This window comes from Rutidosis leptorrhynchoides, chromosome 3 (assembly GCF_046630445.1).
Source record: "Rutidosis leptorrhynchoides isolate AG116_Rl617_1_P2 chromosome 3, CSIRO_AGI_Rlap_v1, whole genome shotgun sequence".
NCBI lineage: Eukaryota > Viridiplantae > Streptophyta > Magnoliopsida > Asterales > Asteraceae > Rutidosis > Rutidosis leptorrhynchoides.
This window is the reverse complement of record NC_092335.1, coordinates 551,056,509-551,128,597: the sequence shown is the minus strand read 5'-3', so window position 1 is coordinate 551,128,597 and position 72,089 is coordinate 551,056,509. Positions and strand designations below refer to the sequence as shown.

Here is a 72,089-nt window from a genome sequence, read left to right as displayed (position 1 = left end):
CACCAAACCACCACCCATTAAAACAAATATAGTTGCTACTAATTGTTCAAACCAATAAAGAACCAAACGGTCTGTTGCTGCGTCTAATTATTTTCTGGTTGCAAATAATAACATATGATTAAAATATTAGGATACAATTTAAAAATAAAAGCAAGTGGTCAAGGTCACTTTTCACGCATGCAAGTTTAGAAAGAAAAGGAATTGCTTTTCACGCATGCATACTTTCATGCATGATTTTACAATTTTACTACAAGTGGTACATCAATTAAACTTAGAAAATAAAGTTATATTAGTGATGGAATGAAAAGTTAAACGGCTGTAAAGTTAAGAGTGAGAAGGTCTTAAATGCTGAAGTGGAAACCATAAGAAAACACTTAGGTTATTGAGGAATATGTGTTTAAAACATGATACTACTACTCATCTTGCTTTGATTCATCGAGCACAAGGGACTGTGGTGATAATAATTAGTTGATGATGATTGTAAACGAATGATGCATGATGATGTGATGACAAACGAGAAGTAACGAGATGGTGAGCAAAATAGAAACAAGAACGATGATGATACGTTTAAAAATGGCACGATGATGATGTTGATATTAGATTATGGAAGGTGATGAGATGTTAAAATGGGTTTATTTTTGTGAAAGAGAAGATGAAACGGAAAAAGAGATTAAATAAAATATATATGTTTTATAAAACAGAAAAGGAGTTCTAGAGGAATGGTTAAGAGTGTTTGTGTGTAATGAGAGGTCAGGGGTTCAATCCCAGCTTGCTGTGAAATTTTTTGTTATTTAACTCAACAACTTGGGCCAACTATCTTGGGCTTGAATAATTATTACATTGGGCTAGCTATCGGGCTCTTAAAATTGGGCTTGGGTTTAAAGATCAGACTTATACAAAACAATACATACAATAATTACACAAATTCCCGGTTTAAGGCATTCTTTTTGGGGAAAAGCTTTAAAGGTTCGTGAATCCGACGCCAACCCTGCCTTGTTCAATTTCGTCGTGTGAATATTTTTACTACAAAATATTGGATCGTGAGTTCATTTACTCCCTTTTTACTCATTACATTTTTGGGCTGAGAATACATGCAAATGCTTTATTAACTGTTTTACAATATTTATATGCGTGAGTTCATTTGATTCCCTTTTACTCTTTACATTTTTGGGACTGAGAATACATGCGCTACTTTTACAACTGCTTTATTAAATGCTTTTGAAATACATTTTGAACTGCGAATACATGAAATGCTTTTTATAAATGTTTGACGAGATAGACACAAGCAAAACATTCCTCGAATGAATTATGTGGACGTGATAATTACCACCATTGAATTATGTGGACGTGATAATTGCCACAATTGATATGAATATTTTTTCCCTGATTATTATTGCTTGGTAACCTAAGAATTAGGGAACATCACTAATTTTGAGAATTAGTGCACGCCTAATTGACGCGAATCCTAAAGGTAGCTACCGGGTTTAACACCCCCACCCAGAATGTTCACTAGACGGAAGGGCTAGTGGGCGTGGTGTTTAGTACTTCGAAGTTTATATGATTATTATACAGACGAGATATTCTGTTTTGGGAATATTATTATGCGCATTATATGTTAAGGTCGGTTACCAAGTCAAGCTATGAAAGTAATGAAAAATGAATGTTATGTATTGAGAGAATGATTTTATACACAGGTTATGTGTATGTTATTTTTGTGCACAAGATATGTGTACGGTTACTAAGATTTATGAAAAATGGTTTCGTACACGAGAAAGGTGTACTGCATTTAAAAGATATCGCATGTACATTACAGGTGAGTATAGGATTCGGGCCCATTTGTACCATGCAGCATTTAAATCTTGTGGTCTATCAAAATTATTAATTTTATTGTTTATGATAAACCTATGAATTCACCAACCTTTTGGTTGACACTTTTAAAAACATGTTTATTCTCAGGTCTGAAAGAAATCTTCCGCTGTGCATTTGCTCATTTTAAAGATATTACATAGAGTCGTTCATGGCATCTAGAGGTCAGAAAATCGCAATGGGACCATCTGTGAAGACTTCGTCCAGGTGGATTAGGACGGATCATTTCAGTTGGTACCGAAAATAACATTGCAATTCCTTTTCAAATTAGCCAATTTTGTCACAGCTCCAACAAATCAACTTCAATTTTTCATTCGAATAAACCTTATTATAAAGATTACCCCTTCATCATCGTTACCGGAGAACCGTTTACACCCAATCACATTAGCAGAAAACTTACCAGCAACTTCATTATTCATTGGCTTAAGTCTCTCTGAAGAACCATTATATTTGTTCATTAAAACCCTATCATGTACTTATCCGCATCTGGTAACGAGAATTTCCACATCAATTACCGAGAATTAGCAATCAGTATTTTGAAATCTCGCAGCATGTCTACATCAACAGTTATATGTATACATATAACATACATCTCTTAGAATTATGATCTTTCATTCTGAGCAGCAACCAGTTTACAAATTAATACTCTGAATGTTGAAAATGCTGATGAGGCAGCAAAAACTGTAAACGATCTTAACAGTCAAAAGTATGATGATAAAGAATGGAGTGTTGGAAATGCTCAATAGAAAATTTAGTACCAAAAAGTGGATTATGCGAAATTATGAAGGAGGATGTGGACAAATCACAATGACTAAACTTGTACATAAAGAATCCCGATGATTCTGCAACTGATGAACTCTTTAGTGAATATCTTGCTCCTTAATCGCTATAAATCATCTAGAATGAATTTCTTCATCACAATTTGATTCTAAAATTCTAAGATATTATCGTATCTTTCATTATAAATATCCTCGATATTTCTGAAGATATTTTCATAACTATTCTTATCAAAAATCATTTATCTCTTCGCAATATCAGTGTTACATCAGAAAGGAAACTATTTTAGTTTCTATATTCTGAAAAATTCGAAATTAAAATATGAATGTTTTTGAGGTAATGGTGGGAGCTGAAGCATGAGTTAATATAATATAATGACACTTGATCAACGTGATTATATTACAGTAAGTCATGTTAAGTTTCTAATGAAACGTGATGATTCACAGACTATAACGTCATCATGTGCCATGTTACACGACTCTTACATTCTACCTATTCTCTAAATATATCAAGAACATATCTTTCTGATAGTTCTATCTTTTCTCGTGAATTCTGGTAATTTAACCAATCAAGATCGTGCTACTATAATTTCTCTCTTAGAACATTTGTCATGTTCATTCGAAACTCCATACATACTAATTCTGGACCATTATTCGCTTGACTTAAAGTCGGGAAGAGAAAACAAAAGGATAGAACTCCAAAATATAAAGGAAACGAAGGGAGTAGATTTATAGTGAAATATCTGACAGAGCAATCGAGACAGATCACTCTTTTGTGATAACTTCACTAGTATTCTTCACAAAATCGAATTGTTTTATCCATATTACTCAATGATGATAAAACTCTATTTATCAACTCATTTTCGTCATGAAAACATTTTTATTGTTAGCCGTGACGACCTCGATCAAATTTCGGGGACGAAATTTCTTTAACGGGTAGGTACTGTGACGACCCAAAAATTTTCGACTAAATTTAAATTTAATCTTTATATGATTTCGACACGATAAGCAAAGTTTATTAAATTGAGTCTCGAAAATTTTGAACCGTTTACATAGATTCATTTATACCTTTGACTATTCCCGACGATTCACGAACAGTTGCGTGTAAATAAATATGTAAAAAAATATATATAGATATGTATAAATATAAACATAATTGTATATATAATAATTTAAATTAATAAAGTACACTTAATCAATTGGAATTAAAAATGTAAAATAATAATCTGAGATAACAAAATAAACTTTAATCAATTAGGATTAAAAATATAAAAGTAATAAACAGAATAATCAAGTACTATTAAAAATGATTATATATAAATATATATATATATATATATATATATATAATATTATTATCTATATGTATTTTTATGATTCAATAAATGTTATCATAGGATATATAATATAATATTACATAGCTAATAAGATATAATATCAATATAATAAACTTATTTGCAAATGAAAATATAATTTCTATATTACTTTCAATATTAATAGTAATATCTGTATTAATAATATTATAGCATATATATATATATATATATATATATATATATATATATATATATATATATATATATATATATATATATATGAAATTTGATATGTAAGAATTGTTATAACATTTTTATTGATAATTATAATTAGTATTATTATTAGTAATATTAATAATATTAATATTAGCAGTTTTATTAATATTGATTATTATAAAAATTTATTGAAATTATAATTGTTATTAGTAATATCATCATATTATTATTATTATCATTATGTATTATTAGTATTATCTTATAAATAATATTATGATTAATATTATTAATATAATTATTATTAATTTGTATTATTATTATTACCAAAAATTATTATTTTTATATAAAAAATATCATTATCACGATTCTTATTAATTTTAACATTATTATTAATATTACTAGTATTATTTTATTAATATTAATATTATAAATTTTACTAAGGATATTAAAAGTATTATTATTATTATTATTATTATTTATATAGTTATATTCAATAATAAATATTAATTATATATTATATATATAAAAAGTCAAGAAAAATCGTATCAGGCAGATTCTAAATTCGATTTCATTACACTTTCAACTGTTATGATTTTTGTTTTTGGTCTGCAAATTATTGAAGGGTGACATCAAATTAGTACGATTCTGTTAGAAGTCATATTCATCTGTTATATTTTTTTTCTTATTTTCCTGTATTCGTTTTGTCTGATTGAGAATATTTACACTATGATTCAATATATAATCGACCAACTTATGATATAATTCAGTCATCCCCATTTCTTTTCACTATCTGTATTAAATTACAACTATCTTGTGACGACCCGGATATTTCTGACCAAATTTAAATTTAATCTTTATATGATTCCGACACGATAAACAAAGTCTGTAATGTTGAGTCTCAAAATTTTTGAACTGTTTCATAGCATTCATTTGACCTCCGACCTTTTTCGACGATTCACGAACAATTAATTGTAAATAATATATGTGTGTACGTACGTAAATAATATTTTGAAATATAACTTGAAGTATTATATGATATTGTTATTAAATTTAATAAAATAGATATAGGATATTATAATAATTATTATTTAAAATTTATTTATATATATAAATAAAGTATATTAAAAATAAATATTAAACGATTGTAATATTCGTTGATGTTCCAATTAATATTAAGCAAGTTAAATTCAAACAGATATAATTTTAAAATAAACGGTGATACGAAAATGAGTTCTATATATTTTTGGCTTACTAAAAATGTATTTAGGATCTAGTTATTAAATTTTAACACTTTTTATATTTTACCCAGAATTGAGAGGGACAGTTGACGTAATTTTTATTTAACAAAGTAAGGATCGAATTTTATACCATAATGACCAGAATAAATATTTATAATTAATCTAAAATTTTGGGATTTTTCTGAAAATATTTATCCGCCACTGATTAACAACGAAGTACGAAATATTGGTCCAAGATATAGTGTCGGTAGCAATCATACAAATTAAATTCACGGGTGGTTGTATGCTTGCTTTTATATTGCAATTAGGAATTTTCTTTTACTCTTTTATTTTTTTTTCTTTTTCCCTTGTATATATACTTACACCTACCTGCATGAATGAAAACAACCTGCAAATTTATTTATATTCCTATTCTATAATCGAAACCCACTTTTGTTGTCTCTTCTTTCTCTTGGAACCTGATCATGATTTATGTTCTTATTTTGTTTGAACAACCATCACCAAGTACATGCTCACTGCTTCAGTTCAATTCAAACTATCACCATCGATCATGAAAGGACCCGTTCATATACATTATAAACGATTCACAATAGTTGATTACATCGTGAGGTATTTGACCTCTATATGATACGTTTTACAAACATTGCATTCGTTTTTAAAAGACAAACTTTCTTTACATCAAAAATTGACGGCATGCATACCATTTCATATTACATCCAACTATAATTGACTTAATATTAATCTTGATGAACTCAACGACTTGAATGCAACGTCTTTCAAAGTATGTCATGAATGACTCCAAGTAATATCCTTAAAATGAGCTAATGCACAGCGGAAGATTTCTTTAATACCTGAGAATAAACATGCTTTAAAGTGTCAACCAAAAGGTTGGTGAGTTCATTAGTTTATTATAATCAATCATTTCCGTAATAGTAACAGACCATAAGATTTCATATACATAAACGTTTTAATAAAAATATTCTAAGTGGTTGATCACTTGGTAACCATACTTAACATTTAATCAACGTCGCATATTCCCTTTATTATGAAATCTCACTACACTGTACCAAGTGTAGTCACTGAAACAAAGTACTATGTAACCGTTGAATACTGGTCGTCCAGTTCGGTTGGGGTTGTCAGGCCCGATAGATCTATCAACAGGATTCGCGTTTACAATACCGCATGTAAATGGTAGTTACCAAGCTATTAGGGAAAAATATGCAAAGTGGTACAACTCAACGTAGAATATGTTTTTAGTACTTGTGTCCATTTCGTAAAACAGTTATAAAACAGTGCATGTATTCTCAGCCCAAAAATATATATAAAAAGGGAGTAATGAAACTCACAATACTGTATTTTGTAGCAATTATGTATATGACGGCACTGAACAAGTGCAGGGTTTGTCTCGGATTCATGAACCTATATTAAGTATATATATTTATATGTTGGTCAATATCTGTCTAACAATTTAGGTCAAGTCGTAGTGTATCACAATCCTAATGCTCGAGACCGACATACAAAAGTCAACAAAAGTCAATTTGACCCAAAATGACTTCCAAAATCTATACATGTTTATTATATAACTTATATATAGTCGTTTTATATATTTAAATATATTTATCAGATCTTATTATACTAAATAATACAAGTCATTTATTAATAAATAAAATATGATAAAAATATACTTTTATATATCTCAAGTAATAAAAATTTATAAAATTCACTTAATATCATAAAAATATAGTGGTATGTATTATTAATGTAATTATATTACGTGTGGTAAAAATATCTTTGTACGCATATTTATTTGATAAAATAATATTGATAATAATAATAATGATAAAAATAATAAAATGATAGTTTCAATAAAAATATTAATTTTTAGTAATAAAGATAATTTTAGTAACAACATCAACTGATAACAATTATAATAATCGTTTTAATAATAATATTAAAATTAATGATAATTCAGTTGACCATATCTTTTAATCCGTTCATCAAAACCACACGATTTCTAAATGAAAAGTTATTAATTTTTCTTTAGCTTTTCAACGACATGCATATCATATACCTTATCTCAGTAGCATATGTATCAAATTCGTGATTTATCATAAACTATTTAACGACGAAACTAAGCATACAAACATGCATAATCATATATACTCGAGCACTAGTCAGGGATACACTATTAATATATAAAAGATAAGATATGAATGCTCACGTATCAATATTGTGATTCAATATTGCAGGAAAGTACGTAGACGCAACGAAAATGATAAACGTTAGGTTGACCTTACGAGCAATACCCTCGAACAATACCCATAACCTCCACAGCTATAACCCATAATTTCCTTAGCTCTATCCCATTTGAAAACTTATTTTGAAATCGTCTGAATATAACTCCGTCGTAGTATTTTATGTATACTAATAATATCTTGAAATAATACTAAGTAAATATATATATGTAATTCGATTGAGAGAGTTTAGAGAAATATATTTTCAAGTTTCTATGAAATAATGAAACCTATTGAATTCTATTTATAATAGATTTTTGAATTATTAAAGTGAATTATTAAAGTATGAATTATTAAAGTGAATTATTAAAGTATGAATTATTAAAGTGAATTATTAAAGTATGAATTATTAAAGTATGAATTATTAAAGTGAATTATTAAAGTATGAATTATTAAAGTGAATTATTAAAGTATGAATTATTAAAGTGAATTATTAAAGTTAAAGTAAAGTAAAAGTATAAAACTATGTACGTATAATATGCGTATAAATATATTTAATATTAATTTAAATCGTTATATCATAAAATATTTTAGAAAAGTAGAATTATATATATTCATAATAGGTTTCAAGTTTTTAAATTACAGTCTGTTGGTGAAGCGTGGGATAAAGTCCAAAGGTTAAATAAACGTATGAAATCATCTTAATGAAAAATGTCGAGTTACTTAACTTGTCGATATCCAACATCTAAGTTATTTACACTCCACGTTCTTACTTTCATATTAAATAAAATGAAAGTTAACATAGTTATCTTATCAAGGTCACGAGAAAAATATTATAAAACATGCCTTGAAAATTAAACAGGAATTTCCACTAACCCTTGTCTAGTTCCCGTTAATTGATACATTTGTTCTTACTTACAAATCACTTTACCATTTTCCGAATATTGTCAAAAAGAATAGATTTTTTTAAATCACAGTGGACCTCATAACATAGGCCCGTAATCATATCATAATGTATCTGATAATTCAATCATTGGATATTATCTCTTAATTCTGTCGATAAATATATCGAAACAAATACGTTCATGTAAAGTATTATATATCTAATACTTTGTTAATGTTTTCAGTTAATATAACATATTATATATACATATCTATATACACATAATTGTTCGTGAATCGTCGAACACGGTCAAAGGGTAATTGATTACATGAATGTAGTTCCAAACTTTTTGAGATTCAACATTACAAATTCTGCTTATCGTGTCGAAAACATATAAAGGTTAAGTTTAAATTTGGTCAGAAATTTTCGGGTCGTCACAGTACCTACCCGTTAAAGAAATTTCGTCCCGAAATTTGATCGAGGTCGTCATGGCTAACCATAAAAATGTTTTCATGACGGATATGTGTTGATAGATAGGATTTTATTACCATAGAGTAATATGGATAAAATGATCCGATTACTCGAAGCGTATGAGTGAAGCTATCACAAAATAGTGGAATGAAAAAAATAAGTTTCGTCATAATTTTTGACGTAGTCATGGTTTAATTCCGGAATTCAAGGGATTCAAAAAAAAAATCTTGGAAATCTATAAGATCTGTTTCTTCGAGATTTAAGGAAATTAGGATCTCTTTAATTAAATGCGATGATCTGTCCCGAATACTACGTCTGATATTTCCCTTATATATTTACCTTTTTCATTCCATTAGTTTTTACCATTTCTATACTTAATTTCCAATTTTAAAAGATTGCAAAAATGCTTAATCCAGTTCTAATCCTTGTCCTTATCCTTACTATCACAACAATCATTCTCCTTTTCCAACTTCCACCGGAGGAATCTGTTTTCTTCTACTTCGCCCTTGGGGTTATAGTGTTTTTAATTCTCCCGTGTCTTTATGTTGCGATAAACATTGATATACACGGTTTATAATTTATGTGTTGTTATTGGACTTTATATTCTCCTTTACTTTTCGGAGTTTCATACTTTTGTTGTCTCTTCCCGGCTTTAAGTCAAGCGAATAATGGTCCATAATTAGTAGGTATGAAGTTTTGGATGAACATAGTTAATGTTCTAAGAAGGAAATCATAATGGTACGATCTTGATTTGGCAAATTACCAGAATATCCGAAAAGATAGAACTATCAAGAAGATATGTTCTTAATATGTTTGGAGATTTGGTAGAATGTAAGAGTTGTGTAAATAGCACATGATGACGGTATGTTCTGTGAATCATCACGTTCCATTAGAAACTCAGCATGAATTACTGTAATATAATCACGTTGATCAAGTGTCATTATATTATACTAACTCATGCTTCAGTTCCCAACACTACTTCAAAACATTCATATTTGAATTTTTCAGAATTTAGAAACTAACACAGTTTCTTTTGTGTTGCAGATATTACAAAGAGATAAATAATCTCAGATAAGAATAGTTGTGAAAATATCTCCAGAAATATGGAGAATATGTATAATGAGAGATACGAAGATATCTTATAATATTTAAGATAAGATGATGATGAAGAATAAGGTCCGCAAAGGTTTAGAGTCAGGAGCAAGGTATTCGTTAATGACTTCGTCAGAAACAGAATCATCAAGATTCTTTAAATACAGACTTTGGTCCTTGTATTTATCCTTGGTCTCCTTTACGGTCTGCTCAATCCATTGTTCAGTACCAACTCTTCTCTTTTTTTCTGGGCTTTACCAACACATTATTCTTTGTCATCAAACTCTTGACTGTTAAAGTTGTTTACAGTCTCTGCTGCTTCATTAGCATTTTGAGAACTAATTCACTGTTTGAGATGTTTTTCAGAAACTTCACATTCGAAGTGTGTAAGTTTAGGAGATAGATGTTATATGTATATATAACTATTGAAGTAGAAACGCTGCGAGATTTCAAAATACTGATTGCTGATTTTCAGTAATTGGTATGGCAATTCTTGTTGCAAGATGCGGATGAGTAAAAGATGGAGTTTCAATGAATAAGTATAGTGACTTTTCAGAGAGGTTTAAGTCGAAGGTTAATAAAGTTGTTGATAAGTTTACTGCTAATGTGGTGAGATATGAAAGGTTCCCCAGTAACGATGGTGAAAGGGCAACGTATCTATCGAAGTTATAATAAAATTAGTTTTACTGAAAAGTCGAAGTTGACTTGTTGGAGCTGTGATAAAACTGGCTACTTTGAAAAGAATCGTAAGGTTGTTTTTGCTAATAAATGCTAAAGAATTCAACGCGGGTACGTGTTAAACTATGACTTTGGGTTCGAGAGTTTTTCAGGTACAAGACTTTGGGTAATGTGTGGTTGGATCATCATCTCGATTGTTCCTTATCTGAAGTGTCTTCTGAAATTTTGAAGCGTTTTAAATGCAGCTTGTCATTGTCAATATCCAAAGGATAAATTCGTCATGAATCTCGATTGATTCTCGTATCCTTTTGAGTGTTACAATTAAAAGTGATGTTCTATCACAGTTTTGAAGTCAAAGTATAGCTTTTGAAAAAAATGTAAGGATCTAAGAGTGATGGTTTTGCTTATATCTCGAGTTGCATTCTGAGATTTCAAAAATCAGAATAGGTGATTGAATTTGAATGAGTATGATTGTTTTGATTTCTTATAAAAGAAGGTATACTGTTGTGAAAATAGGGAGTATAGTTGATGATTTACTGAATTAGAATCGAAGAATGTAATATATTAATTGTGCATTTATATATCTCTCGGGTATTACCTGCCCATTAAAAAAATGTCACAAATAATATTTTGAACAAGAGTTTTTTATTACAATCTTTATGAAAATATATGTATGTATATTTTTTCCAGATGTAATACAGATTTAATGAGTTAATATCATATTAAGCTCATTTGATTTTCGGCTTGGATTAGTAAAGAATAATCTCTAAAACATTAGAGATTACATAATCTTCGTGGAGTATTTCGCGAATGTAATCAATACTTCAATATTTATTCCTATAGATATCTCCTTAGTGAATTATGCTGATGCTCATAGAACTCTTGCTAACTTCACAACATGCGAATGTTGTTTTCCAGTAAGTTTCGAGTACATTGGAGATGAAAGTGTAAAATCAAACATGTTATTGAATGATACACTTGGTTTATTATGAAACCGAATTCATTTAATTGAATCAAAGATTGTAGTTACGATGGTTAGGTTGTTAACGAAGGATGTACATCATAGCATATTAGTAATATGAATTTAACTGAGTAGTATCTACCCTTTTTCAATTCATATTCAATAGCTTAGTACAAAAGATTTTTATAGTTTCAGCATTCATATATATAAAATATATATATATATATATATATATATATATATATATATATATATATATATATATATATATATATATATATATATATATATATATATATATATATATATATATATATATATAATTTCTTCAGAAGAATGAGTTAATACTTCATAACTCGTTGATACAAAATACTCGTTGTTGATCAATGATGATGTCCAAGGCGATTCTTGAACTGACAGAACTTGTGATGTTATAGGTGCTGCTAATGCTGATGATGCTGACAGTACTGACGGTGATGGTGGTGCTGACAATATTGTTGATGCTGATGATACTATCGGTAACTGCTGGTGATGCTTGTATAGAAAGTCTAGCTTGTAAATCGCTCACCATTCTTGTCAGGGTTTCGATTCTTCTCCCTATCATCTCTATCTATTCTACTCATCTGATTTATGGATAAGGCTGAAAAAGATAATCCCTAAGACTTTAGAGATTACATTATCACCGCATGATGTTTCTCCGATGAAGTTATGAATCAATACCTCATCGTTTGTTGTTATTGGTATTCCTTGGTATCTATGGTGCGTGTGATGTTGATATCCGAGGTACAGATTGTGATGTTGAGGCGTGTGATGTGGATGTGATTGTTGGTGGTGGTACTGATCCTGTTGATGTTGATGGTGGTGGTGCTGTTGATGCCGGTGATGCTGCTGAAGCTTGTGGTATTGAGGCTTGCGATGTGGATGTTACTGGCGGTATTGGTTATGCTGCTGGTGCTGCTGATAGTGTTTGTAATCCTTGCACCATGTGTTCCAAAGCCACCACTCGGGCGCGAAGTTCGTTAATTTCTGCTAGTACACCGGGATGATTGGCGGTTGGAATGAGCAGATGAATAAGATTCGCAATATGTGATAGTATATAATCATGACGAGATACTCTAGCAATGAGTGAGAAAATGGTGTCTCGAACAGGTTCGCTGGTAAGTACTTCAGGTTCATCGCCAAGAGGGCAATGTGGTGGATGGAAGGGATCACCTTCTTCTTGTCTCCAATGGTTGAGTAGACTACGGAACCATCCCCATTTCATCCAAAATAGATGATGAGAAATTGGTTGATCCATTCCGGTGACGCTACTTTCGGAGTTCAGGTAGATATCCATATAGGAATAGCTGTCGGAATCTGAGGAATTCGAACTGGTTGAGGGATCCATCTTGGTGATCAGGAAAAGAATTTTTGGTATGAAATAGATTGTAGAATTTAGATTTGGTATTCTTCAATTACATAATTTGCATATGTATATATAATACCAAAATCTCATAAATTACGGAGAATCTTTGAAAAGATGTCAGTCAAAGTTCACAGTAATGGATGTTCTAAGATAAGAATTCGTCTATACACTATTATGCAATAAATGCAGGAAAACACGTCTAGACTTAAGATGATAAGCAGGTAATTTCCTAAGGATAATAAGTAGATGATTTCCGACTAGAATTGATAAGCAAACTTTTTGACATGCAGACACGGTCGAAGTCCAGACTCACTAATGCATCTTAACAACTATCAGTTAAACACACTAATGCAAGACCTGGTTCGCTAAGACCACAGCTCTGATACCAACTGAAAGGACCCGTTCATATACATTATAAACGATTCACAATAGTTGATTACATCGCGAGGTATTTGACCTCTATATGATACGTTTTACAAACATTGCATTCGTTTTTAAAAGGCAAACTTTCTTTACATCAAAAATTGACGGCATGCATACCATTTCATATTACATCCAACTATAATTGACTTAATATTAATCTTGATGAACTCAAAGACTCGAATGCAACGTCTTTCAAAGTATGTCATTCCAAGTAATATCCTTAAAATGAGCTAATGCACAGCGGAAGATTTCTTTAATACCTGAAAATAAACATGCTTTAAAGTGTCAACCAAAAGGTTGGTGAGTTCATTAGTTTATTATAATCAATCATTTCCGTAATAGTAACAGACCACAAGATTTCATATACATAAACGTTTTAATAAAAATATTCTAAGTGGTTGAGCACTTGGTAACCATACTTAACATTTAATCAACGTCGCATATTCCCTTTGTTATGAAATCTCACTACACTGTACCAAGTGTAGTCACTGAAACGAAGTACTGTGCAACCGTTGAATACTGGTCGTCCAATCCGGTTGGGGTTGTCAGGCCCGATAGATCTATCAACAGGATTCGCGTTTACAATACCGCATGTAAATGGTAGTTACCAAGCTATTAGGGAAAAATATGCAAAGTGGTACAACTCAACGTAGAATATGTTTTTAGTACTTGTGTCCATTTCGTAAAACAATTATAAAACAGTGCATGTATTCTCAGCCCAAAAATATATATAAAAATGGAGTAATGAAACTCACAATACTGTATTTCGTAGCAATTATGTATATGATGGCACTGAACAAGTGCAGGGTTTGTCTCGGATTCACGAACCTATATTAAGTATATATATTTATATGTTGGTCAATATCTATCTAACAATTTAGGTCAAGTCGTAGTGTATCACAATCCTAATGCTCGAGACCGACATGCAAAAGTCAACAAAAGTCAATTTGACCCAAAATGACTTCCAAAATCTATACATGTTTATTATATAACTTATATATAGTCATTTTATATATTTAAATATATTTATCAGATCTTATTATACTAAATAATACAAGTCATTTATTAATAAATAAAAATTTATATTAAAATTCATATATGATAAAAATATACTTTTATATATCTCAAGTAATAAAATTTTATAAAATTCACTTAATATCATAAAAATATAGTGGTATGTATTAGTAATGTAATTATATTACGTGTGGTAAAAATATCTTTGTACGCATATTTATTTGATAAAATAATATTGATAATAATAATAATGATAAAAATAATAAAATGATAGTTTCAATAAAAATATTAATTTTTAGTAATAAAGATAATTTTAGTAAGAACATCAACTGATAACAATTATAATAATCATTTTAATAATAATATTAAAAGTAATGATAATTCAGTTGACCATATCTTTTAATCCGTTCATCGAAACCACACGATTTCTAAATGAAAAGTTATTAATTTTTCTTTAGCTTTTCAACGACATGCATATCATATACCTTATCTCAGTAGCATATGTATCAAATTCGTGATTTATCATAAACTATTTAACGACGAAACTAAGCATACAAACATGCATAATCATATATACTCGAGCACTAGTCAGGGATACACTATTAATATATAAAAGATAAGATATGAATGCTCACATATCAATATTGTGATTCAATATTGCAGGAAAGTACGTAGACGCAACGAAAATGATAAACGTTAGGTTGACCTTACGAGCAATACCCTCGAACAATACCCATAACCTCCATAGCTATAACCCATAATTTCTTTAGCTCTATCCCGTTTGAAAACTTATTTTGAAATCGTCTGAATATAACTCCGTTGTAGTATTTTATGTATACTAATAATATCTTGAAATAATAGTAAGTATATATATATATATATATATATATATATATATATATATATATGTAATTCGATTGAGAGAGTTTAGAGAAATATATTTTCAAGTTTCTATGAAATAATGAAACCTATTGAATTCTATTTATAATAGATTTTTGAATTACTAAAGTGAATTATTAAAGTATGAATTATTAAAGTGAATTATTAAAGTATGAATTATTAAAGTGAATTATTTAAAGTATGAATTATTAAAGTGAATTATTAAAGTATGAATTATTAAAGTGAATTATTAAAGTTAAAGTAAAGTAAAAGTAAAGTAAAAGTATAAAACTATGTACGTATAATACGCGTATAAATATATTTAATATTAATTTAAATCGCTATATCATAGAACATTTTAGAAAAGTAGAATTATATATATTCATAATAGGTTTCAAGTTTTTAAATTACAGTCTGTTGGTGAAGCATGGGATAAAGTCCAAAGGTTAAATAAACGTATGAAATCATCTTAATGAAAAATATCGAGTTACTTAACTTGTCGATATCCAACATCTAAGTTATTTACACTCCACGTTCTTACTTTCATATTAAATAAAATGAAAGTTAACATAGTTATCTTATCAAGGTCACGAGGAAAATATTATAAAACATGCCTTGAAAATTAAACAGGAATTTCCACTAACCCTTGTCTAGTTCCCGTTAATTGACACATTTATTCTTACTTATAAATCACTTTACCATTTTCCGAATATTGTCAAAAAGAATAGATTTTATTTTAAATCACAGTGGACCTCATAACATAGGCCCGTAATCATATCATAATGTATCTGATAATTCAATCATTTGATATTATCTCTTAATTCTGTCGATAAATATATCAAAACAAATACGTTCATGTAAAGTATCATATATCTAATACTTTGTTAATGTTTTCAGTTAATATAATATATTATATATGCATATCTATATACACATAATTGTTCGTGAATCGTCGAACACGGTCAAAGGGTAATTGATTACATGAATGTAGTTCCAAACTTTTTGAGATTCAACATTACAAATTCTGCTTATCATGTCGGAAACATATAAAGGTTAAGTTTAAATTTGGTCGGAAATTTCCGGGTCGTCACAGATCACCTCTAATAAACTCCTACAAATCTGCTGGTCGTGAGTTATTACGATGATTCGAACACCAAACCAAGAACAAACCCAAAACAAACACCCACAACCAAGAGTATTATTATCATCTTATGAACACCATCACGAAAAACCACCATCGACCTTCACCATTTTAAACCGACCACCACCTTTGAACTTTGATCACAGTCAGACACCACTTGAATCCACCACAACCGAACCCTCCACCTGCTACTTTGATACAGTTCCAAACAACGAAACCCACCATCCTCAGCCTCTTCCTATTTCTATATCCTTTTTCTCTCTCTCCTCTCTTTTTCTTCTTACCCGTCATGAAACATAGTAAACCACCATCAAACACCAACACAACCTAGCTATTTTTCTGTTTTTCTATCTCAATCGAACCAGACTATCTCCAGTAAAAACCGACCCTACTGTTACTTAAATTCTGTTCCTCTATTGTCGCTAATTGCTGCTACTATCTTGTTGTTTCCTTTTCTGATACAACAACGATTTAATGATGATGAGTATTACGGTTAATAGAGGACGTTGATGATGATAAATATGGTACGAAACTGTTTCTTTTTCCACTATCACAGTCGCTCAAAAACATCTATTCACCAAATCCAAAAAGAAACACGATATTGATCAATTAGATTATAACGTATTTTTTTTTCTTTTGTGGCCGACAAAAACCAAACTGCAAACCTCACATGAATTCCAGCTATTTATTTATTCACTATACATATACCCTACGACTTGGTTTAACTAGTTCTTGGGCTCCTTTTTCTTTTAACTATAAATGGACTAGTTTTGTTGGACTTTTATTGAGCCATTTAATTTAATTCATTTATGAAATGGGCCAAAAATCCACTCGGGTCCTGATACTGCTACTTACGATGTTGTTTAACAAGGAAGATGGTATGAATGATGATGATGATGATTAGGTGCTATGATAATGATGTTGGTGATGATTGATGTCGAAGATGATAATAAACCGTATGATTATGGCAATGTATGTGGTTATGTTGATAATGATAATACTCTGATGATATGGTGACGTTAAGATGATGAGATGATAATATGATTATGATGATGACGATGTTTGATATAATGATGATTAAGGTGAATCACGATGATAAATGATGATGAAGACAAACGAATTGGAAGATGATGGTGATGTGATTTTATGTTACGAGAATGATGATGATACTGTATGATGATATAATCTTCGATGGCTGCCCACTTCTCAAACCCTATCTCGTTTTTTTAATTTATAAACCAAACCCTTTATATTTTATGGATCATATCCTAGTTGGGCCAATTTAATTCAGTTTGGAGTGTTGGGCCGTGTACTTGATTTACTTGTTGGGCCAATTAAGCTATTGTGGAGTTGGGCTTCACATAATTCGGAAAAACGGGGTTAAATAAATTAGGATGTGTGTTAAATCTGAAAGGAAGTAGCAGTGGAGTGGTTTGGATGGAGTGTTGGGTGAGCGGGAGGTTGTGGGTTCGAACCTGGGCAAGGGTGTTTACTTTTTTTTAAAGCTCTTTTCATTAAGGTAGTACTTCTATTATTATTATTATTATTATTATTATTATTATTATTATTATTATTATTATTATTATTATTATTATTATCATTATTATTATTATCGTTATTATTATTATTATTATTATTATTATTATTATTACGAAAATGACACAAACTATTATTATTATCCTTAATATTAGTATTAGTATCATAGTAGACTTATTATTATTATTATTATTATTATTAACAAAAGTATTATTATTAAGATCAAGATCATTGTAATAATTATTATTATTAAGTATTATGTATTATTATCAAAAATTATTATTTTCATTATCATTACTATTAAACTCTTCATTTTATTTGAAACTACTGTTATTATCATTATTATAAGATTCGTCATTAAAAATATCATTAGTATTATTATTAATAAAATCATTAACATTATTATCATTATTATTAACACTAGTATTATCATTATCATTATTTTAATCACTACTAATATTATTTTAGTATTAATATAATTACAATTTTAACAAACAAATGAAATATATACATATAAAATATTTGATACATATAACATAACAAAAGCTATATTTTTATATAGTAACAATGAAATACATAAATTAATAATATAAAAATTATATCACTAGTAATAATATATATATTCGATTACAAGTATATGTTTTAATATATATACGAATGTTATAGGTTCATGAATCAAAGGCCAACCCTGCATTGTTCAATATAGTCATATGTATTTTTACTACAAAATACAGTATGGTGAGTTCATTTGCTCCCTTTTTACTCATTACATTTTTTGGGCTGAGAATACATGCAAATGCTTTACTAACTGCTTTACAACATTTATATGCGTGAGTTCATTTGATTCCCTTTTACTCTTTACATTTTTGGAACTGAGAATACATGCACTGTTTTTACAACTGCTTTATTAAATGTTTTTGAAATATATTTTGAACTAAAAATACATGAAATGCTTTTATAAATGTTTGACGAGATAGACACAAGCAAAACATTCCTCGAATGAATTATTATGCAGACATAAGTTCTGTGGATTATTATTGAATAATGTGGACGTGATAATTGCCACAATTGATATGAATATTTTTCCCCTGATTATTATTGCTTGGTAACCTAAGAATTAGGGGACATCACTAATTTTGAGAATTAGTGCACGCCTAATTGACGTGAATCCTAAAGGTAGCTACCGGGTTTAACACCCCCACTCAGAATGTTCACTAGACAGAAGGGCTAGTGGGCGTGGTTTTGGGGATATTATTATGCGCATTATATGTTAAGGTCGGTTACCAAGCCAAGTTATGAAAGCAATGAAAAGTGAATGTTATGTATCGAGAGAATGATTTTATACACAGGTTATGTGTATGTTATTTTTGTGCACGAGATATGTGTACGGTTACTAAGATTTATGAAAGATGATTTCGTACACGAGAAAGGTGTACTGTATTTAAAAGATATCGCATGTACATTACAGGTGGGTATAGGATTCGGGCCCATTTATACCATGCAGCATTTAAATCTTGTGGTCTATCAAAATGATGAATTTTATTGTTTTATGATAAACCTATGAACTCACCAACCTTTTGGTTGACACTTGAAAGCATGTTTATTCTCAGGTATGAAAGAAATCTTCCGCTGTGTATTTGCTCACTGTAAAGACATTATTTGGAGTCGATCATCGCAATGGAATCAGATGTTGGTGACTTCGTCCAGACGGATTAGGACGGGGTATGACATATCTGTGATTGATTACATCTATTAAATTTTTCTTTTACATATTAAACAGCTCGATACCTCTGTACGCTAACTTTTTATCAAAATCTCAAATTCTAAACAATTTTTCAAAAACTAAAAATGTAGTCATGTTAGTAATCTCTTATTTAAACTATCTTCAAAGTTTCAAATTTCAATTCTTTTTATCGAGTACGAACTTTGGAGTCAAACCATGATTTTAAAAAGTCAAACTATGTTGTTCTTCATGAAATTTGTAGTTGTTTTAATGTTGTTGGATCAATTGATGATTCAATAAGTTTCTAAGGATGATATGCTATCTAATTCATGTAGAAATTATTGTCTAAAAACCTCAATAAATCAAAATCAAATTCGAAGTTCACTTGTTCTTCGCGTTTTCTGTTACAGAGTATATTTATATAATTTTTTTTATTTTTCTTTCTCTATCAATCATGATAACAGCCATATCCAAATCGTTTCTATTTCAATTCCACATTCTAAACCAAATAATTTAGAACGTTGTATTTATTTTTACTTCTGGTCGACTTGTTATTGAAGAAGAAGTAGGAAAACAGAAATAATATAAATTAATTAAATTATAATATAAATTAGAAAAGCAGGAGCAGTGGGATGGTCGTGAGTGTTGTCGGGTGTTCGAGAGGTCATGGGTTCGAGTCTCGTATTGGACAATTCTTTTTAGGATGGCTTTTGAAAGGGTATACACTTCCATTATTATTATTATTATTAATTATTATATTATTATTATTATTATTATTGTTATTGTTATTCTTATTGTTATTATCAGGGTTACAATTATTATTATTAGTATCATAGTTATAAGTATTATAAATATTATTATTATTATTATTATTATTATTATTATTATCAATATTAGTATAATAATTCGTAGTAATGTGATTAATTAGATTATTATCATTATTATTAGCGTTATCATTGGTACTAGTATTATCATTACTAACATTATCATTATCATTATTAGTATTATTATTATTATTATTATTATTATTATTATTATTATTATTATTATGATTAAAATTATTATTATATATTCATCAATATTGTTAGGATTATTATGGTTATCTATATCAAAATCAATAAAAGTATTTTTATTAAAATTTTAGAATTATTAGTATTATTAACATAAGAATTACTATTATCACTATGATTAAGATTAATATTATTATTATGAAAATAATCCAAATTATTTTCATTAATAATAGTACTTGTATCATTTTATAATTATTAGTATTATCATTATTATTATTAATATTACAAAGTATCATTAATCGACTTATCAGTCAAACATTAATATTAGTAATACTATATGATTACTGAAATTTCTATTAAAACTATTAAAAATTACCATTATTATTAAAAGTATTATTTTTACTAAAACTATCATTATTATCGTTATCAGTATTTTCTATATCATTATTATTAAGATAATTACGATTATGAAAATAAAAGTATTAATGACATTATTAAAGTTATAAGCATAAAAATAAAGATTATATATATAAATATATATTTAATACACATAACTTAACTATATTAATATATCTATATATAAAATGAAAATATATATAATGAAACTTATTAATCTACTATATAAATGAATTACATCACTAATAATAATATATTTGTTCGATCACAATTATGTGTATTAATATATATATATACAAATGATATAGGTTCGTGAATCCGAGGCCAACCCTGCATTGTTCAGTTTCGTCATATGTAATTTTACTACAAAATACAGTATTGTGAGTTCATTTGCTCCCTTTTACTCTTTATATTTTTGGGACTGAGAATACATGTGCTGTTTTTACAACTGCTTTATTAAATACTTTTGAAATATATTTTGAACTGAGAATACATGAAATACTTTTATAAATGTTTGACGAGATAGACACAAGCAAAACATTCCTCGAATGAATTATTATACAGACGAGAGGTTCTGTTGATTATTATTGAATTAGTTGGACGCTATAATTGCCACTAATTGATGTGAATATTTCCCCTGATTATTATTGCTTGGTAACCTAAGAATTAGAAAACAGGTATGGCCCTAATTCACACAAATCCTAATGGTAGCTACCGGATTTAACACCCCCACCCAGAATGTTCACTAGACGGAAGAGCTAGTGGGTGTGGTGTTTAGTACTTCGAAGTTTATATACTATACAGACGAGATGTTCTGTTTTGGGGATATTATTGATGCGCATTATATGTTAAGGTCGGTTACCATGTTGAGCAATGAAATCGAAATGAATATTATGTATCGAGAGAATGATTTTTATACACAGGTTATGTGTATTAGTTTTGTGCACGAGATATGTGCACGATTATTTAAAAATCGCGAGGCAACCTACGGGGGAGAAAAGGATACGAACCTACTCTGCTAAGCATTATGAAAAATGGTTTCGTACACGAGATAGGTGTACTGTATTTGAATCTTGTGGTCTATCAAAATGATGAATTTTATTGTTTACGATAAACTTATGAACTCACAAACCTTTTGGTTGACACTTTAAAGCATGTTTATTCTCAGGTATGAAAGAAATCTTCCGTTGTGCATTTGCTCATTTTAGAGATAATACTTGGAGTCATTCATGACATATTTCAAAAGACGTTGCATTCGAGTCATCAAGTTCATCAAGATTATTATTAAGTCAATTATAGTTGGATATATTTTGAAATGGTATGCATGTCGTCAACTTTCGATGTAAAGAAAGTTTGTCTTTTAAAAACGAATGCAATGTTTGTAAAATGTATCATATAGAGGTCAAATACCTCGCAATGAAATCAACTATTGTGAATCATTTATAATCGGTATGAACGGGTCCTTTCACAAACCTACTCACCTATGAATATATTCGAATAATGCTTAGAGTTGTTATTCGTATTGCGGTTGATAGGGAAGAATACTAGAACTCAGAATGCGGCTAGGATTTGCTAAAAGTGTGTAAAATTAGAATGGAACTCGTAATCCTTACTTATATTCCATCAGCTCTCTGTCGTGCGACAACCTTCGTGTATCATACGAAGGTCTCACATTATCGTGTGATGACAGTTCATCTATATTAATCCACATGACTTAACTTACAAAGTCTTTCTTTCGTGTGAAAGTTTATGAATTTGGTGCGAAGGACTAGTCAGTTTAACTTTGAATTCATATTTAAAAAACTCGTTACCTAAACAACCAATGATCTGTTGGAAGCTTCGACAAGCCCAACATGTAACGACCTTGAATTTTCCAACGTTTATTTATTAATAATTGTTATTATTAATACTTGTGATTAAACAAATGTATGTTATTACATTTACATGTTGCCATGATTGCCCGAACTTGACTTTAATTGCCCGAAACGTCTTTGTGACACACGAAACTTGCACGAATAATATTTTCAAGTATTATTTACATTCATGATTAAGTTTTATTAATCATTTTAATTAACTAAGGTTATTAGTTAATTACTTGGGCTTTAATTGGATTTATTTGTTACTTACATGAAACTTGGGCTTGATTAATGTTAATGGACTCTTGAATGAGGACTTATAAGCCCAACCTACTTCTTAATGGACCTTTTAGCCCAACCTACCATGTAAGTAATATTTGGAACTAAACTAGAAGACTTAACTTAGTGAAGAATCTTGTTACAACATAATCCTCATGCACATACACCAAATAACCAATCTTTTAAGCTTTAACATGCAAGGACCCATTGAACTTCTCCCTCCCCTCTTTTTTTTCTGCTGGCCGTGGACTACCATGGGTGAAAGGGTGTTCAAAATTCTTTTTTTTTTGTATTACTTCTTACTTGCATCCTCATTTCTCACAAACACACTTTTACTTGCATAGCATTTTCTCTTTTTTTCTCTCAACTTTTAAGTAAATTGAACTTCTTTTCTCTTCTTCTTTTCTTACAAAAACCGAATTACATATATACATTCATCATCATTTGTTAGTTGATACTTGTTCATGTTTGTTAATTAATTACTTGTTGTTGTTTTGTTCCATGTCTTTGTTAGTTGTTACTTACAAGTTACAAGAATCAAACTTTCTAGTTGATTCTTCTTATCATCTTATACTACAAGAACAAACAAGAACATAAGCTTTCTAGTTATGTTCTACACTTGTTGTTTTAAAAAGATTTAAGTTCATGTGTTGTGAAAGCATACTTGTAATTCATGTTAGTAAACTTTAAAGTTTACTTTCTTAAAGATCAAACTTTGGTTTAAATCTTTAAAGTATGAACAACCCATGAACTAGTTAATAGTTTACTTAGTTTATTTCTTTATATTATGTACTTCAAATTCATTTTTGTTGGTTAATATTGGTCAAATGTTACTAGTTAACCTTGATCTCATTAATCTTGAACTAAAGTTAACTTTAAAAGTTCAAGAACATGTAAGTAAGCTTTCTATAATTATAACTTGGTGCACTTATGTTAGATCTAGACTTTTGAGTCTTGGATCTTCAAGATCAAACTAAGAACTATGTTCTACAACTCAAGATCTTGATTTCATAAGTTTACTTTCAAGTTTGTAACTTATTATTAGTTTTAAAGTTCATGTATGTGTTAGATCTAAGACTTTGATGTAACTTTGGTTCATCAAACTTCATACAACTCTTAAGTGAGTTGTGCTACATGTCTTAGACCTACACTTGTGTCCTAATAGTCAAAACTTGGTTAATATTACTTTTACATTTCATGTATGTGTTGAATCTAAGACTTTGATGTAACTTTGGTTCATCAAAACACTTGCAACACTTAAGTGAGTTGTGCTTCATGTCTTAGACTTACACTTGGGTTATGATGGTCAAACCTTAGTGAAAATGATGCAAACACATCAACGAGTTGTACACTTGAAGCTATATGCATCAAGGATGAGAACCATGATAAGCATCGAGCACCAAGAACCACCGGAACCTACTGTTCTACTGTTTCTGTGTCTGACCCGTACGACCTGGGCTACTGTAATTATGATTTTCAGATATCTCTGTTCGAGTAGATAACTTTTCATATAGGACTCGTCTTAATACGAGTTACGGTTTAGGATTTATGGCCCTCCGATCGTCACTATGTCCATTTAACGTTGTGCTGAAAATTCTGACCTACTCGCACTTAGACCGTCGCCACGGTCAAACGAAGACGAGTTTGCTTCTGTAATTTTTACCACAACTAAAGAACTCATATACGAAGCCATGGCCATTGGTCTCACCTTATTTCAGTAGGTATAGAGGCCATGGTGACTGACCGAACTCAGCCTTTGTTTTAAACTCTTTTCATGAACGAAACTTACTTTACACCTTTTGTTTGATGATGAATGATGATGACCCTTAAGACCTTATTTACATACTTTTAAACCTATTCGGACGATTTACTGACTTAGTACTGTTTGACTTAGGTTGAGGACCCGTTTGGACAACCTTCATTACTTGCTTACTTTCCGAGTCATACTTTACCGCTACTTTATCATTGTGAGTTATAGCATTCCCTTTTTACTTTAACTTATTTTGGGAACTGAGAATACATGCGGATTTTCTGTTTTACATACTAGGCACGAGTACTTAAACTTTATATATGTGTGGGTTATACAACGGCATAAACATTCCCTTTAGCTCGGTAACGTTTAATCATTGGTTTTTGACCGTGAACGCGAATCTTAGATATGGATCCATAGGGTTTGACATCCCCACTCGGGCTAGTAGCGCTAGCATTTAACGAGTGTTTAATACTTCGTAAACATACGCACTTGCCAAGTGTACTTTCAGGGGGTATAAATGTTAAGTTAGTTACCAAGTGTCCACGGTTAACATATACTTTATCATACTGTTTTGAAACGCTCTTTGTAGCACTGAAATCTCGTGGCCTACCTTAATTACTGTTATACTTAAACTATAGCTCACCAACCTTTGTGTTGACGTTTTTAAGCATGTTTTTCTCAGGTGCTTAAGGTTATTTGCCTCCGCTGTCGTGCTAGTCTTGCCGTAGACACCCGCTGCTCTAGTGTTATCACCGCATGAACTGTTTATCTTGCATTCAAACTTTAATACTTTTGAACTATGTTTTGTAATGACCTAAGGGTCACATACATTTATTCATGTTTGCTATTCGTAGAAGCATACTGTTGGTGTAAAACAATTGACGTCGGTTATGACGTCATCTTTTTATCGTGAATGCAACTTCTTTTATTACAGCATATAGTACTTAACCTTGTAATGATCATGTTGTTGATGATTCGTGCACGATGGTTTTGTACGGGGCATCACATTTGGTATCAGAGCATTGGTTGTAGGGAATTAGGTTGCATTAGTAAGTCTTAGACCGACCCGAGTAGGATTCACTAATAGGACTAATCTACAACTTGCTAGTTTACGTGTTTCTGCTGAACTTACTGCATGCTGCTGCTTACTTTTACTGCTATATGCCGTATGCTACTACATGATTTCACTACTGTATAATATCACTTGCTTTCGATTGCATGCTACTTCTGTACGATTCGTTATTATTGCCATGCTACTTATTGTCATACATGATTTAAACTGTTGGCCTAATACGTGCTTGCTTTATGACTTACTGACATGAAAAATTTATTTTTTCCTTGTTCAGATGTCGGATGTTCCACCTGCTATCATTTTGGGCAGTTTAGACTCGTCAGCCACCCCACCTGCTGCTGCTGCCGAAACACCGATCCCGCTACCCACGAGTGACCCCGGCGCTTCATCTTTCGGGACTAGTAGCCAGGCGCCAGCACCATTGGTTACATCTAGTGGAGCCCAGAACCCTTCGAAGATTCCAGCTCCATCTGCCCTCGGACCCTCAGGATCACAGCCCCGCTCTGGTGAGATTGTGATTCCCGCGGAATTCGGGGAAGGTCCATTCCGTAACCATATGCGCATGCCGTGCCGACGCGCTCCTAATGGACATTTAGTGCCGATTCCGCAAGGCAGATACAGACAGATGATGGCCGCCCACGGACTGCTAGTTCAGCCACCAGTGCCACCACCACATGATTCGGATGACTCATCATCCGCCGATTCTTCATCAGATGACTCTTTCTCAGATAACTCCAGTGATGATGAGGACCCTGATGATGCACCTATTCAGCCACCCTCCACCCCGCCGAAGAAGCGGTATCGCGTCGACGGTACCATCATTCCGGGGATCAACGGAGGACGAGCCTTCACTGACGCATTTGGTCGGCGTCGTAGGGTTACCGCCCATAACAGCTTGTGCCGTACCCTGCCGACCCACAGATACGTAAGGTTCCCCATTACGTACTGACTATTTTTGGAGCTGGAACGTCTGCACCTCGTTTCGTGAGGTCTGCACCACCTGCACCACCGGCACCACCAGCACCGCCTGCTCCACTATCTCCCACTGTTGAGGAATTGACAAGGGAGGTGGGGATCCTTCAAGCTCGAGTTGCCGAGCTAGAGGACCAGATGGCCCATGTTATGGACATCCTACACCCACCTTCACCGTAAGGCTTTTGTATTTAGATTTCATTATGTAATCTAGTTGTAGTTTTATGTTTCACTTATGTATTGTACGAACTTATTCAGATGTATGAAACTTATTATTATTAATGAATGGAACTTTGCGTTATTTAATTCTTGCACGATGTTCTATTTACATTACTGTACGATGATTCTGTGGTATTTGTACCTAGATGCGTTATTTAATAACATGTGATGTTTTGATTCCATGTTGGTTACTATATACTGTATTATTACTATTTGAATACTGGATTTTGACTTGAGTCAAAATTTTTGTTTAGAACACCATGACTAACGGTCGATCCACACCTACTGCTGCTCAAATTGAAGAGATGATCCAAGAACGTATAGCCGCAGCCATTGCGGAAATGCAACCCCAAGCTCCACCGCCACCGCCACCACTACCGGTTATTCAACCCGTTCGAAATGGGTGTACTTACAAGGAATTCCAGAGCTGTAAACCACATAACTTCAGCGACACTGAGGGACCGGTTGGTCTCACCAGATGGTTCGAGAAACTTGAATCAGTATTCCGAGTTAGCAACTGTTCGGAGGACAACAAAACCAAATTTGCTTCTTGTACACTGTCTGACGGCGCGCTCACGTGGTAGAACACAATGGCACAGGCACAAGGCATTGATGAGGCATATGCTACGCCATGGGAAGAATTTAAGTTTGCCATGATTGAGGAGTATTGTCCGAGAACCAAGATACAAAAGATGGAAATGGAATTCATGCAGTTAAAGGCCGTTGGGAACGACCTTGATGGTTACAACAGGAGATTTTTGGAACTAGCCCTGATGTGTCCGACAATGGTCACCCCAGAATTCAAGCGAATGGAAAGGTACTTCTGGGGACTCCCTAAGAGCATTAAGGGAAACGTCACCTCATCCAAACCACCAAATGTTCCCGAAGCGATGCGCATGGCGCATACTTTAATGAATCAAATAACCATCGATGAACCGGAGAAAACTAAGTCTGAAGCGGGTACTAGTGAGAAGCACAAATGGGATAACAATAGGGGGCGGACCTATGATCAGAACCCGGCGAAACGACATCAGGGTTTTAGGGGAAACAACAACGGTGGAAACCCCAACCCTAACAACAACACCAACACGAACCCGAACTACAAAGGAACCTTACCACAATGCAAGAGGTGTTACAAACACCACACTGGGTATTGCAATGTTGTCTGTGAGAAGTGCCAATGGACTGGGCATATCGGGAAAGACTGCAAGGTCACCACTTTGAATGGGAAGCTGAACCCCACAGGGCCGAGGAAGTGTTACGAATGCGGACAGACATGCCATTTCAGAAATGAGTGTCCAAACAAGTGAAAAGACGGCGGACCACCCCGAGGTAGAGCCTTCAACGTTAATGCAAGGGATGCACGCGAGAATCCCGACTTGGTGACATGTATATTCAAAATCAACAATCTTTTAGCTTCTGTCTTGTTTGATACTGGTGCGGATAGAAGTTATGCATGTAGACATTTTTGTGATAAGATTAATTGGTCGTTAGTCCCGTTAAAAGAGAGTATGCTTGTCGAGGTCGCCAACGGTAAACTTGAAAAAGTTGACCACATTAGTCGAGGAGCTATTATCAATATAGCTGGTGCAGATTTCGAAATTGATTTGATACTAATCAAACTGGGAAGTTTTGACGTGATCGTCGGTATGGATTGGTTGAGTAAGATAAGGGCCGATATTATCTGTGGAGATAAAGCTCTTCGTATACCACAAGGAGACGGTGAGCTACTGATCATCTACGGAGAGAGACGTACCTCGAAGCTGAACCTCATTAGTTGCGTGAAAAAGATTATGAAGAAGGGACGTTTTGCTGTCCTAGCACATGTGAAAGCGGTAGAAACCGAGGTGAAAAATGTGAACGATGTTCGAATTGTGAATGAATTCTTCGATGTCTTCCCTGAAGAATTGCCTGGATTACCGCCGCCGAGAGCAGTAGAGTTTTAGATTGATTTAGTGCCCGGAGCTGCGCCTGTAGCTTGGCACCTTATAGACTCGCACCTTCTGAGATGCAAGAATTACAGAGTCAATTACAAGAGCTGTTAGACCGAGGGTTTATCTAACCAAGTTTCTCGCCTTGGGGCGCACCTGTTCTGTTTGTGAAGAAGAAGGATGGATCCTTCCGTATGTGTATCGACTACTGTGAACTCAAAAAATTGACAATCAAGAATCGGTATAATCTTCCACGAATTGACGATCTTTTTGATCAACTACAAGGATCGAGCATTTACTCAAAGATCGATTTGCGATCCGGCTATCACCAGTTGAGGGTGAAAGAAAGCGATGTAATGAAGACTGAATTTAGAACCCGTTATGGTCATTATGAGTTTCTCGTGATGCCATTCGGTTTGACAAATACACCTGCCGTGTTCATGGACCTTATGAATCGTGTCTGCAAGCCGTACTTAGATAAGTTTGTTATCGTCTTCATAGATGATATTCTCATCTACTCTAAGAGCGAAGAAGAGCATGAGCAACACCTCCGACTAGTACTTGAACTCTTGAGACAAGAGCAACTTTACGCCAAATTCTCCAAGTGTGAATTTTGGTTGAAGGAAGTTCAATTTCTGGGTCATGTTGTGAGCGACCAGGGTATCAAAGTTGATCCCACCAAGATTGAAGCCATCAGCAAGTGGGAGACCCCCACTACTCTGACTCATATTCGCCAATTCCTAGGTCTCACCGGTTACTACCGAAGGTTCATTGAAGGATTTTCTCTGATTGCGCGTCCTTTGACCGCGCTGACTCACAAGGGCAAGAAGTTCATTTGGGAACCCGCACACGAATCGACATTTCAAACTTTGAAGAAGAAGTTAACCACCGCACCTATCCTATCACTTCCTGAGGACAGTGACGACTTTGTTGTTTTTTGTGATGCACCAAAGAGTGGTTTTGGTTGTGTACTGATGCAACGATCAAAATTTATTGCCTATGCCTCCCGCCAATTGAAGATTCACGAGCGGAACTACACTACCCACGATCTTGAACTTGGAGCCGTTGTCTTTGCGCTCAAATTGTGGAGACACTATCTTTATGGAACTAAGAGCACTATCTTCACCGATAACAAGAGTCTCCAGCACATCTTTGATCAGAAGCAACTGAATATGAGACAGTGTCGATGGATCGAGACGCTCAACGACTACGATTGTGAACTCCGTTATCACCCTGGCAAGGCCAATGTTGTAGCTGACGCTTTAAGCCGAAAGGAGAGGACGACACCTCTTCGTGTTAGGGCTCTGAACATCACCATCCATTCGAACCTCAACAGTCAGATCCGAGTAGCCCAAGATGAGGCTCTCAAGGAGGAGAATATATCTCATGAAAATTTGAACATTCTTGTCTCTCGATTCGAGGTTAGGGAGTCTGGACTCCGATGTTATGCCGGAATAATTTGGGTACCTCTTTATGGAGATCTACGGAACCTTATACTTGATGAAGCACACAAATCGAGATATTCGATTCATCCTGGAGCGGGCAAGATGTACCATGACCTTAAAGAACAGTATTGGTGGCCGAATCTTAAGAAGGACGTTGCGACTTATGTTGGTAAGTGTTTGACTTGCTCGAAGGTTAAAACCGAGCATCAGAGACCTTCTGGGTTACTTCAACAACCAGAAATCCCACAATAGAAGTGGGAATGGATAACAATGGATTTCATCACCAAGCTACCAAAGACGGTGGGCGGATACGATACCATCTGGGTTATCGTTGACCGTCTCACCAAATCTGCACACTTCCTAGCGATGAAGGAAACTGATACAATGGAAAGACTTGCCCAATTATACATCAAAGAGGTTGTATTTCGTCATGGTGTACCTTTATCGATCATCTCAGATCGCGATCCTCGTTTTGCTTCTAGATTTTGGCGTTCTTTGCAAGAAGCCATGGGAACTCGTCTTGACATGAGTACTGCTTATCACCCTCAGACTGACGGGCAAAGTGAACGAACGATTCAAACATTGGAAGACATGTTATGTGCATGTGTCATTGATTTTGGAAAGGCCTGGGAAAGGCATTTGCCGTTAGCCGAATTCTCGTACAACAACAGTTATCACTCGAGCATTAATGCCGCACCTTTTGAAGCATTGTATGGCAGCAAGTGCCGATCTCCTATTTGTTGGGCCGAAGTAGGCGAAAAGCAAATCACCGGACCCGAGGTAGTCCATGAGACAACGGAGAAGATTGCTCAAATTCAAGCTAGACTAAAGACTGCTCGTGACCGTCAAAAGAGTTATGCCGATCTTAAACGTAAAGACTTTGAATTCAACGTTGGTGATCGTGTAATGTTGAAGGTTGCACCTTGGAAGGGTGTGATTCGCTTTGAAAAACGCGAAAAGTTAAACCCGCGATACATTGGTCCTTTCGAAATTTTGGAATGTGTTGGACCCGTTGCTTACCGTTTGGATCTACCATCACAATTGAGCTCAGTTCGTCCTACCTTCCACGTGTCAAACTTGAAGAAGTGTCTTGCTGCACCTGAACTTATCATACCACTTGAGGAACTTACTATTGACGACAAATTCCACTTTGTGGAAGAGCCTGTTGAAATTATGGATCGTGAGATCAAAACTTTGAAACGCAACAAGATTCCGATCGTCTGAGTACGATGGAATGCCAAACGAGGACATGAGTTTACCTGGGAGCGAGAGGATCAAATGATGCAGAAGTATCCTCACCTTTTCCCGACTCCTCCATCTACCTCAGCTTAAATTTCGGGACGAAATTTTCTTTAACAGGTGGGTAATGTAACGACCTTGGATTTTCCAACGTTTATTTATTAATAATTGTTATTATTAATACTTGTGATTAAACAAATGTATGTTATTACATTTACATGTTGCCATGATTGCCCGAACTTGACTTTAATTGCCCGAAACGTCTTTGTGACACACGAAACTTGCACGAATAATATTTTCAAGTATTATTTACATTCATGATTAAGTTTTATTAATCATTTTAATTAACTAAGGTTATTAGTTAATTACTTGGGCTTTAATTGGATTTATTTGTTACTTACATGAAACTTGGGCTTGATTAATGTTAATGGACTCTTGAATGAGGACTTATAAGCCCAACCTACTTCTTAATGGACCTTTTAGCCCAACCTACCATGTAAGTAATACTTGGAACTAAACTAGAAGACTTATCTTAGTGAAGAATCTTGTTACAACATAATCCCCATGCACATACACCAAATAACCAATCTTTTAAGATTTAACATGCAAGGACCCATTGAACTTCTCCCTCCCCTCTTTTTTTTCTGCTGGCCGTGGACTACCATGGGTTAAAGAGTGTTCAAAATTCTTTTTTTTGTATTACTTCTTACTTGCATCCTCATTTCTCACAAACACACTTTTACTTGCATAGCATTTTCTCTTTTTTTCCTCTCAACTTGTAAGTAAATTGAACTTCTTTTCTCTTCTTCTTTTCTTACAAAAACCAAATTACATATACACATTCATCATCATTTGTTAGTTGATACTTGTTCATGTTTGTTAATTAATTACTTGTTGTTGTTTTGTTCCATGTCTTTGTTAGTTGTTACTTACAAGTTACAAGAATCAAACTTTCTAGTTGATTCTTCTTATCATCTTATACTACAAGAACAAACAAGAACATAAGCTTTCTAGTTATGTTCTACACTTGTTGTTTTAAAAAGATTTAAGTTCATGTGCTGTGAAAGCATACTTGTAATTCATGTTAGTAAACTTTAAAGTTTACTTTCTTAAAGATCAAACTTTGGTTTAAATCTTTAAAGTATGAACAACCCATGAACTAGTTAATAGTTTACTTAGTTTATTTCTTTATATTATGTACTTTAAATTCATTTTTGTTGGTTAATATTGGTCAAATGTTACTAGTTAACCTTGATCTCATTAATCGTGAACTAAAGTTAACTTTAAAAGTTCAAGAACATGTAAGTAAGCTTTCTATAATTATAACTTGGTACACTTATGTTAGATCTAGACTTTTGAGTCTTGGATCTTCAAGATCAAACTAAGAACTATGTTCTACAACTCAAGATCTTGATTTCATAAGTTTACTTTCAAGTTTGTAACTTATTATTAGTTTTAAAGTTCATGTATGTGTTAGATCTAAGACTTTGATGTAACTTTGGTTCATCAAACTTCATACAACTCTTAAGTGAGTTGTGCTACATGTCTTAGACCTACACTTGTGTCCTAATAGTCAAAACTTGGTTAATATTACTTTTACATTTCATGTATGTGTTGAATCTAAGACTTTGATGTAACTTTGGTTCATCAAAACACTTGCAACACTTAAGTGAGTTGTGCTTCATGTCTTAGACTTACACTTGGGTTATGATGGTCAAACCTTAGTGAAAATGATGCAAACACATCAACGAGTTGTACACTTGAAGCTATATGCATCAAGGATAAGAACCATGATAAGCATCGAGCACCAAGAACCACCGGAACCTACTGACCCAACTGTTTTACTGTTTCTGTGTCTGACCCGTACGACCTGGGCTACTATAATTATGATTTTAAGATAGCTCTGTTCAAGTAGATAACTTTTCATATAGGACTCGTCTTAATCCGAGTTACGGTTTAGGATTTATGGCCCTCCGATCGTCACTATGTCCATTTAACGTTGTGCTGAAAATTATGACCTACTCGCACTTAGAGCGTCGCCACGGTCAAACGAAGACGAGTTTGCTTCTGTAATTTTTACCACAACTAAAGGACTCATATACGGAGCCATGGCCACTGGTCTCACCTTATTTCAGTAGGTATAGAGGCCGTGGTGACTGACCGAACTCATCCTTTGTTTTAAACTCTTTTCATGAACGAAACTTACTTTACACCTTTTGTTTGATGATGAATGATGATGACCCTTAAGACCTTATTTACATACTTTTAAACTTATTCGGACAATTTACTGACTTAGTACTGTTTGACTTAGATTGAGGACCCGTTTGGACAACCTTCATTACTTGCTTACTTTCCGAGTCATACTTTACCGCTACTTTATCATTGTGAGTTATAGCATTCCCTTTTTACTTTAACTTATTTTGAGAACTGAGAATACATGCGGATTTTATGTTTTACATACTAGGCACGAGTACTTAAACTTTATATATGTGTGGGTTATACAACGGCATAAACATTCCCTTTAGCTCGGTAACGTTTAATCATTGGTTTTTGAACCGTGAACGCGAATCTTAGATATGGATCCATAGGGTTTGACATCCCCACTCGGGCTAGTAGCGCTAGCATTTAACGAGTGTTTAATACTTCGTAAACATACGCACTTGCCAAGTGTACTTTCAGGGGGTATAAACGTTAAGTTAGTTCCCAAGTGCCCACGGTTAACATATACTTTATCATACTGTTTTGAAACGCTCTTTGTAGCACTGAAATCTCTTGGCCTACCTTACTTACTGTTATACTTAAACTATAGCTCACCAACCTTTGTGTTGACGTTTTTAAGCATGTTTTTCTCAGGTGCTTAAGGTTATTTGCTTCCGCTGTCGTGCTAGTCTTGCCGTAGACACCCGCTGCTCTAGTGTTATCACCGCATGAACTGTTTATCTTGCATTCAAACTTTAATACTTTTGAACTATGTTTTGTAATGACCTAAGGGTCACATACATTTATTCATGCTTGCTATTCGTAGAAGCATACTGTTGGTGTAAAACAATTGACGTCGGTTATGACGTCATCTTTTTTATCGCGAATGCAACTTCTTTTATTACAGCATATAGTACTTAACCTTGTAATGATCCTGTTGTTGATGATTCGTACACGATGGTTTTGTACGGGGCATCACACAACACACCCACTATAGAGGACCTAGGTTATACTCACTCACTACACCAACACTTTGACGTTGGTTAGACTTTAATTTTATGAATTCTTAGTGCACAATAGTATTTAGGCGACAGTGTCGACCATATATCATTCAGGCATATATCATTCAGGCGGTATAACCGACCATGTATCACTTAGGCGGCAGAGCCGACCATATAATAAGAACAACACAAGTGCACTAAGAACTTAAACACAAACTAAGGCTTAACCGGGAAACTTAACAAAGAACACTTTTATTAATACAAAATACAATTACAATATTATTTACTTACAAGCTTTTCTTCTCTACTCACACTCTTCTCACTTCTTACTTCTTCACTACTTCTCAACCCACTCTTTTCACAACTTACGCAAATGAACTACTCATCACCCATATTTATACTACCCCATGGAACATTCTAGAAACTAGATATTTCTATGGATAAATATCTAGATATTTCTATACAAATATCTATAATTTTCTTTTCTAGATTTTTTTTTCTAGATTTTTCTTTTATTTCTAATATCTAGATATTTTCTTATATATATTAATATCTAGATATTTTACATATATACATCTAGAAATTCTATATTATTTTATAATACCAAATTTGCATTGCATTTTAACAAGATCATATAAGCATGTATCATTCAGATAGAATACAAACCAATTATCCAAAAGTTCTTTACAATAATGTCTAATATCAAATGATTGAAACAGACTCGATACGAATTAGGGGCTTTTGATTTATTTTATTAATTTTTTTTTGCGAAAAACAAAAATTTTAATTAAATTAAAACGATTGGAATATCAGTTGATTACACATGATACATTGATGCATACCTTATTTGGTCTGCTTGAAACAGAACATCAACTTAAAACAACCAAACAAAAAATCTCTACCATCAATTCAAACTTGCAAACAATTGAAGCTATGCTACTACAAAGCATACAACAACACAATTGATTTTGTTTATGGTTATCTTTGAACTCAGGCAGTGACGACACAATTTTCTTTTGCATCACTAACTTGTACCTTATCTGTTGGTGCATAAATCCCGAGTTCTATTACGTTTATTGTTCTATTTGTTATGTACTTGATATTTCAGTCATATATGTACGTGGATACTTATACTTTGTGTTTATGATGCTTAGTATAATGTCGTGAATAGGTCAAGCAGTCGGTTGGCTGCTCAAGACCATCGACCGATGGTAGGGACCATCGGTCGAGGGACTGTCACCATCGGCCGAAGGTCCCAGACCACCGGCCGATGGTCACTGTATTTAGTATAAATACGGGTTTCGTGGTTTTGTGTTAGGTGACACACCAAAAACCCTTAGGCCGTCGTATTACTTGCTGCTAATCGTCCCAAAACCCTTACCAACCGAATACACAGTCTTAGGCATCAATTCTATCAATTATTCATTGGTTAATTTGATCCCGTTAGTCTAATACGTATTCGACTCATTCTAATTAGTGTTTCCGCCATTAATCTAGATACAACGTTTGATCTAAGGTCCGAATTACATCTTCATTATCAACATCTTTACCAGCCAACTTTGCATCACTTTGTTGTACTTTTTGATCATCGGTTTCTTCACCTTTTTTCTTCTTTTCATTCTCATCATCTATAATCCTAGCATCCTCCTCAGCTTTTAGCCTCGCTTCCTCTTTAGCGTCCTCCAACGATATAATCAACTTGTTCAAGCAAACATCCACATTCTCTTCATCCGACTTAGGCATCAAATTCTCAGCAACATCAGCAGGAGTCATGTTGGTCTCTTTCAACATCCATCCGATAGTTTCAAACAACTCGTGTGATTCAATATCCAAATAGTTCTTAGCGAGCACCTTAAACGTCTCAAAACAACAATACGAAAGCTCTATATGTTTATCCATTCTCCCTCTTCTAACAAGAGAAGGATCAAGTTTTTCAACATAATTCGTTGTGAACACGATTAGTCTCTCGCTACCACAAGCCGACCATAACCCATCAATGAAGTTCAAAAGCCCCGATAAAGTCACTTCACTCCCCTTTTTCTTCTTCTTCTTTTCGTCCTTTTCGTTCTGTTTAATCGGATCCTTTTCCACTATAGTCTCTTCCTTTTTCTCCTTTCTTTGACCAGTCAAATCAAGTGAACAATCGATATCTTCTATCACAATTATCGACTTACTCGACGTCTCAATAAGCAACTTCCTTAAATCCGTGTTATCGTTCACCGATGCTAATTCAAGATCATAAATATCATACTCTAAAAGGTTAGCCATGGCTGCAATCATACTAGACTTCCCAGTTCCCGGTGGACCGTACAAAAGATAACCCCGCTTCCACGACTTACCGACTTTCTTATAATAATCTTTCGATTTACTAAACGTCATCAAATCATTCAAAATATCCTTCTTCTTTTTCGGGTCCATTGCAAGAGTATCAAAAGTAGAAGGATGCTCAAATACAATATGACTCCACACAGTTCTTTTATAACCATGCCAATTCTCACTTTTATTATTAGTATAAAGCTTTCGCTGCCTCGATTTTACCGCAATAGCTTTACCCTCATCAAGAACATGTTTCATGTAAACTTTCACAACAAAATCTCGATGTTTTTGATGGCAACTGAGCCTATAAAACCGCTTCTCCTCATCATCACGAAACGAAAAAAGACTCTGCTGGTGTGGGACGGTTTTGCTTGAACTCCACCATATTTTTACACCTTTGAATTCATCTGTAACCTCTTCATAGTCGTCCATACTAAGAACAACGGATTCAGAGTCTTTGATCACGTTCGCTTTGAGCCGTTTGGCTCGATTAGTGGAGTTGGTGCTGAGGTACCGTTCGATTGAAGCATAAGCTTTGCTTCGCTCGAAGTCTTCGACTAAATACTCATGAAAAGTGATATGAATATAAGGGAAAACATAACCAGTAAGTTTGTGCACATAAACTTCAATGTAGCCGTGAAACATATCTGGAAACCATTGACGAAATATTGCCCATACGAACATAACTGCCGCCATTACTGACCCTAACTGAGTCATGTCTCCCATCATTTTTTAATTACTCTCTCCTATTGATCTAATATCTACTATATATACATTATACATATATGTGTGAGTATTTTGCTTGTTAGTTACACAAAAAAGATATAAAATTTCGTCTTATTAATATACGAGTATATAATTTAAGTTGAAGCCGGCCTCCCATGAATAATCAACAACCATGACATCATGATATATGCCTCATTCTTTTTCTTGCTTCCCAAGAAAATTGATAGAAAATGACATGCATCATGACCTTTGACTGGTAACTACTACATAAATCGTTATCTGGTGAAGGTGTTTTTTGGCCATTGTTACTTGGGGTGCAAAATTGTTGTACTTTAAGTGGCTTTATCGTGTTAATTTCGTGACCATTAACAAGCTGAATTGAAATTCTGAACACTTATTATTTGAAACTCACATTTAGACTTAACTGAAGTACTTTCTAGTTCCAGTGATATACAACTTAATTTGTATGTTTAACAATTATAAAAGGAGTCGATCATCTATGAAGCTGGGTTAAGAATGCTTCGAGCTAGCTTTTGTTTTGGCTAAAAATACGAAAACTCATATAGAAACTTGAACGTTTTCAAAAAGAAAACGTCTACAATAGGAATTACAAAGCTGGGCCCGTGAACGTTTTCAAAAAGAAAACGTCTACAATAGGAATTACAAAGCTGGGCCCGGGACGAAGCTCGAACCTAGAAAGATACACAAAGAAACTACGGATTTAACTATCTATAACTGAGATTCACTCACCACAACAAAACCACTACCAAACAACCATAAACATTAAAAAAAAACAACTACATAGGCGTGCCAATAGACAGATTGATAAATCCAATAAGTTACCCAGTCTACTTATTTAGACGGATCTCTTATTGGGTGACCCGAGACCTGTCCGGTTTGAACCCTTCAAGAAGCAAATATATAAGTTTTTTGTTAAAGAAAATTAACAATCAAAGCACTCAATTGAGCCAAAATTAGCTTCACTTTATTCGATATTCAAGAATTCAAAATTCAATGAGTACAAGAACGAATTGAGAACTATGAAGTTAGGCTTTTTACCGCTAACACTATGAGTATGAAAAGTACAAAAGGAATTGAACTAACTGCAACTAATCAACTCGAATTGAATTATAGCAGTAACCCTAACAGGAGCGTTTAACGAAATCTTAACAGAATTACAAACAAGTTTCAGATATGGCAAACTAGTCCCTGCAGCCCACCACTATTAAACCCAGCAGAATTGACTATTTGCACATTACACCCCTGGACCTTTTTTTAAATAGTTAAAAACTAACACTTTTGAGTTACTTAATGAATCGAGTACATGCGCATTAAGAAATTATTACAGTACTTGTTTACAAACAACTTAGCAGATTACTATTTACTATATATATATATACCAAACATCAAATTGCTTAAATAGTTATGGCTATGATCAACCTTGAGATATTTGAACCAGCCACCATAGTCAAGAGTCAAGGCTAATTAGCTTACTTTTAGTTGATCATGTCTCTATATGAATAGATGTGACACATGAACCACCTAATTAATTATTACTTACTTACTACCAATTATAAAGCTGTGTACCTCTTCGAATACATAAATATTGCTGAATTTTGTCTTTCAAAATGACAAGGAGCCAGCTTTAAAACTTAAAGTATTAATTCATGACTTACTGACTTACTAAAAATCCAACTTATGATGTTCTGTCTCTATATGATTCATTTCTTTTTGTGCATTCAAATTGGAGAATGAGAAAATAGTATAAGACCAAAATATTCTATAAACATATGAATTTTCATTTTTACTATTAATAAACCTATGAATATTCATTTCTTGAGCAACGACAATAACAGAAAATAATAAATAAGAAGAGATACAGACTTTAAAACATAATCTTCTCCATGTTCATTAAACAGTGACACCATTTTCTTTTGCACCATTAACTTGTACTATATCATCCTTCTTCTTTTCATCTGCTAAACTCGCATCAATTATAACTTGAGCTTTTTCATTATTCTTTTCTTGTTCAGCCTTTAACTTGGATGCTTCCTCTTCAGCCTTAATTTTAGCTTCTTCCTCAGCTTTAAGTCTCGCTTCTTCTTTAGCGTCCTCCAACGATTTGATCAAGTTGTTCAAGCAAACATCCGCATTCTCTTCATCCGACTTCGGCATCAAGCTCTCCGCAACATCAGCTGGAGTCATGTTGGTCTCTTTCAACATCCGTCCAATATTTTCAAACAACTCGTGCGATTCAATATCCAAATAGTTCTTAGCGAGCACCTTAAACGTTTCAAAACAACAATACGAAAGCTCGATATGTTTATCCATTCGCCCTCTTCTAATAAGAGCAGGATCAAGCTTTTCAACATAATTCGTCGTGAACACAATTAGTCTCTCGCTACCACAAGCCGACCATAAGCCATCAATGAAATTTAGCAGCCCAGATAAAGTTACTTCACTTCCTTTATTATTCTTCTCACCCTTTACTTCCTTTTCCTTTTTCTTAATTGGATCTTTTTCATCATCATCTTTATCTTCTTCCTTTTTCTTCTTCCTTTGTCCCGTGAGATCAAGCGAACAGTCGATATCTTCTATCACAATTATCGACTTACTAGAAGTTTCAATAAGTAGCTTCCTCAAATCAGTGTTATCTTTGACTGAAGTCAACTCAAGATCATAAATATCATACTCTAAAAGGTTAGCCATAGCAGCAATCATACTAGACTTCCCAGTTCCTGGCGGACCGTACAAAAGATAACCCCGCTTCCACGACTTACCAACTTTCTTGTAATAGTCTTTCGACTTGCTAAACATCATAAGATCGTTCAAAATATCTTTCTTCTTTTTCGGGTCCATTGCAAGAGTATCAAAAGTAGAAGGATGCTCAAATACAATATGACTCCACATAGTCCTTTTATAACCATACCAATTTTCACTCTTGTTATTAGTATAAAGCTTTCGTTGTCTTGTTCTAACCTCAATAGCCTTCCCTTCATCAAGCACATGTTGTAAGTAAACATTCGTGATGATGTCACGATGTTCTCGTTTACATGTAAGCTTATAAAACCGATTTTCTTCATCACCACGGTACGAAAAGAGAGCTTGTTGTTTTGGGATTTTTTTGCTTGAAGTCCACCATATTTGAATACCATTGAACTCATCTACAACTTCTTCATAGTCATCCATGCTCAATACAACCGACTCGCAATCTTTGACTACTTTTGCTTTGAGCCGTTTAGCTCCACTCGACGAGTGAGTACTGAGGTACCTCTCGATGGAAATATACGCTTTACTTCTCTCGTACCAGCTGTCAACTTGGTATTCGTGAAAAGTGATTTCGATATACGGGTAGAAATAAGCAACAACTTTGTTAGCGTATTTTCGAACATCTCTTTGAAGCTCGTCTGGAAATAGTTGGCGAAATATCGCCCAAATGAACATAACTGCAGCCATTACAGAGCCTAATTGAGTCATATCACTCATAAACATCTTGTTCTTGAGTTTTTAATTGGTAAAATATTGATGTGTTAAGAGGTAGATGAAAATATGAAATTAAAGGTGTGTTACAAGCTAATTTATATATAGCATCGAGTCAAAGTCGCGGTTAGTATGCTAAAAGTCTTTTTTTTTTTTCTTTTTAATTTGTACTATTGTGATATGGTCCTTCTCTAGTGGACGTGTAGAGGCTATTTTCGCATATAAAACCACCTTTTAGTTTCTACCAATCAACATGAAAGGTTAGTTTGATAGGAAGTTTCTTAGAACATGTCCATGAAAAATTGTGTGGTACATGCGTTATTGATTGGCACTTTCATGTTTCACAAGAAAATTAACAATAATCATATGATATTAAATGAATTGGTGGTCTTTATAAAATATTTTGTATGGACTTTGACTCCCAACTACAAAGTGATGGGATCAAATGAGTCAAATGATCAAATGCTCCGCTCTTAGGAATTCAAACGGATACAACACTGCAACAATAATACCCAATTCTACCGATGTGATATGAGATGTAAATAACCACTCTTTTATTCATCTACTTTATTCTAAAGTAAGATGAAAGTCATTTCTTCACTTACGGATAAAAAAACTGTTTCTTCACTTACGAGAATATTGAGTTTGATAGCTCTAACTTTCCTTTAGTATATCTGTTTGTAAGGTTTGTTTTTTAGATAAAGGCTTAATACGAAGTACTAATTAATTAACCATCCTACTTTTTTAAGCAAACAAGATAATTAACAAAACAATAACACAAAAACAAACTTAGTTATATTGAATCTGTAGCTAAGAGTAAATTATAGTAATTCACAAAGCCAAACTAAAGATTTTTTATTGTTAATTTTTTGGCTAGACGTAAATTAGTTGTTGTTGTATTGGTGGTCACTTAATTTCCCATAGGGGAGGCCATAGGTTCGACCGTCATGAGCTCAAAATATTTTTCTTGAGGATACCCTCTCATTTTAATTATGAGCCTCAGAGATCTCAGACATCTAGCGTGTGAGCCTCGCCTGAGGAGGTTTTACCCAACGTGATGCCCGAATAGATTCGTGGTGGCGGTTTTCTCCAGAGGGGCGGGATGACTGTAATGTTCGTCCTAGATAATGATCGGGTGGATGGGTTACAACATCGCATTCGGACTCCGTCAGTGACTCCTGAACGCCGTTAAAAAATTGTGGCTAACAAGCTCACCAAGCACAATGGGTTACTCATCTGAGTGACCACTCCCTCGTGTGAGTGACATCTCCCTCGTGTGAGTGACTACTCACTCGTTCGAGTGATTTCACACTCGTGCGAGTGACTACTCACTCGTGCGAGTGACTTAATCATAAAAACCACAAAGAACAATATCTCATTCATACAGGTGACATCTTCACTCGTGCGATCAACTTAACCCAAACCATGAGAGAAACATCAACTCATCTGTACGGATGACATCTCGCTCGTGCGAGTGACTGCTCACTCGTGCGATTGACATGCTCACTCGTGCGAGTACTTCTCACTTGTACGAGTGAGGACGAACAGCAGTAGCAGCAGCTCTCTCGAGCTTTGATGCTCAAATCCATGTATTTCGAGCTTTTTCTGGTCGATTGTGTAGTGACCCGAACTTTTCCATGTTTATATATATTAATTGAGATTGATATTTACATGATTAAATGTTTCCAACATGTTAAGCAATCAAACTTGTTAAGACTTGATTAATTGAAATATGTTTCATATAGACAATTGACCACCCAAGTTGACCGGTGATTCACGAACGTTAAAACTTGTAAAATCTATATGATGACATATATATGGATATATATATAGTTAACATGATACTATGATAAGTAAACATATCATTAAGTATATTAACAATAAACTACATATGTAAAAACAAGACTACTAACTTAATGATTTTTAAACGAGACATATATGTAACGATTATCGTTGTAAAGACATTTAATGTATATATATCATATTAAGAGATATTCATACATGATAATATCATGATAATATAATAATTTAAAATCTCATTTGATATTATAAACATTGGGTTAACAACATTTAACAAGATCGTTAACCTAAAGGTTTCAAAACAACACTTACATGTAACGACTAACGATGACTTAACGACTCAGTTAAAATGTATATACATGTAGTGTTTTAATATGTATTTATACACTTTTGAAAGACTTCAATACACTTATCAAAATACTTCTACTTAACAAAAATGCTTACAATTACATCCTCGTTCAGTTTCATCAACAATTCTACTCGTATGCACCCGTATTCGTACTCGTACAATACACAGCTTTTAGATGTATGTACTATTGGTATATACACTTCAATGATCAGCTCTTAGCAGCCCATGTGAGTCACCTAACACATGTGGGAACCATCATTTGGCAACTAGCATGAAATATCTCATAAAATTACAAAAATATGAGTAATCATTCATGACTTATTTACATGAAAACAAAATTACATATCCTTTATATCTAATCCATACACCAACGACCAAAAACACCTACAAACACTTTCATTCTTCAATTTTCTTCATCTAATTGATCTCTCTCAAGTTCTATCTTAAAGTTCTAAGTGTTCTTCATAAATTCTACAAGTTCTAGTTACATAAAATCAAGAATACTTTCAAGTTTGCTAGCTCACTTCCAATCTTGTAAGGTGATCATCCAACCTCAAGAAATCTTTGTTTCTTACAGTAGGTTATCATTCTAATACAAGGTAATAATCATATTCAAACTTTGGTTCAATTTCTATAACTATAACAATCTTATTTCAAGTGATGATCTTACTTGAACTTGTTTTCGTGTCATGATTCTGCTTCAAGAACTTCGAGCCATCCAAGGATTCGTTGAAGCTAGATCCATTTTTCTCTTTTCTAGTAGGTTTATCCAAGGAACTTAAGGTAGTAATGATGTTCATAACATCATTCGATTCATATATATAAAGCTATCTTATTCGAAGGTTTAAACTTGTAATTACTAGAACATAGTTTAGTTAATTCTAAACTTGTTCGCAAACAAAAGTTAATCCTTCTAACTTGACTTTTAAAATCAACTAAACACATGTTCTATATCTATATGATATGCTAACTTAATGATTTAAAACCCGGAAACACGAAAAACATCGTAAAACCGGATTTACGCCGTCGTAGTAACACCGCGGGCTGTTTTGGGTTAGTTAATTAAAAACTATGATAAACTTTGATTTAAAAGTTGTTATTCTGAGAAAACGATTTTTATTATGAACATGAAACTATATCCAAAAATTATGGTTAAACTCAAAGTGGAAGTATGTTTTCTAAAATGGTCATCTAGACGTCGTTCTTTCGACTGAAATGACTACCTTTACAAAAATGACTTGTAACTTATTTTTCCGACTATAAACCTATACTTTTTCTGTTTAGATTCATAAAATAGAGTTCAATATGAAACCATATCAATTTGATTCACTCAAAACGGATTTAAAATGAAGAAGTTATGAGTAAAACAAGATTGGATAATTTTTCTCATTTTAGCTACGTGAAAATTGGTAACAAATCTATTCCAACCATAACTTAATCAACTTGTATTGTATACTATGTAATCTTGAGATACCATAGACACGTATACAATGTTTCGACCTATCATGTCGACACATCTATATATATTTCGGAACAACCATAGACACTCTATATGTGAATGTTGGAGTTAGCTATATAGGGTTGAGGTTGATTCCAAAATATATATAGTTTGAGTTGTGATCAATACTGAGATACGTATACACTGGGTCGTGGATTGATTCAAGATAATATTTATCGATTTATTTCTGTACATCTAACTGTGGACAACTAGTTGTAGGTTACTAACGAGGACAGCTGACTTAATAAACTTAAAACATCAAAATATATTAAAAGTGTTGTAAATATATTTTGAACATACTTTGATATATATATATATATATATATATATATATATATATATATATATATATATATTGTTATAGGTTCGTGAATCAACCAGTGGCCAAGTCTTACTTCCCGACGAAGTAAAAATCTGTGAAAGTGAGTTATAGTCCCACTTTTAAAATCTAATATTTTTGGGATGAGAATACATGCAGGTTTTATAAATGATTTACAAAATAGACACAAGTACGTGAAACTACATTCTATGGTTGAATTATCAAAATCGAATATGCCCCTTTTTATTAAGTCTGGTAATCTAAGAATTAGGGAACAGACACCCTAATTGACGCGAATCCTAAAGATAGATCTATTGGGCCTAACAAACCCCATCCAAAGTACCGGATGCTTTAGTACTTCGAAATTTATATCATATCCGAAGGGTGTCCCGGAATGATGGGGATATTCTTATATATGCATCTTGTTAATGTCGGTTACCAGGTGTTCACCATATGAATGATTTTTATCTCTATGTATGGGATGTGTATTGAAATATGAAATCTTGTGGTCTATTATTATGATTTGATATATATAGGTTAAACCTATAACTCACCAACATTTTTGTTGACGTTTTAAGCATGTTTATTCTCAGGTGATTATTAAGAGCTTCCGCTGTCGCATACTTAAATAAGGACGAGATTTGGAGTCCATGCTTGTATGATATTGTGTAAAAACTGCATTCAAGAAACTTATTTTGTTGTAACATATTTGTATTGTAAACCATTATGTAATGGTCGTGTGTAAACAGGATATTTTAGATTATCATTATTTGATAATCTACGTAAAGCTTTTTTTAAACCTTTATTGATGAAATAAAGGTTATGGTTTGTTTTAAAATGAATGCAGTCTTTGAAAAACGTCTCATATAGAGGTCAAAACCTTGCAACGAAATCAATTAATATGGAACGTTTTTAATCAATAAGAACGGGACATTTCAGTTGGTATCCGAGCGTTGGTCTTAGAGAACCAGAATTTTGCATTAGTGTGTCTTATCGAGTTTGTTAGGATGCATTAGTGAGTCTGGACTTCGACCGTGTTTACTTGAAAAATGATTGCTTAACAAATTCTGTTGGAAACTATATATTTTTAACATGTGAATATTATGTGATATATTAATCTCTTAACGCGTTTGATATTATGTGATAGATGTCTACCTCTAGAACAAGTCCCATTGACTCACCTAATAATAATGAAGAGTCAAATGTAAATTGGAATGATTCGTGGACTGATTCACAAGTTCCCGAAGAGGAACCGGAAGAAGAGTCGGAACCGGAAGAAGAATCGGAACCGGATGAAGAAATAGAACCGGTGGGGGAAATAATAAAACGGTTAAGTAAAAGAAAATCTTCAACCAACCGACCAAGGTTAATTATGGTCAATGGTGTTTCCGCCAAGGAAGCAAAATATTGGGAGGATTACCAATTCTCCGATGAATCGGATTCCGACGAGAATTCCGATGATGTTATAGAAATTACCCCAACTGAATATAAAAAGGAAAAAGAAAATAATAAGGGAAAGGGCATAAAAATAGAGAAATCTAATTCCAACCCCGATGAACTTTATATGTATCGTCAACCCCCGAAGTCCTTAAGTTGTAACAATGACCCAGGAACCTCTAAACCACCAGGTTTTTCTAAACCAATGTGGAAAACAACGGCTCGTATTAGGGGAACGTCATATATCCCTAGAAACTTGGAAAAACGAACCAAAACCGAAGAAGAAGAAACAAGCGAGTCGGAATAAGATAGTTGTATTCGTGTGGTGTAATATATGTAATATAGTGTGCTTATGCTTTATGATATATGAAAAATTGCTTGTATTAATAAGTATTTTTTTTTATGAATCTAACTCTTGTCTATTTTACAGTATAAAAACACAAAATGGATAGACAACCCAATATTTTAAGAGACCTACCCGGAGACATGATTGATGAAATCTTGTCTAGAGTCGGTCAGAATTCTTCGGCACAACTATTTAAGGCGAGTTTGTAATACATTCGAAGAACGTTCCAAGAATGCCTTGGTTTATAAAAGGATTTCGTTCGAAAGATGGGGGATATCACATTGGGAAATCCATAAGTTACGATGTGTTTACTTTGACGCATATATTGCGGGGAACCCAAATGCTATTTTACGCAATGGGTTAAGAAATTATTTTGACTCAATATATCCGAATATTGGACTTCGTGATTTAGAAAAAGCGGCTAACATGCAACATAAAGAAGCATGTTATGCTTACGGATTAGTAATGTTCGCTTCTCACCAAAGTTAGAACAAGAACATCGGGCTACAACTATTAAACTAAACGTTCCCACAAGTGACGGAGTCGGTAATTGGGGTAAGAAATGAGGTTTTTAGATTGTTACGGGACTGTTGGACATTACCTAACCCTCGTCCCTTTGACGACGTTACAACATGCTGTCTTATCAACGGCCATAACGGTTATGTTCCACAAGACCAAGGATGGGAAGTAATCCTAGTAAAACCAGAATGCATGACTTGTTTCTGGACGTATAAATTACGTGTCTTTATTGCCTTTGCTGAACGACTTGTGTACTAGCTAGAATTATCTTCACAACCATCTTGTATCAAATTTATTGTGTGCTATATTTCATGCTATATGTAAAATAAGCGGTATTGTAAGTTTGTAAAATATTGTGTAAAAGTTTGAACGCGAAATATTATTATAATCAGTTTTTCATATAGAATTGTAGTAGTTGAATTGTATATTAGCTACTAAGTATGAACTTAACGGGTAGGTACTACCCGAATTTAAACTTATAAAACGCTAATATGAAGAAAAAGCTTTTATAAATAAGTTCATATTATGCTACGAAATACTATTAACTACTCTTAATATTCTGTATGATTAACTTGTTCCATTTGACTATTTTGAAGGAAATGGCACCGACTACTCGACACACCGTGAATATGAATGAAGAGGAATTCCGTACTTTTCTAGCTTCAAACATAGCCGCAGTACAGGCTGCGCTACATACCAACAATATCCTTGGATCTAGCAGTACAGGAAATCGTGTAGGATGCACCTACAAAGAATTCACTGCCTGCAAACCTTTGGAATTTGATGGAACCGAAGGACCGATCGGATTGAAACGGTGGACCGAGAAGGTCGAATCGGTGTTTGCCATAAGTAAGTGTACTGAAGAGGACAAAGTGAAGTACGCTACGCATACCTTCACAGGTTCTGCATTAACATGGTGGAATACCTATCTAGAGCAAGTGGGACAAGATGATGCGTACGCACTACCGTGGTCAGCATTCAAGCACTTGATGAACGAGAAGTACCGTCCCAGAACCGAGGTCAATAAGCTCAAGACAGAACTTAGAGGGTTACGAACCCAAGGATTTGATATTACCACGTATGAACGACGATTCACAGAATTGTGCCTATTGTGTCCGGGAGCATTCGAAGATGAGGAAGAGAAGATCGACGCGTTTGTGAAAGGATTACCGGAAAGAATCCAAGAAGATATAAGTTCACACGAGCCCGCCTCCATACAACAGGCATGTAGAATGGCTCACAAACTAGTGAACCAGATTGAAGAAAGAATTAAAGAACAGACTGCTGAAGAGGCCAATGTGAAGCAAGTCAAAAGAAAGTGGGAGGAAAACGGTGATAAGAATCACCAATACAACAACAACAGCAATTACAACAATAATCGCAACAATTATCCCAACAATCGCAACATCAATCGCAACTACAACAAACGGCCCAACAACAACAACAACAACAACAACAACAACAGCAACTACAACAATCATCCCAACAACAATAATAACCGCAACAACAACAACAATCAGAAGCAGCTATGCCAAAGGTGTGAAAAGTATCACTCGGGGTTCTGCACCAAATTTTGCAACAAGTGTAAAAGAAATGGTCATAGCGCAGCGAAGTGTGAGGTCTACGGACCAGGGGTTAATAGAACGAAAGGAACAAATGGTGTCAGAACGAGTAATGGCGGAGCAAGTAGTGTCGGAGCAAGTTATGCCAATGTAGTTTGTTATAAATGTGGAAAACCGGGCCACATTATTAGAAATTGCCCGAACCAGGAGAACACGAATGGACAAGGCCGCGGAAGAGTTTTCAATATTAATGCGGCAGAGGCACAGGAAGACCCGGAGCTTGTTACGGGTACGTTTCTTATTGACAATAAATCTGCTTACGTTTTATTTGATTCGGGTGCGGATAGAAGCTATATGAGTAGAGATTTTTGTGCTAAATTAAGTTGTCCATTGACGCCTTTGGATAGTAAATTTTTACTCGAATTAGAAATGGTAAATTAATTTCAGCAGATAATATATGTCGGAATCGAGAAATTAAACTGGTTAGCGAAACATTTAAGATTGATTTGATACCAGTAGAGTTAAGGAGTTTTGATGTGATAATCGGTATGGACTGGTTGAAAGAAGTGAAAGCAGAGATCGTTTGTTACAAAAATGCAATTCGCATTATACGAGAAAAAGGAAAACCCTTAATGGTGTACGGAGAAAAGGGCAACACGAAGCTACATCTTATTAGTAATTTGAAGGCACAAAAACTAATAAGAAAAGGTTGCTATGCTGTTCTAGCACACGTCGAGAAAGTACAAACTGAAGAAAAGAGCATCAATGATGTTCCCATTGCAAAAGAATTTCCCGATGTATTTCCGAAAGAATTACCGAGATTACCCCCACATCGATCCGTTGAATTTCAAATAGATCTTGTACCAGGAGCTGCACCAATAGCCCGTGCTCCTTACAGACTCGCACCCAGCGAGATGAAAGAACTGCAAAACCAATTACAAGAACTTTTAGAGCGTGGTTTCATTCGACCAAGCACATCACCGTGGGGAGCTCCTGTTTTGTTTGTCAAGAATAAAGATGGTACATTCAGGTTGTGTATCGACTACCGAGAGTTGAACAAACTTACCATCAAGAACCGCTACCCACTACCGAGAATCGACGACTTATTTGATCAACTACAAGGCTCGTCTGTTTATTCAAAGATTGACTTACGTTCCGGGTATCATCAAATGCGGGTGAAAGAAGATGATATTCCAAAGACTGCTTTCAGAACACGTTACGGTCATTACGAGTTTATGGTCATGCCGTTTGGTTTAACTAATGCACCAGCTGTGTTCATGGACCTTATGAACCGAGTGTGTAGACCATACCTTGACAAGTTTGTCATTGTTTTCATTGATGACATACTTATTTACTCAAAGAATGACCAAGAACATGGTGAACATTTGAGAAAGGTGTTAGAAGTATTGAGGAAGGAAGAATTGTACGCTAAGTTTTCAAAGTGTGCATTTTGGTTGGAAGAAGTTCAATTCCTCGGTCACATAGTGAACAAAGAAGGTATTTAAGGTGGATCCGGCAAAGATAGAAACTGTTGAAAAGTGGGAAACCCCGAAAACTCCAAAACACATACGCCAGTTTTTAGGACTAGCTGGTTACTACAGAAGGTTCATCCAAGACTTTTCCAGAATAGCAAAACCCTTGACTGCATTAACGCATAAAGGGAAGAAATTTGAATGGAATGATAAACAAGAGAAAGTGTTTCAGTTATTGAAGAAAAATCTAACTACGGCACCTATATTGTCATTGCCTGAAGGGAATGATGATTTTGTGATTTACTGTGACGCATCAAAGCAAGGTCTCGGTTGTGTATTAATGCAACGAACGAAGGTGATTGCTTATGCGTCTAGATAATTGAAGATTCACGAACAAAATTATACGACACATGATTTGGAATTAGGCGCGGTTGTTTTTGCATTAAAGACTTGGAGGCACTACTTATATGGGGTCAAAAGTATTATAAATACCGACCACAAAAGTCTTCAACACATATTTAATCAGAAACAACTGAATATGAGGCAGCGTAGGTGGATTGAATTGTTGAATGATTACGACTTTGAGATTCGTTACCACCCGGGGAAGGCAAATGTGGTAGCCGATGCCTTGAGCAGGAAGGACAGAGAACCCATTCGAGTAAAATCTATGAATATAATGATTCATAATAACCTTACTACTCAAATAAAGGAGGCGCAACAAGTAGTTTTAAAAGAGGGAAATTTAAAGGATGAAATACCCAAAGGATCGGAGAAGCATCTTAATATTCGGGAAGACTGAACCCGGTATAGGGCTGAAAGGATTTGGGTACCAAAATTTGGAGATATGAGAGAAATGGTACTTAGAGAAGCTCATAAAACCAGATACTCAATACATCCTGGAACGGGGAAGATGTACAAGGATCTCAAGAAACATTTTTGGTGGCCGGGTATGAAAGCCGATGTTGCTAAATACGTAGGAGAATGTTTGACGTGTTCTAAGGTCAAAGTTGAGCATCAGAAACCATCAGGTCTACTTCAACAACCCGAAATCCCGGAATGGAAATGGGAAAACATTACCATGGATTTCATCACTAAATTGCCAAGAACTGCAAGTGGTTTTGATACTATTTGGGTAATAGTTGATCGTCTCACCAAATCAGCATACTTCCTGCCAATAAGAGAAGATGACAAGATGGAGAAGTTAGCACGACTGTATTTGAAGGAAGTCGTCTACAGACATGGAATACCAATCTCTATTATCTCTGATAGGGATGGCAGATTTATTTCAAGATTCTGGCAGACATTACAGCAAGCATTAGGAACTCGTCTAGACATGAGTACTGCCTATCATCCACAATCTGATGGGCAGAGCGAAAGGACGATACAAACGCTTGAAGACATGCTACGAGCATGTGTTATTGATTTCGGAAACAGTTGGGATCGACATCTACCGTTAGCAGAATTTTCCTACAACAACAGCTACCATTCAAGCATTGAGATGGCGCCGTTTGAAGCACTTTATGGTAGAAAGTGCAGGTCTCCGATTTGTTGGAGTGAAGTGGGGGATAGACAGATTACGGGTCCGGAGATTATACAAGAAACTACCGAGAAGATCATCCAAATTCAACAACGGTTGAAAACCGCCCAAAGTCGACAAAAGAGCTACGCTGACATTAAAAGAAAAGATATAGAATTTAAAATTGGAGAGATGGTCATGCTTAAAGTTGCACCTTGGAAAGGCGTTGTTCGATTTGGTAAACGAGGGAAATTAAATCCAAGGTATATTGGACCATTCAAGATTATTGATCGTGTCGGACCAGTAGCTTACCGACTTGAGTTACCTCAATAACTCGCGGCTGTACATAATACTTTCCATGTCTCGAATTTGAAGAAATATTTTGCTAAAGAAGATCTCACTATTCCTTTAGATGAAATCCAAATCAACGAAAAACTTCAATTCATCGAAGAACCCGTCGAAATAATGGATCGTGAGGTTAAAAGACTTAAGCAAAACAAGATACCAATTGTTAAGGTTCGATGGAATGCTCGTAGAGGACCCGAGTTCACCTGGGAGCGTGAAGATTAGATGAAGAAGAAATACCCGCATCTATTTCCAGAAGATTCGTCAACACCTTCAACAGCTTAAAATTTCGGGACGAAATTTATTTAACGGGTAGGTACTGTAGTGACCCGAACTTTTCCATGTTTATATATATTAATTGAGATTGATATTTACATGATTAAATATTTCCAACATGTTAAGCAATCAAACTTGTTAAGACTTGATTAATTGAAATATGTTTCATATAGACAATTGACCACCCAAGTTGACCGGTGATTCACGAACGTTAAAACTTGTAAAAATTATATGATGACATATATATGGATATATATATAGTTAACATGATACTATGATAAGTAAACATATCATTAAGTATATTAACAATGAACTACATATGTAAAAACAAGACTACTAACTTAATGATTTTTAAACGAGACATATATGTAACGATTATCGTTGTAAAGACATTTAATGTATATATATCATATTAAGAGATATTCATACATGATAATATCATGATAATATAATAATTTAAAATCTCATTTGATATTATAAACATTGGGTTAACAACATTTAACAAGATCGTTAACCTAAAGGTTTCAAAACAACACTTACATGTAACGACTAACGATGACTTAACAACTCAGTTAAAATGTATATACATGTAGTGTTTTAATATGTATTTATACACTTTTTAAAGACTTCAATACACTTATCAAAATACTTCTACTTAACAAAAATGCTTACAATTACATCCTCGTTCAGTTTCATCAACAATTCTACTCGTATGCACCCGTATTCGTACTCGTACAATACACAGCTTTTAGATGTATGTACTATTGGTATATACACTCCAATGATCAGCTCTTAGCAGCCCATGTGAGTCACCTAACACATGTGGGAACCATCATTTGGCAACTAGCATGAAATATCTCATAAAATTACAAAAATATGAGTAATCATTCATGACTTATTTACATGAAAACAAAATTACATATCCTTTATATCTAATCCATACACCAACGACCAAAAACACCTACAAACACTTTCATTCTTCAATTTTCTTCATCTAATTGATCTCTCTCAAGTTCTATCTTAAAGTTCTAAGTGTTCTTCATAAATTCTACAAGTTCTAGTTACATAAAATCAAGAATACTTTCAAGTTTGCTAGCTCACTTCCAATCTTGTAAGGTGATCATCCAACCTCAAGAAATCTTTGTTTCTTACAGTAGGTTATCATTCTAATACAAGGTAATAATCATATTCAAACTTTGGTTCAATTTCTATAACTATAACAATCTTATTTCAAGTGATGATCTTACTTGAACTTGTTTTCGTGTCATGATTCTGCTTCAATAACTTCGAGCCATCCAAGGATCCGTTGAAGCTAGATCCATTTTTTTATTTTCTAGTAGGTTTATCCAAGGAACTTAAGGTAGTAATGATGTTCATAACATCATTCGATTCATATATATAAAGCTATCTTATTCGAAGGTTTAAACTTGTAATCACTAGAACATAGTTTAGTTAATTCTAAACTTGTTCGCAAACAAAAGTTAATCCTTCTAACTTGACTTTTAAAATCAACTAAACACATGTTCTATATCTATATGATATGCTAACTTAATGATTTAAAACCTGGAAACACGAAAAACACCGTAAAACCGGATTTACGCCGTCGTAGTAACACCGCGGGATGTTTTGGGTTAGTTAATTAAAAACTATGATAAACTTTGATTTAAAAGTTGTTATTCTGAGAAAATGATTTTTATTATGAACATGAAACTATATCCAAAAATTATGGTTAAACTCAAAGTGGAAGTATGTTTTCTAAAATGGTCATCTAGACGTCGTTCTTTCGACTGAAATGACTACCTTTACAAAAATGACTTGTAACTTATTTTTCCGACTATAAACCTATACTTTTTTCTGTTTAGATTCATAAAATAGAGTTCAATATGAAACCATAGCAATTTGATTCACTCAAAACAGATTTAAAATGAAGAAGTTATGAGTAAAACAAGATTGGATAATTTTTCTCATTTTAGCTACGTGAAAATTGGTAACAAATCTATTCCAACCATAACTTAATCAACTTGTATTGTATATTATGTAATCTTGAGATACCATAGACACGTATACAATGTTTCAACCTATCATGTCGACACATCTATATATATTACGGAACAACCATAGACACTCTATATGTAAATGTTGGAGTTAGCTATATAGGGTTGAGGTTGATTCCAAAATATATATAGTTTGAGTTGTGATCAATACAGAGATACGTATACACTGGGTCGTGGATTGATTCAAGATAATATTTATCGATTTATTTCTGTACATCTAACTGTGGACAACTAGTTGTAGGTTACTAACGAGGACAGCTGACTTAATAAACTTAAAACATCAAAATATATTAAAAGTGTTGTAAATATATTTTGAACATACTTTGATATATATGTATATATTGTTATAGGTTCGTGAATCAACCAGTGGCCAAGTCTTACTTCCCGACGAAGTAAAAATCTGTGAAAGTGAGTTATAGTCCCACTTTTAAAATCTAATATTTTTGGGATGAGAACACATGCAGGTTTTATAAATGATTTACAAAATAGACACAAGTACGTGAAACTACATTCTATGGTTGAATTATCGAAATCGAATATGCCCCTTTTTATTAAGTCTGGTAATCTAAGAATTAGGGAACAGACACCCTAATTGACGCGAATCCTAAAGATAGATCTATTGGGCCTAACAAACCCCATCCAAAGTACCGGATGCTTTAGTACTTCGAAATTTATATCATATCCGAAGGGTGTCCCGGAATGATGGGAAGAATATGCATCTTATTAATGTCGGTTACCAGGTGTTCACCATATGAATGATTTTTATCTCTATGTATGAGATGTGTATTGAAATATGAAATCTTGTGGTCTATTATTATGATTTGATATATATAGGTTAAACCTATAACTCACCAACATTTTTGTTGACGTTTTAAGCATGTTTATTCTCAGGTGATTATTAAGAGCTTCCGCTGTCGCATACTTAAATAAGGACGAGATTTGGAGTCCATGCTTGTATGATATTGTGTAAAAACTGCATTCAAGAAACTTATTTTGTTGTAACATATTTGTATTGTAAACCATTATGTAATGGTCGTGTGTAAACAGGATATTTTAGATTATCATTATTTGATAATCTACGTAAAGCTTTTTTTAAACCTTTATTGATGAAATAAAGGTTATGGTTTGTTTTAAAATGAATACAGTCTTTGAAAAACGTCTCATATAGAGGTCAAAACCTCGCAACGAAATCAATTAATATGGAACGTTTTTAATCAATAAGAACGGGACATTTCAGATTGAAGGTTCACGAAGCAAGGATAACATATATACATCATATATCAAGCATCAAACAAACATATAACACCCGAAATATCAAGATTCAAGCATCAAGCATACATAAACCCATAAGAACACAAATCCTAAAAACAAGCAAGGATTAAAGCACGAAATCAAAACACAAACTTGTTAAATCTTACAAGAATGATGCTAGAATCAGTAATCTAAACTTGATTAATCCAAAAGCACATCATGATTCAACTTAGGGTTTGAGAGAGCTTGAAAGTAGGTACGGTTTGTGTTTTCTCAATTTGAGGAAAATGGAGAGAAGTCTCCAAAACACTACACTTAAGTGTAGTTAAAACCTATACCCCATATCACATAAGTATTTACCAGTTATTCGATATCTAAAGTACTTCGTTGAGCACCCATAACAGAGTCCAAATTAAATAAACAAATATTATCTGTGATCCATGTCACAAAACACATCTAATTAAATCATTAATTAAGTGCAAACATAAAATTAAAATAATCACATAATTAAAACACATAAAATCTAGGGACACTTTAGTCAACTTACATCTAAGCTCAAAGTCCGTCTGTTACAAATCTACCCCCTTAAAGAGATTCCATCCTCGAAATTTGGTCTTGGTCAAACAAGTGAGGGTAACAGACCTTCATCAGCTTTTATGTCTCCCAAGTTAACTTAACACCCGGACTGTGCTTCCACTTAATCAAAACCATCGACATCTATTTCTTTCTTAACTTGGTAATCTTTCTGTCGACAATTCTAATTGGTTCATCCACTAGTTTGTGATTCATATCCACTTTCAGATCCTGTAATGCTAAAATCTGAGTTTCATCTTCCACTTTACGCTTACGTAGATAACAAACATTAAAAGATTTGTGAATTTCAGCTAACTCCCAAGATAAATCTAAAACTACTATATGATCATTTAATATTTGCTTAATACTGAAAGGACCTATAAATCTTGGCGCTAACTTACCTCGTTTACCGAATCTAATTACCCCTTTCCATGGCGAGACTTTCAAATACACTCGGTCTTCTACATTAAAAGTTACCGGACGTCTACTCGGATCTGCATACATTTTCTGTCTATCCGGAATCGTTTTCAACTTTTCTCGAGCAATAGCAACTTTATTGGCTGTCTGTTGAACAATTTCAGGACCCGCAAATTATTTCTCTCCTACTTCTAACCAACAAGTCGGGATTCTACAGCGATGATCGTACAATTTGTTATAAGAAGGCATACCTATACTTGAGTGATACTCCGTATGAGTTATTATACACAAATTCAATCAATGGTAAATGAGATCCCCATGATCCACCGTATTCCAACATACATACTCATATCATATCCTCTGTAGTATGAATCGTTCGCTCACTTTGACCGTCTATCTGAGGATGATACGTTGTACAGAGATTCACACGAGTACCCATTGGTGTAAACTGTCATGACCAGAAAATTTCGGTCAAATTTAAACTATGATAATTCCGACAAGATAAGCAAATTGATGTGTTGCATTAAAATATTTTTTTAACCATTGAACTTTACCCTACGATTCACGAACAACCTATAATTTAAAACTCGAACCCGTCATGATTTATATATGAAATGATAAAAATTTACTATTAAACGATGCTATTTCAAATTAAAAATTTTACGCATTAAGTCATTTTATTTTTATGATATAATTTTTGTAATTTTTTTTAAGAAACGAAGTTAAATTAAAAATGTACAATTTGTAAAGCACAACGTACAACAACGTGTAGCTTAAATAGTTGAATCGAAATTAATTCATTTACTATTCATATGAATAGTAAATGAAATGAAATTAATTAATATTCACATGAAAGTGACATGATAGAAATTATTAATTGTAAGTTACATAATATACCCCTGAAGTATTTAATAAATATGACTTTTTAAAAGTTTACGATTCTAAATTTATTATTATATTATTATATTTTATTTCAATATTATTATATTATTATATTTATTATATTATTATATTAAAATTTATATTATATTATATATCTTTGTCCAGTCAAAAACTAGGAAAACATATAAACTTTATAAATGAATCTTTTTACAACTAATTTCATAAAGCTTAAAACCAAAACAGATATATATGTATTCAAATATAAAAAGTGGAATTTTTACTCATACTTTTACCCGTCAACTATTAGCAACAAGAGTACGAAATACCGGTCCGTGAAAATTGTCGGCAGATATTATTGAATTATAATTCACACGTTTGATTCCTTTTATTATTATATTATTTTAATATTATTATATTATTACTTTATTAAAATATTATATTATTATATTTTATTTCAATATTATTAAATTATTATATTTATACTATATATATGGAACGATTATGTTTCTGGTTCAATTCATTTACATAGATAGATATATATATATTACTCCGTAGTACTAAATTCTTATTATTATTTTTATTATTATTACTCTTAATATTAATATTAGTATTATTATTAAGTAGTATCATTAATATTAGTATTAGTAATATACATAAAATACTACGACGGGGTTATGTTCAAGTGATTTCAAAATAGATTTTTCAAATGGGTTAAAGCTAAGGAATTCATGGGTATTAAAAAAGGAGGTTATGGGTATTGATCGGGGGTATTGTTCGTGAATCAAATGCCAACCTTGCATTTATCATTTCTGTTGCGTCTGCATATTTTTCCTACAATATTGAACCACAATATTGATACGTGAGTTTTCATAGCTCCCTTTTTATATATATTTTTGGGCTGAGAATACATGCGTATTTTATAACTGTTTTACGAAATGGACACAAGTACTTAAAATATATTCTACGTTGAGTTGTATCACTTTGCATATTTTTCCCTAATAGCTTGGTAACTAATATTTACATGTTGTAAGAGCATGTAAGCGCGAATCCTATTGATAGATCTATCGGGTTTGACAACCCCAACCGGGCTAGTCGCTCTAGTATCGTAAACGGTTGCATAGTACTTCATTTTTACTACACTTGGTACAGTGTACGGAGATTTCATAATAAAGGAAATATGCCACATTAATTGTTAAGTATGGTTACCGAAGCGCTCAACAACTTATAGAATACTTTTATACATTTGCGAGTGTACGGATATTTATTGAAAATGAAATCTTGTGGTCTATTACTATTACAAAAATGATTGATTATGATAAACTATGAACTCACCAACCTTTTTGGTTGACACTTTTAAGCATGTTTATTCTCAGGTATTAAAGAAGCTTCCGCTGTTTAACTGCTATATGCATGGAGTCTTAGATGACATATTTTTCAAGGAAACTTGCATTCAAACATTAATATGTATTATATTTTGACTATTTAATCAACTGATGTATTATTATGAACTATCATTTATTGGGATTGTCTATATGTAGAAATCACCACAAGTCAAAAACATTTATGTACATGCTTTAAAAATGTATACAAATTTTAAAACTTTCTTATATAGAAAGCGCGTCTTTTGAAATGAATGCAATGTTTGTAAAACGTATCATATAGAGGGCAAACCTCGCAATGGGACCGATGAATGATGTGCTGCATCAATAGGGATTTTGGCGGGCCATCAAAGTTGGTATCAGAGCGTTGGTCTTAGCGAACCAAAATTTGCTTTAGTGTGTCTAACTAGTAGTTGTTAGGATGCATTAGTGAGTCTGGACTTCGACCATATATGCATATTATAAATTTTGCTTATCATTTCTTGTCGGAAATTACCTGCTTATCGTTCTTAAGTTTAGACGCGTTTTCCTGCATTTATTGCATAAATAGTGTATAGACGAATTCTTATCTTAGCATATCGGTTACTGTGAACTTTGCCTGACATCTTCCAAAGATTCCTCCGTAATTTATGGGATTTTGATATTATATATACATATGTAAATTATGTATTGAAGAATACCAAATCTAAGTCCTATAATCTATTTCATACCAAAAATTCTTTCCCTGATTATACAAGATGGATCCCGCATCTAGTTCAAATTCCTCGGATTCCGACAGCTATTCCGATATGGAATTCGACCTGAGCCCCGAAAGCAGCGTAACCAAAATGGATCAACCAATTAGCCATCATCTATTCTGGATGAATTGGGGATGGGTTCGTAATCTACTTAACCATTGGAGACAAGAAGAAGGTGATCCCTTCCATCCACCACATTTACCTCTTGGCGAAGAACCTGAAGCACTTACCGGCGAACCTGTTCGAAACACCCTTTTCTCTCTCATTTCCAGAGTATCTCGTCACGATTATATACTATCCCAAATTCTGAATCTTATTCATCCGCTCGCCTGAATCGACAATTATCCTGGTGTAATAGAAGAAGTCAACGAGCTTCGCGCTCGATGACGGCTTTGGAGAATATGGTGCAAGGATTACAAGCACCATCAACAACACCAGTACCGCTAACAACATCCACATCGGAAGCCTCAATACCACAAACACTAGCAGCATCACCGACATCAACAGTACCATCATCAACATCAACAGTATCATTACCACCACCAACAACCACATCCGCATTCCACACCTCAATATCACATCTAAAATCTGTACTTCGAGCATCAACATCATACGCACCATAGGTACCAAGGAGTACCAACAACAACAAACGATGAAGTATCGATTCATCACTTCATTGAAGAAATATTCTGCAGAGAATATGTAATTTCTAAAAAAAATTAGAGAGTACTTATTCTAGTTCTAACCATAAACCAGAAGAGTAGATGGATAGAGATGATAGAGAAAACCCTAACAATAATGGTGTGTGATCTACAAGCTAGACTGGTTATACAAGCGCCACCAGAAGTACCACCAGCATCACCATTAGTATCACCAACACCAGTAACACCTGTAGCACCACAAGCTCCACCAACTCCATAACCACCGACGATATCGACACCACAATCACCGAGGAGTATATTGGAATAACGAGTTATGAAGTATTAACTCATTATATATTATATATATGAATTTTGTAAACCATAATATATTTTTCGTACTAAGCTATTAAGTATGAATTGAAAAAGGGTAGATACTACTCGGTTAATTCATATTACTAATATGCTATGATGTACATCCTTTATTAACTACAATCTCTATTTCAAACCAATGAATTCCATTTCATAATAACCAAGTGTATTATTCAACTACATGTTTGATTTTACACTCCCATTTTCGATATACTCGAAACTTTCCAGAAAACATCATTCGTACTTTGCGGAATTCACAAGTATTTCATGAGCATCAACATCCTTCACCAAGGAATATCAATAGGAATAAATAATGACGTATTAATTACATTAGTGAAATACTCCACAAAGATTATGTAATTTCTAAAGTTTTAGGGATTATTCATTTTTAGTTCCAACCATAAACCAAATGAGATTAATATAATATTAACTCATTAAATCCATATTACATCTGAAGAAAATATACATACATATATTTTCATAAAGACTGTAATAAAAATTCTTTTGTACAAAATATTACTTGTGAAATTTTATTTTAACGGGTAGGTAATACCCGAGAAATACTTAAGTTCACATTAATATGTTACACTGTACATTTTCAATGATGTTTCAACAATCGTTAATTATACTCTCTCCTTTCATAGCAATATACATCATTTCACAAAAATCAAGACAACCATTTTCCATGCCAATTCAATTACATATTCTGATTTTGACAAATCAAAATCCAAGTCAAGATTTAAGAAGTGTCATCAATATTAAATTCCTACATCCTTTGAAACCATACTTTGAATTCAAAATGTTATTCATAAAACCCAGGAGAATATTATTCGTATCTTTCATAATTCGCGATGATTTCACCTCCACCATCATATACTAACGGATACAACCTGTGTTCAAACACTCCAATTCAAAATTCTTGAAAGCACCTCAGATTGAAAATCAACGAATCGGACTCGTTATATATGAGAATGCGGATGAAGCAGCCAAAGCTGTTGATGGTCTTAATAGTCAAAAGTTGATAATAAATAAAAGTATGTTAGAAAAGAAATTTAGAACTGAAAAATGGATTGAGCAAACTATGAAGGAGGCTGTTGACAAATCATAAGGACTAAACCCGTACCTAAAGAATTTAGATAATTCAGTTTCTGATGGAAATCTCAGAAGATATGCAATCTCTTTACGTATTCTAAATTCTTGCGGAAGAATTTTCTTCATCATCCTTTGATTTTAATTTTTTTTTTAATTTCTAAGATATCATCGTATCTTCCATTATAAATATCCTCAATATTTCTGAAAAATACCTCCATAACTATTCTTGTCTGAAATTAATTATCTCTTTGCGTTATCTGTATTACATCATAACGGAAACTGTTTTAGTTTCAAAATTTTTGTAACATTCGAATTTAAGTTCATTGATATTATAGAGTAGTGTTGGAATGAAAGAATGAGTTAGTGTAATATAATGACGCCCGATCAACGTGATTATATTATAGTAAGTCATGCGAAAGTTCTAATGGCACATGATGAAGGTAGTACTTGATCAACATTACCCTCACCATGTACCATGTTACACGACTCTTTCATTTTACTTAACATGTGAACATACCAAGAATGTATTTTCTTGATAGTTATATACTTTCTGTGATTCCAGTAGTTTGCTAATATAATCGTGCCATTACATTTTTCTTTCTGCTTATAACACTAGTTATGCTCATTTGAAATCCTATCTATCGTATTTCCGGAGAAATCTTTATCATTTCATTTGTATTTCTCAATAGTGAGAAATTTATTGAACTTATGCTTATCATAAAACGGAACCCGACCCATTTAGGGTACTCGAAATACTCCATTCATCGATCTTATCATTTTCTTTGATAATGATTATACTAACAATCGAATTCATTTAAAGAATTCAAGTTATATCATATTTCGTGATACGAAAATATCCTCGTTTTCGTTATCAACTTTCTTTAGCCAAATTTCGGGACGAAATTTCTTTTAACGGTAGGTACTGTCATGACCCGGAAATTTCGGTCAAATTTAAACTATGATAATTCCGACAAGATAAGCAAATTGATGTGTTGCATTAAAATATTTTTTTAACCATTGGACTTTACCCTACGATTCACGAACAACCTATAATTTAAAACTCGAACCCGTCATGATTTATATATGAAATGATAAAAATTTACTATTAAACGATGCTATTTCAAATTAAAAATTTTACGCATTAAGTCGTTTTATTTTTATGATATAATTTTTGTAATTTTTTTTAAGAAATGAAATTAAATTAAAAATGTACAATTTGTAAAGCACAACGTACAACAACGTGTAGCTTAAATAGTTGAATCGAAATTAATTCATTTACTATTCATATGAATAGTAAATAAAATGAAATTAATTAATTATTATATTATTATATTTTATTTCAATATTATTATATTATTATATTTATTATATTATTATATTAAAATTTATATTATATTATATATCTTTGTCCAGTCAAAAACTAGAAAAACACATATTACGCTGATAAACTTTATAAATGAATCTTTTTACAACTAATTTCATAAAGCTTAAAACCAAAACAGATATATATGTATTCAAATATAAAAAGTGGAATTTTTACTCATACTTTTACCCGTCAACTATTAGCAACAAGAGTACGAAATACCGGTCCGTGAAAACTGTCGGCAAATATTATTGAATTATAATTCACACGTTTGATTCCTTTTATTATTATATTATTTTAATATTATTATATTATTACTTTATTATAATATTATATTATTATATTTTATTTCAATATTATTAAATTATTATATTTATACTATATATATGGAACGATTATGTTTCTGGTTCAATTCATTCACATAGATAGATATAGATATATTACTCCCTAGTACTAAATTCTTATTATTATTTTTATTATTATTACTCTTAATATTAATATTAGTATTATTATTAAGTAGTATCATTAATATTAGTATTAGTAATATACATAAAATACTACGACGGGGTTATGTTCAAGTGATTTCAAAATAGATTTTTCAAATGGGTTAAAGCTAAGGAATTCATGGGTATTAAAAAAGGAGGTTATGGGTATTAATCGGGGGTATTGTTCGTGAATCAAATGCCAACCTTGCATTTATCATTTCCGTTACGTCTGCATACTTTTCCTACAATATTGAACCACAATATTGATACGTGAGTTTTCATAGCTCCCTTTTTATATATATTTTTGGGCTGAGAATACATGCGTATTTTATAAATGTTTTACGAAATGGACACAAGTACTTAAAATATCTTCTATGTTGAGTTGTACCACTTTGCATATTTTTCCCTAATAGCTTGGTAACTAATATTTACATGTTGTAAGAGCATGTAATCGCGGATCCTATTGATAGATCTATCGGGTTTGACAACCCCAACCGGGCTAGTCACTCTAGTATCGTAAACGGTTGCATAGTACTTCGTTTTTACTACGCCTGGTACAATGTAGGGAGATTTCATAATAAAGGGAATATACCACATTAATTGTTAAGTATGGTTACCGAAGCGCTCAACGACTTATAGAATACTTTTATACACTTGCGAGTGTACGAATATTTATGGAAACTGAAATCTTGTGGTCTATTACTATTACGAAAATGATTGATTATGATAAACTATGAACTCACCAACCTTTTTGGTTGACACTTTTAAGCATGTTTATTCTCAGGTATTAAAGAAGCTTCCGCTGTTTAACTGCTATGTGCATGGAGTCTTAGATGGCATATTTTTCAAGGAACTTGCATTCAAACATTAATATGTATTATATTTTGACTATTTAATCAACTGATGTATTATTATGAATTATCATTTATTGGGATTGTCTATATGTAGAAATCACCACAAGTCGAAAACATTTATGTACATGCTTTAAAAATGTATACAAATTTTAAAACTTTCTTATATAGAAAGCGCGTCTTTTGAAATGAATGCAATGTTTGTAAAACGTATCATATAGAGGGCAAACCTCGCAATGGGACCAATGAATGATGTGCTGCGTCAATAGGGATTTTGGCGAGCCATCACATAAACTCTGCCAGAAATTAGACACAAACCGTGAATCTCTGTCTGACAATATAGATAACGAAATACCATGTCGTGCTACTATCTCATTCACATGTAACTGAGCTAACTTTGATAACAACGTCGTTTCACTAGCTGCTAGAAAATGTGCACTTTTATTAACCGCTCCATAATCACCCAGATCATGTCATGTCCTTTCTGGGTTCGAGACGAAGGGAGTTAGATGATCACAAACACCTACACATACTAAGGACAAAGTTAAAAGCTAATAGAACTATCGTTTGAGAAAAACCTATTAGCTTTTTGTCATTTTACTATTTATTTTAACAATTTCAGCTACTCTACTAAACACTTAAATTTTAAGAAAATTTCAACCATTAATAATCGGATGGAAACACTAATTCATTCAATCCCCGAATAACAAAATTCAACATTCTTCAGTATTTTTCTGACAGTGTTAACGTGACATCTCGATCATTAACCATCTACATAGAATGAAACACTTACTAGTTGCGGTCTCGTGAATGGTGTTCTTGAGTTTTGGTCGAGCATTTCCTATTGCTTATTTGAATGTATTGGGAGTGTATTCGGTAGCTAGGCTGTTTGTGTATATGTGTGTGTGGGGGGGGGGAGTTATTGTGTTGCGCAGCTCGAATCCAATTAGGATGTCTTCATTCTGATGTTGGTTTTATGTTGTTCTGTTTGGGGTTTAGCTTGCACTCTATGTCAATTGGATTTTTTTTATGTTTAGGGTTTAGCTTGCACTAGATGTATAACAACCCTCATTTTTTCACTTCTAAAATAACTATTTTTTTCCTAGGGTTTTGTTTGCATGCATGTAATATTAATTATTAGGGTTGTTATCCAAACGTAATTAATATATGATTTAAATCAACGTTGACGGAATATTAATTTTTAGTCGACACTCTTTAATTAAAGTTTATGTTATATTTATAATGTACTTTAATTAATATAAATATTATTATTACAAGTATTTAAATTATTTGTGGCACATTTATTACAATAATCATCGATTTATTGTTGATTTAACTGAGTCTTAGAGTCTAAATCAAATTCTAGGCAGGATTTAAAACCCATGAAAATTTGATTCTACCATTTTCATGGCGTCTATTATTATTTAAAAAAAAACTTTTTCCTACTTAAAGGCCGGAGGTCCTCTCGGAAGCAATCTCTTTATCCGTCGAATAAAGAGATGGATGACTTTCTCTACTCTTGAGAGTGTTTCACTTTGGGTGGAAAAATGACCTGTCTTTATTCTCGAATAGATGAAGGATTGTCTACATCTCACCTCCCCATAGACCACTCATGTGGTATTGAGTTTTGTTGTTATTGTAATGTAAAACTATAAATTAATTAAATGATAAAATTATATAATTAATTATATAATTAACTAAAAACCGAAAAAATAATAATATTATTAATTATTTAAAAATAGGCTTTATTTAAAATATAAAGAGATGATAAAAAAATAAATTCATAAATTCTAGAATATTCATAAAAGATAAGATTTCTATTCACTTAGAAATTTAATTTTTTTTCTTTTAATTTTCTATTGGCCAATTTCTTTTTTATTATAAAGGGATAAGATCAAAATAATTTTAATTTTATCAAAATTAATCAAGAAGAAATGTATTTAAACCAAATAAGGACTAAATTTATTTTCTTATCTTATAAGATCAAATCTTTTGATTTTATCAAAAATCTTTTCAGTCTTATCAAAATCTTTTTCAAATTTTTTTAACTTGTTTTCCAAAATTTTTTCACTATAAATACTCCACCCATTTTCACAAAAATTATATCAAAAATTCTTGAAGTATTGTGTCAAAAATCTTGGGAAAATTTTTAGGTAATTTTTCTTTCTTCTTCTTTTTAATTCATTTTTACTTTTTATTATTCCGACCAGATAACTATTTTATTAAATTTATATAATAACATATTTGACTTCTACATTAAAAACCATTCAAGTTTCATATAAGACTCATAATTATTGGATAAAATTATGATTTTTCAAAGATACATGTGTCGTGCTGAAAGATTTATCTGATATGCGTGTAAAGATAATTCGTTTTAAAAATATCGTTTGGGATTTAAAATCTGAATATTTTTCTGGTTACTGGAAACTTAATTTCAAAATCACTCCAATTAGAATCAAGTGATTTAGAGTTTTTATGATTTAATTATGATTTTTACAAATACGTGTTTCTGTTTTAGAGTCTATTTATGGAAACTGAATCTTCTGAATATTTTGTACTTTTTGATAACAATACAAGGTCAAAAGATTTATCTAAAATATAATACTATGTGTTGGGAGTCCATAAAATTAAGATATAATTTTTTAAAGTGAGAGATCAATTTATAAGAATTTTTATACCACAAAGGGTCAAAATTTAGTTGTTGTTCGGTGTAAAAATTATATAAAATAATGTATATTGAATTGGAAGGTGTGATTTAACTTTTTGGAAAATTAATTTAGAGATCTATATCTCTGTAAAAGATAGTAATTTAATTTGACATTTTGGTTGAGGTTTACGTAGAAACAATATAGTCCTGGTTGGTCAAATTACTTTGAAAAACGTTAAATGAAACTAACGGTACTATATATAACACATGGACCTATATTATATAACATACATACATATTATATATTATAAACGTAACTTAATAATGTGTTGTATCCCTATACACACGCAACAAGAGAAAGCTATAATCATAACGATAACGTATGACTTATACAAACTCCACTGCTACTTACGGTCATGTGGATGATGTCTCAGACTGCTTATGAGAATAAAGTTTTGGATTAAACGAAAGGTTGTTGACTTATAGTCCAACTGAAAGTTCCCGACCCCCGCATTTGGTCATCTCTTGACTTACTTGATAGCACCGGGGTTTGGGCAAAGTTGTACAACATCTAAACATGATTATGGTGGACACACACAAACATGTTTAACAACTCCACAACTCATAAGTTTACTTATGAACATTATACTTGTCGGTTGAACAAACTAATGACCTAACTTATATCTATAGGTTGAGATCCCGGTCATTTACTTACATTCATTACTTTCGTGGAATAACTTCATCTGCTATTAGGTGAACTTCATAGCCCCACTTTTTACTATTTCATAACTATTTTTTAACTTTGGGGGTGAGACACACACTTTTTTTTTTAAAACTGCTTTACACTTTAGACACAAGTACTCAAACTAATTATGTTTTCATGCTCTGTTTCATGCTAAATCCATGCATGATGTCGTTAGTTTCTACGTATAAGTGCAAGCTTAGCTATTGTGAGTAAGCCTATTGAGAGTAACGTCTCTATTCATTTGACCGATGGTCAATGGATACATAATAATGAAATAAAGACACGAACAGATAAAATGTTATGGGGTAAACTTGGTTTAGTCTCGATATCATACACCACGACATTACTTTCGAATCGATATGTCTATATCAATCCGCTTTTAAACTAAATCTTGTGGTCTAAAAACTTCAGCATTACTTTCAAAACGATATGTCTATATCAACCCGCTTTTTAACTAAATCTTGTGGTCTAAAAACTTGGTTACTATTGATAAACCTATGAACTTCACCAACCTTTTGGTTGACACTTTTAAACATGTTTTGTCTCAGGTGATTGCTAGCTTTCGTGCTACTTGGTGATTTGATTGCTGCCTACTTGGAGTCCTCATATTACCATGTTTACATTGCATTAAACTTTTATATTACATTTTAATTTTGATGTAAACAATTTACTATTTCCGCTGCGATACAATTATTATTTTATAAAACGTCTCATTTAGAGTCGTTCTCGTTTATTAAACTTGTGTTATGATATTGGTTAGTCACATTTACCCCCGGTCCTATTTGAGGGTGTGACAGGATGTCAATTGGTTGTTTGTTTGGTTCAATATGTAGGTTTGTGAAGTTTAGATGTTGTAGTTGTTTGCATCGTTCAGTCGAACACAATATATGTGTATGTTACTGTTCTGTTTAGGGTTCAGCTTGCACTATATGTCAATTGAATGTTTGTTTGGTTCAATAAGTAGGTTTGGGTCAATGTTTAGATGTAGTTGTTTGTGTCGTTTAGTCTAACACAATATATGTTTCAAACAGATCACGTGATCTGTCTTAGTTGTAATCATATCATTAGATATTTTATTTATATATACTCCATCTATCCTAATTTTGTTGTTTCCCCACAAGAACTACACAATTTAATAAAAAATGATTGTCACATGTAATTTTGTTAATTTTTCAGTTTTACCCTTATTTTTTTCCAAAACTTTTCCAAAATTTACTTAGTTATTTTTATCAATTTATATTTACATAAAAAAATACAAAGTTTTCAACAACATCAAATTTCGTGTAGAAATGAAAATTGACAAAGACCAGACCATGGGTGTGTTTGGGTGACGAGCTTGTTGGAGCTTATGGGAGCTTATAGGAGCTTGAGCTTATGATTTTAATAAGCTCCAAGTCATAAACTTCGTTTGGTAGAGAAAAAAAGTAGAGCTTATGAAAATCATAAGCTCTGAAAAAATAAGCTACTTTTAGTAGCTTATGAAAAAAAGTAGAGCTTATGAACTGGAAAATAAGCTCCAGCTAGTTTACCAAACACTTATAAAAAATAATAAGCTCCAGCTACCGGCTTAAAAAATAAGCTCCAGCTCCAGCTCCAGCTCCAGCTCCAGCTCTACCTCTACCTCTACCTCATAAGCTCCAGCTCCAGCTACAGCTACAAGCTCCAGCTCCAGCTAATTTCATCCGAACACACCCCATCAACATTTTATTTTATATTTATTTATTCTAATTTTAATTATATTTTTCCACTTGGCCAACCACGACTCCTACTAAAAACTTCAATTCAATACTCCCACCCCAAATCTTTCAAAATTTAGTAATTAAAAATTAATTAATTTAATTAAATACAAATATACTGTATACCAATACCAATAAGTCAGAATTCTCCTGCGGTCCGTTTGATGATCCCACTGTGTCTATAATTCTCTATAATTCTCTCTCTGTATCTATAAATCTCGGCAATTAATACACTCACCGCTGCCGTCTGCCGCTACTTAATCGTCCGCCGTTATCTCTCAATCTTCACCGTAACTTTGCAGATAGTAAGTTGATCATCACGTATTTTCAATTCTTGCAGCGAAGCACTTGCTAATATAATACATAACTTACTGTAAACCGATATGTATTATCTGTATAATTTTGTTCATATTCGTTTTAATTTCAATTTTGTAGGTTAAATTCGAGTTATTAATTCATGCTTAAGTTTGACATGCGAATCGGTGAAGCTTAGATTCTGCCGATCGCTGTCGTGGATTGAATTTATTGAAGTGAATTTCATTAAGTGAGTTTGAATTTTGAATTGTGAGATTTAGGTTTGAGGTTTAGGAGTTGATTGATGAATTTTGGGGGTTTTAGGTTATAATAGTAGTGGTAAATAGTTGAGTTTTGAGGATTTGGAAGGACTGAAGAGGAGTTGTTTGAGATGTCGAATTCGAAGGTGGTTTATGATGGATGGATGGTGAGGTATGGGAGGAGGAAGATTGGGAGATCGTTTATACATATGAGATATTTCGTACTTGAATCGCGATTACTTGCTTACTACAAGAGGAAGCCTCAAGACAATGTGGTATTTGCTAATTATGAAGTTTACTTTTGTATTAATTCGTGATTATTTCTGTTATTTGTTGTACTGCCACTTGTTTTTGATTTGATATTGAAATGATTACTAATTCTGTATGTATATTATTTGATGTATTTTATTGTTTTCTTCGTTAGGTTCCAATCAAAACTTTGGTTATCGATGGAAACTGTAGAGTGGAGGATCGAGGTTTAAAAACACAACATGGACACGTGAGTCTCTCTTTTTAGTTAGCTTATGTGGTTTCGAAGTTAAAAGTACATGCAAGAAATCCTAACGATACCGACTTACGGAATATACAACCCGTGATGTGAAAATCAGATTAACAATATGTAGGGGTTGTTTGGGGGGTGTGGTGGAGGGATTTTCTGGTCAGCTTTTTAGCTTGTTTTGTTATCATACAGCTAAAAAGCTTCTGAAGTTGTTTGGAGGAGCTTTTTTACATTGCTTGTAAGCTCTTTTGTGGGTGAAAAGCTAAAAAGCCGAAGCCCCAAATCTGAGGCTTTTTCTTACACACTTTAGCCATTTCTGATAAGCTTAGCCAAAAACCCCAATAGTCAACTACCAAAAATATTGATACACATCGATTGAATTTGGCTGATCAATATATAGTCCACATATGCCTTTTTAGTTTCAATTTGTCATTTGATATTCATAACAGATGTCGTGAAAAGCTAGGATGTACATCTATCTATAATATAGCTAGTATCCAAAAGGCTACAATCATGATCATAATTCTACTACAAAAACAAAAGTAATAGGGAATTCAAAATACTACTGTCAAGCTACAACCTGTTGTGCAATACATAACAGGAAACAGTTGCATATGGTTAATCTTTTG

General features: G+C 33.0%; 3 protein-coding genes across 3 annotated transcripts in view; 1 reads left to right on the top strand and 2 right to left on the bottom strand.

The window, feature by feature from the left end:
- Nucleotides 1-36,712: 36,712 nt before the first annotated feature.
- On the bottom strand, nt 36,713-38,269 carry LOC139902025 (AAA-ATPase ASD, mitochondrial-like). The gene has a single exon (XM_071884683.1). The coding sequence runs from the start codon at nt 38,267-38,269 to the stop codon at nt 36,713-36,715; it is 1,557 nt and encodes a 518-aa protein (XP_071740784.1).
- Nucleotides 38,270-40,044: 1,775 nt separating this feature from the next.
- Nucleotides 40,045-41,821, bottom strand: LOC139898528 (AAA-ATPase ASD, mitochondrial-like). The gene has a single exon (XM_071881281.1). The coding sequence runs from the start codon at nt 41,756-41,758 to the stop codon at nt 40,178-40,180; it is 1,581 nt and encodes a 526-aa protein (XP_071737382.1). The 5' UTR covers nt 41,759-41,821; the 3' UTR covers nt 40,045-40,177.
- A 28,774-nt stretch (nt 41,822-70,595) lies between these two features.
- Nucleotides 70,596-72,089, top strand: part of LOC139898527 (protein ENHANCED DISEASE RESISTANCE 2) — a 10,300-nt gene continuing 8,806 nt past the window's right edge. The window contains exons 1-3 of the mRNA XM_071881279.1: nt 70,596-70,712; nt 70,843-71,236; nt 71,386-71,460. Coding sequence (XP_071737380.1) covers nt 71,093-71,236; nt 71,386-71,460 — 219 coding nt within the window. The 5' untranslated portion in view covers nt 70,596-70,712; nt 70,843-71,092. The remainder of the gene's footprint in view (nt 70,713-70,842; nt 71,237-71,385; nt 71,461-72,089) is intronic.

Bases quoted from the DNA above. Each gene is read 5' to 3' on its own strand.
- LOC139902025 (XM_071884683.1), bottom strand. From the start codon at position 38,269: ATGATGGGAGACATGACTCAGTTAGGGTCAGTAATGGCGGCAGTTATG.
- LOC139898528 (XM_071881281.1), bottom strand. From the start codon at position 41,758: ATGTTTATGAGTGATATGACTCAATTAGGCTCTGTAATGGCTGCAGTT.